We start from the raw sequence: 60,948 nt of genomic DNA, 5'->3' as shown, positions 1-60,948 counted from the left end.
TAGGACTATGATGTATGCATAATGTGTTGTACATTTATTTTACACATTTGAAATGATCAAAAACGCTGTTTCAAACAAATCCTGATCAGAGTTTAAACTGCAGGATTAATTAAGGATAAAATGAAATGTAGGCCAATATGGCCTCAATGACATCTTGCCACCAGGAGTCTGTGGTGATTAATTATTGATTCCTTATTTAATTTGCTGGTGCATCATTAGATCGTCATTTTTGTTGAGATGGAAATGGTGTCCTCTGAAATATTTTGGATCTATTTTCTCCCTTTATTGGACAATAACCCTCTGAATCAGAGGCTCTGATCTATTTCTGCAAACGATCACTTGATCACCTATTCCCCGATTCACACGCACACAAACATACTTTTTTTTTTTTTTTTAATGCAATAAAGAAAGAGGGTGCATTCTCTCAGTGGGTGCAAGGAAGTTTTTAGAAAATGCACGGATAAAAGCTCGAGTGAACAGAGTAACATGTCGGGGGGCCCCTCATCATCACCCACCGCTTCAAGGTGACGGTCCCTTTAAGAAAATGCACTTGCAGCCATTTTCTGCTCTTTGTGTGGGGTGGTGGATTAGCACTGGGTAGGTACTGGGCGAAACTAGAGCATCAATCGGCACAGAAGACGAGGGGGGGAGCAAAAAAAAGATCAGCAAACATTGGACCGCCGTCGCAGATCGCAACACCGTCCGCCCGTCTTTGCATATCGCCGGACGGACATGCGATTTTCAGGTATGTGACAAATGTAGCGGCGGATGGAGCCGCAGCGCTGAGGATGAACGGGGCTGCTGATGTGCGCTGGGTTAGTGATGATGGCTGGAGACTGGAGAGCTGTTTTCTCTCTCTCTCTTCCTTCTCGCACTGTGCATCTTCCCCGTTATTTACCCCCCCGTGCACAAATATGATAATTAACAAAAGGCTGAGAAATCGCCCGATCGAGGGTCCCGGTTTTCGCGGATTATCCCGACACATGAATGGGATCCCCGTTAGCTTCCATCGGCATCGTCGCTCCGAGTGAGATGGGTGGGGTGAGGAGAGGGTGGCCGTGTAGCAAGTGCACGCCGATGAAAGATGGATCGCGGAAAAGCTGAACGATTTTCTGAGCTGATAGAGGCGTTTTAGCGGCGCACGGAGACGAGAGATGTCCGCTGTGATAAGGAGAGGGGCTTTGATGCTTCTGATGGCTCCATTTCACATCGCCGCTTTCACTCGCTTTCATCATTTTTTTCGTCTCCTATATCACCGCCTTGACCCATCCGACCAACAGGGCACAGCATGCAGATGAGAGCAGCGGAGATCCACGGCGTCCGAGCCGTTTTCAGAGCCATCAAAGCGGCCTGTATCAACAGGCCTGTCATGATGCTCACACGTCCACCTGCTTCCGTCTGCACACTGACTGCTGTCTGATCTTATGCCGACCTCTCCATCAGATTATGATCCATCCACCCGGTAACTTACAATATATACACACGGATGTGCTGCTGAGTTGTAAATCTGTATGCCAGCCCCTCATCAACCAGCAGTGATGTAATGATGAGGCTGTGGGTGCCTGGCTGCTGCTCATACTGATCCATACGTGGACAAACCCCAATATTCCAGTAATATTTCCGATCAAGTCCGTTTTATGCGTGTAGCCAAAGCAAAGTCTCAAAGTACGTTACAATCTGTGCAGCTGTGGCCCTCTTTCCTTGCACCATCATGTAGATATGGAGGAAAAATCCCCCAGAAACCCTTAAATGGGGGCAAAAAACCCAGGAAGAACATCAGAGGAGGGAATCCTCTTCATGAACAGCACAGACATCTGATAGATGTGTTATAGAAGACATAGTGACTGGATTACTGGTTGCTCAGTTGATCAGTCCATCATTACTGAGTCAGAAATCAAGCTAAGGAGTCAGGAGCCATTAGTTCATCCCCTCAGCATGGCTGGAGTTGTGGTTGTTTTGGTGTGATGTCTGTATCGTAGCCTTGTAGTTATATAACATATCACACTACTATCATTAATATAGCTCCAGCCTGTAAACCTGATCATGAGCTGCCAATAACAGCTGGTTGCACTGTTTCACTTCAGTAAATCCAGAGGAAGAGGAAAGAGATAGAGAGCAAATTGCCCATAGACATAAATAACCAAAGAGCCAGAGAAAAGGATAAAAGCACCACAAGTTTCACATCTATTTAATTTAAAACCTAAAAGAAGAATATCCTGCATGTCCACCAGCTGCTGGTGTTAGTTTAGGTTTTTGTTTACTGTCCCCTGCCTGTCAGGCTCGGTCATGTGAGCCGGGCTCATGTTGCATATTCATGTGATGGTCATTGTTGCAGGTCTAAAAGGAGAGCATGACATCATGGGGATCATGGGACGACAGCAGCTTCGCGTTGCCGGTTTCTGAAACGACAATCGGCTTGTAAAATAGCTCATTTGGCCGTCCTGCACGGGATGACACACCGTCGGCCGCACAGATGCTGCTGGAACACGCACATGACCGGTGTGTGCGTGTTTGCCAGTGAACGTGCTGTAAATGATCGTGCATACGTGCCCGACGAATCCCTTTCCTCCACGGTGATCGGATTTCATCTTTATTGTGAGGATGAATATATGTTACGAGGCTGGCCTTGGGGGGAGATCCCGCCGAGTGGTGCGACCCTGGAGTTGACACACTTTCTCTCACTCTGTCTTTCTCTCAAGCGAGATGTATTACACAAACGCCCAGCAGCGCATACCGGGCATTTTCTCCGACAAACTATTCACCGTGTGTTAATGCTGCTTTTAGCTATTCGTGTGCTTTCCCTTCTCTGTCTCATTCCCGTTTGTCCTAATATTTTGATCGCTTCCTCAGAACCTTTGGCTCCTCATGGCTCAGTGTTGTCTTGAGCAGATCTGACCCCAGCTGTTGATGTATAGCGGCTCTTATTTATAATGTCACACTGGCCGAGGGGCATTTTGCTTTGCATGTCAATGATGTTCTGTGTTAAAGAGTCCGACTGCTGCATGGGCTTTTGTGTAAGAGTTGTCATGTGTAGCTAACACATAGGTTACTAAGTGTCCAGAAGGGAATGAAGGGGCCCATTGCTTTGAAAAAGATGCACACACACGCAAACACACACACACACACATAGACACACCAACTGTTGAGCAGAGTCGGGTACAGGGTGGGAAAGTTTATTCAGCCAACCCAGGCTTCAGTCTGCGCCTGTATTCCCAAGCACAGATGGGAGTTTAGTAGCACTGAGCATGTTTGTCTACCCGACAGAACCCCTTGTAGCAAGCCTCATGTTTCTTTCTCTATAAGCCAAACACTTAAAAATAACCAACCGGGACGTCAAAGAACCGGAGAATGTGTGAATCCACGTTGTGAAGTCGACAGCAGCGGAGAGACTACAGGAAACGACAGACAAGGTTACAGCAGCACAGAGGCCCGAGTCTTCATCACTCTGCGCCTGTGACTTCATACTTGCAGCGCATCAAAAATAGTCACATCCCAATTGTTATTTACACAATTGAGCTGAAGTTAAGTGTGCGAACACACCGAGTGTCACTGGAGTGTGATTAGAGGCTTGATGACTCAGCCATATGTCTGATTTTGGCCATGCGGCCGGCGGTTTAACTCATGCACACAGCATAACCTTCTTGCATGCTAACTTTGACACTTTGATGTGACAGGAAACTCCACCCACCTGCTTTCTCGCTCTCATGAGGAGCAGCAGATGTTTGCATGATCGACATCAATGTGCCTCAGCGGCTGCATGAGCATACATCGTCTGTTTCTTCTGGAAGTGAGGTTCTTCTGTGCTTGCCGCAAAATGATTTAGTTTTGGTTCGTTTTTCTTGAAGAGTGATCCGTTTTACAACGACAGTCTTCAGTTTGAAAGCACACGGTGATATTTCGTACATTTATTATTATAAGATGCAACTGCTTTGGATTCTTTCACTCTGAATTCCCCCCAAAAGTCTTACCTCGCCTTTACATTTAGACATATTGTCAACATGCTCCTGCTTTGACATTTCGATTTGTTGACTGCCACTCATGTGTAGAAGCATTGCTGTGTTTGGATGTAGGTTCACCTGTATCCTCAGTCTCTGGCCGACTGCCAGGACATATAAAATGCTGTTTGAATGTCTGAGAAGTCATAGCCTGCCTTTATCCGTAAGTTCTTTGTCTACCTACGGCAAGCAGAGGAGAGAGGAGCCTCTTTCCTCTTTGCTGTTTGGCCTCTGGCCCTCTCAGCTCTAGTTGTGCTCTCTCTGGCTGTGAATATTAAGCTGATTATCGGCCCTGTCAGCCCTGTCTGCCAGGTCAGACGTAAAACACACATTTCTAAGAGGCACATGATGTATGGGTGGGTGCATACACACCGCTTTGGCCGGGCTGGTGTTTCGTAATGAGGACGAGGCACTGCAGTGACTCCTGTGTTAAGGAGGTCTAGCCATTTATTCCAAGGGCCGATCAGATGGAGTACAGTCAGCATGATTGCTGTGGATTTTTGAACTTGGTGCGTGAAGTGTACGCACATTCTGTGTTCATATACTGCTCATCACCCAATATTACATTTTCATTGATTGTTTAATTGATTAGTTAAATGTATACTTTTTTCAAATGAACAAAAACATAAAATACTGGCTCAGTTGAAGCTTCTGTGAAAAGCACAATTGCCAACAGGTCCGTTTCCTGTGCAAGATAGCACATTTTGTGTTTATCAGTTGTCATTCACAGCCAGACGGTTCTCCGCCTCTCAGATCGATGAGATTTCCAGGTCTAGGCCTTTCAAGAATTATACGCTTCAAATATGCCTTCAATCAAATGAAAAGGTGGAGCGGAAACAGCGAGGGGCCTCTGCCCTTTACTTCCTCTGAACTTTAGTGTGTTGACATTTAGTGAAGTGGAAGAGGACACAGGTGCATAGACACAAATATACGCGCAGCATCAGTCAAACAGGCTTTCAGAAGAGGAAGTGGAGTCGTCTAGACATGCAAAGAGAATACTGAGCGCAAGTGTTTGTGAGTGGAAAGAAAAATCATGTGACTATAGCAATGAAAGTGTGTTATATCTCTCTCATTCATTTGATCTATTGATTCTGCATCCTCTAACCGGCTTTTATTAGCCCTCCATCAGGCCTGTCGAACAGACTTTTAACTGCATGCTGTTTAGCTATTGGGCCTTTTTCCATTTGTACTACTCATGATTGGAGAAACTGGACATTATAAGTAGTGATTCATTACTTTTATTCATCTATTTTGCTTATTTTTTCTCTACTTTCCATCAGTTTGTACCATTAGCTACTGATTTCAACTGTTTATCTGTTACTTTTAGCTAGCCATTTAGCTAACCTGTTCAACCATTTAGCTCGTACTTTTAGCTAACAATTTCAGCCATTTTTCTATTACTTTTTGTCGCTCTTTTCATAGCTTATCCAACTGTTTTTCAAGCACTTTTAGTCAACTATTTACCTCAATATTTCAACCGTTTTCTCATTACATTTAGCTACATATTTAGCCAAGTATTTCAACCATTTTTATTACTTTTAGCTAAGTATTTAGCTGACTATTTCAGCCATTTTTTAGTTGACAGTTTACCTAATTATTTCAACTGTTTTCTCAATACTTTTTTTTAATGTATTTAGCTAACTATTTCAACCATCTTCCTAATACTTTTAGCTACCAAGTATTTCAGCGTTTTATTCTATACTTAAAGCCATGTATTCAACAATTTATGCTTCACTTTTAGTATGTTATAACTAGCCTTTGCCGTTAGCTGTCTGTGTTTCAGCTTCTCTGCTCGCTTGCTAATTATTTTTCACACATTCTTTGTGTCTTCTGATGTATTTATTGAAGCACAATGCATTTTCTGTTTTATCAAAACTACTACACAATCTCTCCAAGTACTCCAAGGCAACCGCAGACTAGCCCTCAGGAGGACAAGAAACGTTAACCCGGTTATTTATTTAGTCTCATTTTGCATCATCTGCTCACTTGTCTCATGTCCTCGCTCGCTCTGTCTATATTTCTGTCAGACTGGGGTGTTGTGTGAGTGACGCCTTGTTGCCATGACGACCCACGTGACCCTGGAGGATGCCCTGTCCAATGTGGACCTGCTGGAGGAGCTGCCCCTCCCGGACCAGCAGCCATGCATCGAGCCCCCTCCCTCCTCTATCATGTACCAGGTACGCACGCGCACACACTGTCGCCACCACCCACCATCATCCCCAATTGTTCAGACTTTTTCAATGTACCCCTTTCACTCCTCTCTCTCTCTGTCTGCAGGCTAATTTTGACACCAACTTTGAAGACAGGAATGCATTTGTGACCGGCATCGCCCGTTATATAGAGCAAGCCACAGTCCACTCCAGCATGGTGAGAACTGTGCTCCAGTTTTAAAACACACACATGCCATCATTATCGGTTTTTACATCTCATTGGTTGAATGCGTTTTTTGTTGTCTACTTTAAATAGCTGCTGTTCCCCTTTCAGTCAACACAAAGCCGGCTGTGGGAAGCAGCCTCACGCCCTTAAAGCGAGTCTTGTTTTTTCTGAATTGATTATCATTTGGCTCTTTTGTTAGGGTTTGGCTCAGCCTGTGACAGGACACACACACATGCGCACACTCACATAGACACACACTTCCCTCACAGACCGGTGAATCAGGCAGGCACTGAACAGTAAACCTCTCTCCCCTGATGGTGAATGAATGGAGAGTGTGATTTGACTGGCAAAGAGGGGAAGTAGTGCTTTATTTAACCTTATTTAATCAGGAAGTCCCATTGAGGTTGAAGCCGGTCTATTTGAGGACACTCCAGAGCGATGGAGAAATCTGTCTCACCTACTTCTGAATGGAAGAAATGTTCCTCTGCTAAAATATTTATCAAGCCCCATTCATCCTGGAATATATGACTCGTCTGAGATATATTACATCTCATAATAATCCCATAATATTTTGTGTCGTCAAGCGCTTTCACAAAAATATTCATTTGTAACATACACATATTAGACAAGTAAGATATACGAGGAATTAAGGGATCCACTCAAGGCTTTTGTAAGCTGCATATTTACTGTAATTTCGCATTAAGAATGAATGATGTCTTTGTTGTGTTTGGTCTGTTTGTGCAGAATGAGATGCTGGAGGAAGGACATGAGTATGCTGTGATGCTTTACACTTGGAGAAGCTGCTCCAGAGCCATTCCCCAGGTAACACACACACACACACACACACACACACACACACACACACACACACACACACATACATCCTTCATGATCTGACCTTTTTCAGCAGACTGAGACTTAACTAAAAAGAGATCCAGTGTTAGACCAATCATAACAGCCATTCCTCTGTACAATACAAACATCTGTTGAACTTCTGTTAAAATTGTCGAACTGTGTTCATCCACCGGCAGATTGAGTTCCTCTTCATGAAAACACAAACAAACCCCATGGAGCCAGACCTGACACCATTCGGCCACCAAATAGGAAGCTGTCAGCGTTTTGTCTGACCTGACTTCATTATTGCGCATAACATAATTTCCTCCATTTGAATAATTGCTGATTGTACATACACAAGACTAGGAAACCTTACTGGTGGAGAAAATACCAATTAACAAGGTCACTTTTTGAATCACCTTTACCTTTAGCCAGATGAACTGAACATACTATACTGTATGCTGCTGCTGCCAAGTCAAGCTGTATGATGGCTCCCTCTGGTGTTTGCTAGGTGAAATGCAATGAGCAGCCCAACAGAGTGGAGATCTACGAAAAAACGGTGGAGGTGTTGGAACCTGAAGTGACCAAGCTGATGAAGTTCATGTACTTCCAGGTGAGACTCATCAGCCAGACAGCGTCTTTTGTCATTTATATATTATAGGACATGCAAAGCAGATCCCTACAATTGAGCTCCTGTAACGCCATACATTTTCACGTCAGAGTTTGCATGTTCGATGTCGTTCTGAACACTGAAAGTTGTCTTTTTTAAAATGTGTTCGTGTCAGTAAGCAGTTCCTTACATGCCGATTTCTTTGTCTTCACAGCGGAAAGCCATAGAACGCTTCTGCAGTGAAGTCAAGCGTCTGTGTCATGCTGAGAGAAGGAAGGACTTTGTGTCTGAGGCCTACCTGCTCACTCTGGGCAAATTTATTAACATGTTTGCAGTGCTGGACGAGCTGAAGAACATGAAGTGTAGCGTTAAGAATGATCACTCTGCCTATAAAAGGTAGTGGACCTTAGATAAAGGAATAATTGTCGAACATCTAAGTTGGAGCCAAGTTAACATTCCTCTCCTCCTCTGCCTCCAGGGCAGCTCAATTCTTGAGGAAGATGGCCGACCCTCAGTCCATTCAGGAGTCCCAGAACCTCTCAATGTTTTTAGCCAACCACAACAGGATCACTCAGGTTGGTGTTCAGACTCTGCCTTCACAGCGTGCGCTTTAAAAATGTGTAACTATGTGATGACACGAAGCATGTCATACCACAGTCATATGTTTAGTCTGCAGTAAAAGAGAAATACAGCCACCGTCTAACCTAATACTCCAGGAAATGACTGGCGAGACAAGCTGAGCGGTTGAATGACTAACATTTATACTCTGCAAAGGTGACGTGACGGATATTGCAGTCTGAATGAAAGTGTCTTTCAGAGCAATTTAGTTATTAACCAAAGCATTAACATCTGACCTGCTGAACAAGCAGCGTTCAACTGACTGTACATTTAAGTCTGTGAGACTTTGAACCTGGCAGCTCAATTGAAACGTTAGTGAGCTCAGTCCACTGACAGACCTATTCAACGTGGAACATAATTTTGGCTGGCTGACTGGCTAAAAGGCCCATTGAAAGCCCACTGGAAACAAAATGAAAAATACTCGAATTTCTCATATATTAACAATATGATGTTTTTCTGATGGCATCCGTATTATACATATGTCTGTATGCAGGCCCTGTCTGTCTATGAATCCACTTTTCTGAAGGTGACCTGCTTGTTCATCTCTGTTTCCGTGTAGTGCCTGCACCAACAGTTGGAGGTGATTCCTGGCTATGAGGAGCTTTTGGCAGACATTGTCAACATCTGTGTAGACTACTATGAGAACAAGATGTATTTGACACCCAGTGAGAAACACATGCTGCTTAAGGTACACACATTCTGACTTTTCACCTGCTGCCGGCCTGTAACAGTCAGACTAAACTGGCTAAATGTCCGCTAATGTAAAACAAATGGCCTCTCGCTGTGTGTCAGGTGATGGGCTTCGGTCTGTACCTGATGGACGGGAACGTGAGTAATATCTACAAACTAGATGCCAAAAAGAGGATCAACCTGAGCAAGATTGACAAGTTCTTCAAAGTAAGGCTGTTGCTTCTTCAGCATCTCTTTTCAGTGGAGTTGTCCTTGTGTGCATGACATGAGTGCGAGCTGTTCTGTGTTTTTCAGCTTCAAGTGGTGCCCCTGTTTGGAGACATGCAAATAGAGCTGTCACGCTACATTGAGACAAGTGCTCACTATGAAGAAAACAAATCCAAGTAAGAGGACCTGTCTATAAACCTAGTTCACAGAGATGCTCTCCACTCTGAGCAAAGCCTGCAATTCTTGATCACCGTACCATCTGCTCCCGCCTACCACCAACCCTCCATCTTCTCCATTTTGTGCCCAGGTGGACGTGCACCCAGAGCAGCATCTCACCACAGTACAACCTGTGTGAGCAGATGGTGCAGATCAGGGAGGACCACATCCGTTTCATCTCAGAGCTGGCGCGCTACAGCAACAGCGAAGTGGTGACGGGCTCAGGCCTGGACAGCCAGAAGTCCGACGAGGAATACAGAGAGCTGTTTGACCTCGCTCTGAGGGGTCTGCAGCTGCTGTCCAAGTGGAGCACGCACGTCATGGAAGTTGTGAGTACAAGCGAGGGTTCGGCTGTGCTTATGTGTGGGCTGGGAAAAGGTTTGTGCCGCAGTCAATACGTGTGGGTTTAGGTACGAAGGAGTTTGTGGTTTTGCCATTGATCGTTTGCAGCTTTGATCTATTTGTGGCTCTCTTTGTCTCTTTCAGTACTCGTGGAAGCTGGTCCATCCCACGGATAAATTCTGTAACAAGGACTGCCCAGGCACAGCGGAGGAGTATGAACGGGCCACGCGATACAATTACACCAGTGAGGAAAAATTTGCCCTGGTGGAGGTCATTGCCATGATCAAAGGGCTGCAGGTAAAACATCCGGTGACCCTGACAGATGCTGAGGAGCTCTTCTATTGATGTGCTATCTGAAGCCAGATAGCTTAGCTTCCATGAAGACTGGAAACAGGGTGAAAGAGTTGGCTTGGCTTTACTAATCTTAGATTTTTGGGAGAGCAAGACTTGTAATAAAGGGATGCATAAATAAGAATTGAATTTAAGATATTAAACTTTTGGTTCTTTTGAAAAACATATCTGACACAAATCTTAATTCAGACCTGAGTATTTCAGTGTGTCTTAGAACATGTCTGGAGAGCAATGCACAGATATGAGAGTGCTGTTGGGCCTGACGTCCAACTCACTGCAAGAAAGTTAATAATTGCATTTCCCAGAATGTGGAATTATGCGATAGCACTTTCCAGTATGGAAAAATATGAGCAGTTACTAAGGAATGAATCAGGCATGAGCTGATTATTAATGAAGTGTTTATGAGTGATTCCTGAACAACTGATTAGAGAACTCTATAGTAAATAATGATGAGTTACTAGAGAACAGACTGCAAGATACTATGTGAAAGAATCATTAATATCAAAACCTGCAAGCATAAAAACCAGGCGTGTGCACGTAAGACAGTGGCTGATGTCAGCATGATGTATGAGTTGAAGAGGCATGAAAAGAGTAGCTAACGATTAAGTTATTAGTAATGAATGAGATGTCATGAATTTAAGCCACTCAGTTGGTTCAGAGTTAATCAGGAAGGACTCATGTGAAGTGGTCTGTATGCAGATTCACAGTAGTGTTGTCTCGTTCGCGAACGTTTCGTTCAAAAGAACAAATCTTTTAAGTGAACGTACTGAACTGCATCACTTCCTCAAGTGATTCGTTCGTTTCTCAGTTCACTTGAACTGTCAGCAGCGCCGCCTGCCTGCAGCGCCGCCTGCTGACGAACGAACTGTCAGCAGGCGGCGCTGCTGACAGTTCAACTGAACTGAGAAACGAACGAATCACTTGACGAACGAACTGTCAGCAGGCGGCGCTGCTGACAGTTCAAGTGAACTGAGAGACGAACGAATCACTTGACGAACGAACTGTCAGCAGGCGGTGCTGCTGACAGTTCAACTGAACTGAGAAACGAACGAATCACTTGACGAACGAACTGTCAGCAGGCGGCGCTGCTGACAGTTCAAGTGAACTGAGAGACGAACGAATCACTTGACGAACGAACTGTCAGCAGGCGGTGCTGCTGACAGTTCAACTGAACTGAGAAACGAACGAATCACTTGACGAACGAACTGTCAGCAGGCGGCGCTGCTGACAGTTCAACTGAACTGAGAGACGAACGAATCACTTGACGAACGAACTGTCAGCAGGCGGTGCTGCTGACAGTTCAACTGAACTGAGAAACGAACGAATCGCTTGAGGGAGGGACCGCGCGCGCCGACTGCGCCGCGTCACCGACGCATGAATCCATGGCAAGCTGTTCCTGCCAGAAATACGCCACGTTCAGTCACGTTTCAACTTCATTACGGCGTAGAAAACGCCGTTTTTTACGCCGTAATGCGCAAAAAGAACGCTGTTTTTTACGCCGTAATGAAGTTGAAACGCGACTGAATGTGGCGTGTTTCTGGCAGGAACGGCTTGCCATATGAATCACTCAGTGAACGACACTCTCCTGAATCATTTTCCTCTGAGGGATACACTTTCATGGCGACCGTTGTTCCCCGTTGTTTTAACAGATTTAGTTTCCAGATAAACAAACTTAAAACGTTATGCTGGCAGTAATGAGGAGCGACGGAGGGAGATGGGGGTGTGTTGTGTTCAAGTGTACCTCGGAGAAAACTAACTTTTTTTTAAACTCTGCTAAATTTGCCACCGCAACAACAGTACAGTAGGACACAGCATGTAACAAATAGTGTATAAAACCCGCAGTTTGAGAAAACACGTGACTGTCTGATCATCTCATTGCGACAATTTGCGAGGGAACGGTGCATATTCAGTATGAATCCTTCACTGAATGTACTGTGGAGTATACGTTCAGTGAACGGATCACTCACTGAGCCCAATTTGCCGAGCAGACCAGTTAAATAGCATACCATAGGATAGGACACTTAAAACATCATGATTTATAATATAGTTATACATAGTTTTATATTTACAAATGTGTTTGTCAAAGCAACACAGTCACAACACTCTCGTCTCCCGGTCCTGGAATCTGTGCACTGCACTGAAACTTGAACCGTTCAGCCGTATATCAGTTCAGGAGTCGCAGGCTCCTCCTGCCAAGCACTGAATGATTCGGTGATTCAGTGAACGAATCTTTTGAACGAATCTTTCTAGTGAACTGATTCTAGTGATTCAGTACATCTAAAAGAACTGGCGTGCCCATCACTAATTCACAGATATTTGTGAACTAATTATTATTAAATCATTACCTAATGATTCATTAATATATTGTTTCCCAGTTTGTTCTCTAGTAAATCATTATTTACTACATCAGAGGTTCTTGGACTTGTTACTCAAAGGTCTGCATCTGAAATTGATTTAAGGTCAGAGGTCTGGAACGATTGGGGATAACAAATTGACATTTCATTGACAATGATGTCAACCATAGGGAAAATCATCCTCAGTAAACCACAGTCACCTGGGGACAGGGTCACTGTGAATGATCTCCAGCTACACTGTATATTCAATGTCACTAACAATTTCCTCTTTAATAGAAAATTCAAAATAGAAAACACTACACTCCATAATGTATTGTAACTGTCATAACACAAGGTTGCAGGGGTCCTCCACTATGTTTGTCCAAGGACCAGAATTTTTCTCAGCAGACACAGTGGGAGGGGGGCAGACTTCAAAACAAAATAATTGAATTATTTGGACCTAATTAGCCTGTTCAATATTTTCTTTTTCTTAAAAAAATGTTATTTATGTCTATATCAGTGTAAACAGATAAATGTAGCAGGAAGCTTTGGTGGCCGGATGTGACTGGCAACATGGGCTGCGTCTGGAATGACTTGTCGTTCAGGCTGTAGATGGACCAAGGTCTGGACTTGGAGAAGCCCTGAACAAAGTAGTCATTGAAACATAGTTTTTCAGGAATTTCTCACTTGTAATAATTCATTAATTATCAGGCCGCTCCTGATTCATTCGTAAGTTGCTCCAGAGTAACTACTCATATTTATGTGCACCATTTAGTAAAGTGTTATCCCTTAAATATTAAGTTGATGGTCAGTAGTCCCTGCTACCAAGATGGCACTAATGATCATGGTGTTGTGTAATGAACTCTGCAGGTTCTGATGGGTCGAATGGAGTCGGTGTTTAACCAGGCCATCAGGAATACCATCTATGCAGCGCTGCAGGACTTTGCCCAGATGACCCTCAGGGAGCCTCTGCGCCAGGCTGTACGCAAGAAGAAGAATGTCCTCATTAGGTACACACACACACACACACACACACACACACACAATGATGATCTGATCAGAAGTAATTATACTTAATCCTATGGCTCTTGCGTTTTTGACTCTTAAAGACCTAAAGCACTCCTGTAATGCTGTTTCCTGTACCTGTAGTGTTCTCCAGGCCATTCGAAAAACTGTCTGTGACTGGGAGGGGGCAAGAGAACCTCCAAATGACCCCTGTCTGAGGGGGGAGAAGGACCCAAAAGGTGGTTTTGACATCAAGGTTCCACGCAGGGCTGTAGGGCCCTCCAGCACACAGGTAAGACACACACCGCTGACACAGAAAAGGGTTATTGTGCCGAATGGTGACAACATTCTGATAGTTTAGCGTCTGATGCTGTGGCTTGAGTTTGTTCTTGAAACAGATTGCTTTAAGTTTTAAGTTCAGAAGATGGGCTGAGGTTGGACTTGTGACAGTGTTCGCTTTGTAAGAACTGTTGTGCCTTTTCACATTCAAATGCACCCACCAAGTGCAAAGGTGCGTTCCATTACACAATACTGAGGGCCACCTCCATAGCCGTGGTGTTGCCCCCTGCTGGTCTGGAATGCAAATGCCCAAATGACTTCATCCCCTAAAGAAAATGAAATGTTGTTGGTTTTGACCAAAACAAACTCTCGCATATTTACAGCAGTCTTCTGAACTATGTAGGATTTTACTACCCCAAAATACTTTATTTTTTACAGCAAGTCTAATGTTCCACCTTCACACCTTCAGACTTTACTCATTATTGCCAAATGAGACTCCTTATTTGACATGAGGTGTGAGAGCAGAGTGAGTTGCACTGGATAGTGTAACTAGGCAACGCTCCCTTGGTCAGACCATGCGGGCACCAGGACACAATAGGAAGGAGAGTATGAAGACACGAGAATGAATGAGACTGTAACATTTTTAACACATTTAATGCACTTTGGTGGCAGATGAATTGTGTCTCTCAGAATGCACTACATGCAAAGTATAATCAGGAAATGATTAATAATCATTTTGCCTCCCAAAACCTGCTGAGTAATGGCTTTTCCCTTTTTATCTGTGTACCTCTGTCTTCCCTCTGCAGCTGTACATGGTGCGCACCATGCTGGAATCATTGATAGCAGATAAGAGTGGGTCTAAGAAGACTCTCCGCAGCAGTCTCGATGGACCCATAGTGGTGGCCATCGAAGACTTCCACAAGCAATCCTTCTTCTTCACGCACTTGCTCAATTTCAGTGGTGAGTAGATCATATTAAAGTCAAAATTACGTGTAAACGAGGTAAAAATGATCTGTCTATGTCTTCAAAGTGAACTGCAATGCCTGTTGATCTGTAGTCATTTTCTGTCCCTCCCTTCCACTGTCCAGAGGCCCTGCAGCAGTGCTGTGACCTGTCCCAGCTGTGGTTCAGAGAGTTCTTCCTGGAGCTGACCATGGGTCGTCGAATCCAGTTCCCCATTGAGATGTCCATGCCCTGGATCCTCACCGACCACATCCTGGAGACCAAGGAGCCCTCCATGATGGAGTAATACATCCCGTGACAAACTCACATTGTGTTTCTTTGAGAGTTTATTATAACCACCCCTCTCCCTCGTACAGATATGTGCTGTATCCTCTAGACCTGTATAATGACAGTGGCTACTACGCTCTCACCAAGTTCAAGAAACAGTTCCTTTACGATGAAATTGAGGCTGAGGTAAGGTTTAAATTCAAATGTGGTGCTCTTCACCTCAGTGTTGTTCCTTAAAAGCGGCACCGTCATAGTGATTTTCTTGTTCTTAGGTAAACCTCTGCTTTGACCAGTTTGTCTACAAGTTAGCAGATCAGATATTTGCCTACTACAAAGCGATGGCTGGAAGGTAGGAAGAAGTGACTCTGTCTTTTTATGTTTTAAGCTTATTGGCAGATAGTCTCTGCAGAAGTTATCTCCTGAATCACATGCCATGTGTTTCACAGTGTCCTCCTAGACAAGCGCTTCAGAGCAGAGTGTAAAAACTATGGCGTGATCATCCCGTACCCTCCATCAAACCGCTATGAGACGCTGCTCAAACAGAGACATGTACAGGTACTGACAACAACAGACCTCCAGGGTGTCACTATTTCTGGACACAGACTGGCAGCCATAGAATACTTTTTTATTTGTGTGTCATACTGTATTTCGGGACCATCCCTCCTGTGTTTTGCAGCTTCTTGGTCGCTCCATCGACTTGAACCGTCTGATCACCCAGAGGATCTCGGCAGCCATGTACAAGTCTCTGGATCATGCCATCAGCCGCTTTGAGAGCGAGGACCTCACTTCCATAGTGGTGAGATCACACACCAGTAATACACACCAAAATTTAACAGGACACGCTAATAACACGTAGCCTTTCCCTTCATATCCTCAGTCAACTTTGTCATACAAATTCTGCATCCCTCTGTGGCAGGAGTTGGAGTGGCTGCTGGAGATCAACAGACTAACCCACCGCCTCCTGTCCAAGCACATGACCCTGGACAGCTTCGACGCCATGTTCCGCGAGGCCAACCACAACGTCTCCGCTCCCTATGGACGGATCACGCTCCACGTCTTCTGGGAGCTCAACTTCGACTTCCTCCCCAATTACTGCTACAACGGCTCCACAAATCGGTCAGTTTGTTTGTGTAGGGATTCATTTATTAACAGCCTGTGCCTCCTTCTTTTCACTTTTGTTTTTAACATCGTTTTCTCTTCAGGTTTGTACGCACAGCCATTCCATTCACCCAGGAGCCTCAAAGAGACAAGCCAGCCAATGTGCAGCCTTACTACCTGTATGGATCCAAGGTACAGGAAAGATTTCCCTAAAATCTCCTCGTAGCGGTTTGTGTGAAAGAAACCTGTCCTCCCACTGTTCCACATTAACATTGTCTCTGTTTCTTTGTCTCTTCCCAGCCTCTGAACATTGCATACTCCCACATATATAGCTCCTACAGAAACTTTGTTGGCCCACCTCACTTCAAGACCATCTGCCGTCTCCTTGGTTACCAAGGCATTGCTGTGGTGATGGAGGAGCTGCTTAAGATTGTCAAGAGCCTGGTATTTCTCTTCTTCCATCCTAAAAACATGTTTCTTTCCCCCTCAGTCTGCTGCATTCTTACAGTCAACCTTTTTGTTCCCTCTCTGCGCCCCTTTTCTTCCCCTTTGCCTGCTGTGTTCCATCTATTTTCCTTGTCACTTTCCAGCTACAGGGCACCATACTGCAGTACGTAAAAACACTGATAGAAGTCATGCCCAAGATCTGCCGCCTACCGCGCCATGAGTATGGCTCCCCAGGTGAGCTTATAGTCCCCACTGTTACAGGGAATCGAGTGCATGTGTGGTTATGTTTGTAGAACTGACATCTACAACAGCAATTTTCATGCCATTTAAGCTGGAGTGGTGAATTTACTGTCGTCTCTTACTGAGAAATACGAAGTGGTTTTGTGTGGTTGCACCTGTTGTGCCATCATGTCCTCAGTAAACAATACAGTATGATCACAGTATGATCATTAACTTAACCTGGTTAGCTTCGATAGAAATATCTTAATGACTGTTGGATGGATTGCTGTGAAATTTGGTCCAGACAGTCATGTCCCACAGGATGATTTGTAATCTGACTTTTCATCGAGCGCACACATTGTACTGTGTCTGCTTAATGCCAGCATGTTAGCATTAACCTATTTTAGCATGTCAGCATGCTGTTGTTACCACAAAGCTCAAGTTCTGCTGTGTTTCAGTTCAACCCCACGTAGCTGCTCAAAGAATTTTTGTTATTAACTTTTTCACTCCACTATAATATATATTATACTATAATATATATATATATATATTTCACTCCACTCCAATACTCTTTTCTTCCCTCTTCTTTTGTCCATCACACCGCGCTTAAGTCTGTTACAGTTCTCCCAGGCAGTTTCACATCACGTGTGGCTAAAGGTGTCCAAAGAAATGCTCTTGTAAATACACTGAAACTCAACAATGCTTGAGTCAGATAAGCGGGCTATCAGGTCTCTTTTTATTTTTTTCTACATGCAGGACACTTCCACATGTACCACGTTCCCATTTTAATACCAGCTCAGTCCTCCTCCTGGCTAAGCACTTCAGTGTTTCGCACATATGCTGCCTCTTTGAGTGCAGTCAGTTCATGGACTTACTGGAATGAGATAAAACTTGGAGCAGCTGTTAAACATTTGCAGCACACAGCCAGCAGAAGAAAATGCTGATAACATATAGAGCACTGCATCAAAAAGAATCAAGACATCTAGTCTTGTGTTGGTGTTGGGGACACAGTGGGGATTAAGTTTAAGATAGGTGGTATAAAGAAAACAAATACAGAAATAAAGTTCGAAGTGATCCATTTGTTAACATGCAACACAGACTGTTGAAATCACCTCTGAAAAGGACAGGAATGCTGCCTTTAAAGCCTAAAAGATGCTTTACTTCTCTACGTACTTAGCACCTTTGCGTATTTCCCAAGCTGGCTCTGTGCTTAGAGGCCAGTCGGATGGGATATCCCTATGAGGAGAGTTTAGTAATCTGTAGATTACTGATGTTCTGTACCCTGAGTTCTGTACCTGGCTTACCGGCTGTGATCTTACTGTCAGCAGTAAGTGATCCTCCCGATCTCTGCTATGAGGACCTGACACGTGGACTATATGTGGGTCAGAGCAGCTGGGCAGACCCACTGACAACATCCTGGTAGCAGTCGATTACAAATGACATAATGAGGTATTAGAGGGCACTCACTGCTCTGCTGTACATCTGACCGCAGGAATTAAAACATGGTTCAGTGATAGATTCTGTGTGCGTTCTTCCTCACAAGGTGGATTTAGCAAGGTGTCATGGCTGCTTCTTTTTTTTCTTTTCCATTTCTGCCATTCCAGGTATCCTGGAGTTCTTCCACCATCAGCTCAAGGACATCATTGAATATGCTGAGCTGAAGACAGATGTCTTCCAGAGCTTAAGGGAGGTGGGAAATGCCATCCTCTTCTGCCTGCTCATCGAGCAAGCTCTGGTAGGACATTTCCTTTACAAGTGTCCACTTCCCTTCAGACTGTTATATTATTGTTCCCCTGTTTTTATCTCCCTCTTCTCTCTTGTGGCATCTTGTTTTTATCTCAACTTTCTTCTCCCTTATTCCACTACTTCCTCAACCTTTTCCCCTGTTAATTCCCTCTGGGCTCCCTGAGTATGCTCAGTGCTCAGGGGTTGCTAATGTGTAGCTTTTGGTGACTGCAATGTTTTTGTGTGGGTGATCAATAACCTGGGTGCCTGAACGTTTCTGCCCGATTAATAATGTTGATCCAAATTGATCCTAAATTGAACGTCACGGACAGAAGCTGTCAGGCCCCTGTGTGACCCCAAGTGTGTTTGATCTTTGATGGGTTTTTTTTTCTGAAATACAACTCTATTTTTCATTTCACGCTGGCATCTACCACAGGTGGTAAGAACTTAGGTCTTGTCGTTGGTATCGAAATATAACGCAGAGACCAAATACGTCTTTTTCCTCCTTTATCTCTTGTTGGTTTGGGCTGCCGTGTTTCTGTTTCTTCTTTCTCACCATGTTAGTTTGGCATGCACAGTTTCACCTCCAATCAGCCATGGAAGCAAAAGGCCTGAGACAATTTAAGTGTCTTTTTATTTCACATGCATAGAATTTCATACAAAAGCCTTAAGAAATAAATTGTATTTGGAGAAAGCCAATTGAATAAGTTTAAAAAAACACACATTTGGCTGCTACATTGAAGAATCTTGTCCTTGTCTTCCATGGAAGAGGTGACAGTATGTTTCTGATTGGTTGTTGGTACAGTCTTGTGCTTAACTCTGCACTTCATCCTCTCTTCTGCTTCTGGGCACTCGTGATGCCTGTCTGCCTAACACTACTCAGCTGTCACTCTCTGCCATTTCTGTCTGACTGCACTGACCTGTGTGTGCATAGAGTGTTTGTGTGTATGTTGGTTTTGGACTGCCGGGAAGCGTGTGTGTGTGTGTGTGTGTGTGTGTGTGTCTTGCTTTTTTCATCATTGCATGGCTCTCTTTTCTCCTCCATCACCCTCGTAGTTTCAAGAGGTTTCAAGATGCGTTTAGTTTGATTCGTAGCTAGTTTTCCTGACTAACAATCACCATGACAACCACCTTGCTAAATTAGATGGCATCTGTTCGCATGACCTCACATAGCTTAAATAGCACTAACACACTGCCATTTTATCCAGAGGGATGAGAGTTTATGAAGATGGTTGCAAACTTGACCTCTCGCTGCTAAGCTAGATGAGATGGGATGTTGTACTTAAGAGTGTGACAAATTCTAATCCTGTTGATATTGGCGTGACATCATGGCTTGATAGACACAGCCTCATGAAGCATCCAGACACACACTCATTCAATAATCTTATCTCCTTTCTCTGCATAAACTGATGAGAGTGTTGTAATCCATCAGCATGCCCCTGCAGTGTGGAGCTCATGGCAGCTTTCTTATAGCTTAAAGCATTTGGAATATGCTTTGAAAGCTAGCACAACAAGGAATTTAGCAGGAAGTATAAATTCACCTCATGGCTCCCTGCATGCTCTGTCAGGATGTCCATAAAGCAAAGTGGGTGTTGCTCTTTTACTTGAAATGACCTTTTCCTGTGTTGTGTTTGAACCTTAGTCCCAGGAGGAAGTGTGTGACCTGCTTCATGCCGCCCCCTTCCAGAACATTCTGCCCAGAGTCTACATCAAAGGTATTCAAACAGGGTCAACGGCAGAGGGGAAAAGACACAAATTGCTTGCGTCCAGTCCGGCGCCCATTGATTGATGTGTCATTTTTGCACAGTATGTACAGCTCCCTCCTCGTGTTTGTGTGTTCTATAGAGGGAGAGCGCCTGGAGGTGAGGATGAAAAGGCTGGAAGCAAAGTACGCCCCTCTCCACCTTGTGCCTCTAATCGAGAGGTTGGGAACCCCACAGGTGAGTTCAGCACCGGACAGATGAGGACAATTTGTTTCTCCTGCATTTTGTATAGAAAACACTTTTTTTCTTTTGCTTTAAATTCTAAATTCTAACTTTAAATTTTCCAGCAAATTGCCATTGCTCGTGAGGGCGACCTGCTGACCAAAGAGCGTCTGTGCTGCGGCCTTTCCATGTTTGAGGTCATCCTGACACGCATCCGCAGTTTCCTGCACGACGGGGTGTGGCGCGGGCCCCCGCCCACCAACGGTGTGATGCACGTCGACGAGTGTATGGAGTTCCACCGCCTGTGGAGTGCCATGCAGTTTGTCTACTGCATCCCTGTGGGCACGCACGAGTTCACAGCAGAGTGAGTAGCACCTGGCTGGTGTGTGTGAACCGTAGGAGTGTGTTTGTTTAGTAGTTTCTTTTGTATTTTTCAGTCAGATGCAGCCAAACATGATCATGTAATTCCACTTAAAATACAACAGGTTATGTTAAATTTCAGCTGCGTGTTGGTTTGTCAATATGGCAAAACCAACACAAATCCAAATGCTCTATAAAAATAAGGCATTTGTTTATGTTAGAGCACTTGTTTCAAGCTTTTCTGTCCTTCATTATCTCAATAAAATATAACTTGTTCCTGAGATTTTGAGCAACACGGGTACACGAGTACAAAACTGTTTTGTCAATGTCAGAATTTCTGTGTATCCAGACAAATGTACTTGATTTTAGTCTGGCACATAACTGGGGGTCTTTGACTGAAATATTCCTGTTCTGTTGGCAGATAATTTTTCTCATTTTAAGTCACATTTCCTCCATTTTATTGCTTTATTTCTTTTTGTTGAGAGCAGAGTTTTGCGAATATTTTACCCTGACTTATTCCTGCAGGACTTTGTGTAGCTGTCTTATTTGTTTGTTTGGATGCTTGAAATACCAGAATTTGGCAGCAAAAAAGTGGAGAAAGAGACAAAGTGAGAAAGCTTGAGGGAAACTTTTTTAGCATATCTTGATGTTGCAGTTTCTGCTTCGGCTCCCTCTGCTGTAGATGACGCATTCATATTGTGCTGCCATTTATGACATGGCTCTACTGCAGCAGGAGAGCTGGAAGAAAAACACATAAAATAAAAAGAGTGGAGCTGTGGTGCGTGTGTGTGTAACCACACTGAGGTTCAAGTCCAGACAGGGACTGTCTTGTCACCATAGCAGCTGATAAACCACTGTACGGCACACATGGATCAGAAGAAATGAGTTATTGTTGCACAATTACTTATATAATCTTGTGACTCATCTTCTGGAATATATTTGCATAAAAGTAGCACTGTGTACTGAAATGTCTCTGCTTTGTTTGCTCAAACTCATATGCTGTCTGTGCCTTGCCTTCCAGGCAGTGCTTTGGGGATGGACTGAACTGGGCCGGCTGTGCCATCATTGTGCTGCTGGGACAGCAGCGTCGCTTTGACCTCTTTGACTTCTGCTACCACCTGCTCAAAGTCCAAAGACAGGACGGCAAGGATGAGATCATCAAAAATGTGGTGGGTATACTCTGTCCACTACTATTCCTTCCTCACATGCGCAAACACACCTCTTGATATTTTCTTATGTTTTCCTTTTCTACTCTGTTTTCGTGGACAGCCCTTGAAGAAGATGGCAGACCGCATTAGGAAGTACCAGATCCTCAACAACGAGATCTTTGCCATCCTCAACAAGTACATGAAGGCGGTGGAGACAGACAGTTCCACTGTGGAGCACGTTCGCTGTTTCCAGCCTCCTATACACCAATCTCTGGCTACCACCTGTTGAAATAGACCCTTCACATATAGTGCACACACACAAGCGCGCACACACACACACACACTCTCAAACACACACACACACACACACACACTCAAACACACATAGCTGTGATACTAATTTCTGCCTCTTCCTGGTCTTGTAGAGGTCTAGCTTACATGCTGGCTCCACATTGGCTTCAAGAATCCAAAGACAAATTCTTCTCAAACTGTTTCTCTATCGAAAACGTGTCTGTCTTTGAATTCTCGAAGGGTTAACCTCTCGAAGTGGACCAGGCCAGAGGTGGAAGTGGATGTTCACACCTTTTCTTTTCTTCATTTTCCTCTCTGTGTGGCTTTCACTCAGACTCATGCATGCCTTCTCTTAGTCCTTCCGCTGCACACCCGTGGATCTGACACAAAAGCCAAACGAGTATCTCTGTCCTGTAATCTCAAGCCACTGTCTCGTTTGAGGTCACAGCCATTGGGACTCACAAACGCCTTCTTTCAGAATTTGCAATCAAGAGCTGAGACAAAAGTAAACCGGAAAAGGTTTAAGTAAAGTATGAAATAAAGGACAAATTTTCTAAGTTATGTGAAGATCTTTTAAGTGAAACATGGTGCTCCGAAGTGCCACGACAGACACTAACAGTACCAGCACAGGCACCTGTACACCTGTGCTGCCATGATGCGTGTCCTCTATTCTGACCCAAACCTGTTTATCGTGATACATTTCAAACTGCTCACTCATCTGTATAATAATTCGGTCTGCCCATGTTCATGGTAGCGTCTATCATGATGCGTTCGAATGCTTCTTCCTTCCTCTTTCTTCACCTGCTTGCTTTCAAAGGAATGAAGGTACATCACGGTTTTGAATTGCTTTGATTGATCTCACCCCTCCCACCTGGTTTTCTTGCTTCCTCCTGACACATTTCTATTCGGTACCAGTTCCACTGTAAATTTCACTGTTGAACTAAGTGAAGTGTTGAGTGTTGTAATTGTTCTTGTTTTTAATTATGAGTATTTTAATTTCCACATCCTTGGTATACTTGCGTCTCTACTACTGGCTGGAAACCTCATCAACTGTTTTTTTTCTTTCTCGCTTTTGTCTGTTGGAAAGATTTTTATATTCTGTACATGAATACAGTGACATTATTTACAGTTTGGAAAAGACACATCTTCATCGGGGTAAATGTTTGCTTTTTCAAGAGTTAAAAAAAAAACAGCAACAAAAGAAACAAGATTAGAAAATACCTCTAGGTTGTATAAAGACAGTGCTGTACTAGATTAACCTGTTTTGAGTGTGAATGAATGATGTTGGTCTAGCAGACCTATGAAATACTCTGCACATAACGGAAAAAACATAACTAATCTGTCAGTTATAATTAAAGGGCAGTTTCCTAAATATAGTCAGTATTTACTATTGTTGGATTTTTGCTTTAGATTTAGCAGTGTTATCAAAATATGCAAAATTTGTCCCTATTTTTTTTTCATATGAAGGAGAACAAATGAGTTATGATGAAGAAGTAACCCTCTCCAAACAGCCCTGTGATCTTTTTCTGCTCCGTTTTCAATGAACAAAGTTTCTTTTGTAACTCCAGTGTCTTTTTATCATATTTATTCAACTCTGATGTATTGTTCATTTAAAGGTTAATCTAGTAAAAATGAAGGTACCAATGTATCATCTCAAAACCTTAGCATGGCAAGTGTAATTTATTGTCATCAATGGCTCCATTTGTGACATGAGGCTTTGTTTATGATATTGTTGTACAAGTGACCATGTTTTGAAGTACAAAAAATGGAGAAAAGAATATAAAATGTACAACAATGGTCCTGCAAAGGATTTGAAATTATGTTGTATTTCCATGAAATAAAAAATGTTTAACTGAAAAAAAGCGCCTATTATGTTGGTTTTCAGTGTGCTTTACCTTTCATGCTCCTTTATGAAAGTTGACATTTTTTCAACAAAATATCAACGATTTGACAGTTTTCAGGTCAGATGAATAAATAGATAAATAGAGGGGATTTAGTGTTTCCACCAGTTAAACACCTGGCAGCAAAGAGAAACATTTAAAGTATAATGAAGGGTAGATACTGAATTTTTGAATTTCTGAAAAAAAAAAAAAAACAACTAAGCAATAATGAAATTTGTTCTTTCCAATTCTTTTTAAATACCTACAAATTTTGTGAAATGCTACCACATAATGTACACACACAAATCAGTTACATGCGTGTTCAGAAAGGCGTTTGGGCGAAAAAAGAAAATGATGAGCAGGGTGGAGTGACGTCATCCAAGACTGGATGCCTATTGGTCAGTCGTACGTAAACTTACGCATGACGTTATTTTGAAATTTCAGCGGAGAAGCGTCTGTTGTTGTCTGTCAGCGGTAGCTGCTTCGCAGCCGTTGCTATACGGTTAGAAATTCAAAACTAGTTACGTACGGTGGATTAAAAATGTCTTTTTCAAGAGCTCCTTTAAAAAGGTTCAACGACAACGTTGGTAAGTAACATTCAAAAGCTAACAGCGAGTAGTACAGCACCAACCATGTTATTCAACGCTAAGTCAGTAAACGTTAGCTTATGCTACCTGACAAACTTAACGTTTGGTTACGTTGATTGCAAAGAAAACATCGATTGGTTCACAAGTTAGACTTTATCAGGGCTGTACCACTTCGTGATATCAACAATCAGGTTAAAACAAAGCGCGCTAACGTAGGTTAGCTCATGTCAATATTTAAACTGACGAAGGATTAGCATCAATAACGTAGCTAACATTGTGCTTACGTTGTTGCCCGAAGGTTGTGCACCTCCACCGGGGTCCTATGAGATTAAACCTGGAGATCTGAAGGGAGCTGCTTCCTTCGACAAATCTGATCGATTCAAACTTGTTAAAGCAGGTGGGTAAATTCGAGAAGCACCATGCAACAAGTAAAGAAACCAAAGAAATAGCGTTACAGTTGTCTTAAACATACCACATATTTCATGATGTCTGTCTCCAGCCGCTCTGCCACCACCACCATCGCCCGCTAGAACTGCTCTGATGTCACCTGTCCGCAGGACTATGTCCGTCGATGGTCTTGTAAGTATTCTTTCATTTCAGCATGTAATAACGCCACCCCTCAGCACCAGATCTGCTTGTCTCACAGGTGCTCCTGATATAAAACTTTATGTCATGTGAAAATCTAGATTGAAGGTTCAGGTGTCAAGAAAGAGAAGAATGGCATGACCATGGAGAAGAGGCAGCAGCAACTCTTGGAGAGAGAGGTATACTTCATCAAAAGAACATTTACCACAATAATGATATTGTTAGTTGTCTGTCATCAGTGACTTTTGTCCTTAACGTTGTCATTGTTCCTGTCACTGCTGATGTCCTAACCTTAGCTTTGTTTCCTTTCAGATAAGGTGCCTGGTTCAGCAGCGAGGGGAGCAGGACCGTCGCTTGCTGGCTCTGGAAGAGGACCTGAAGAAAGTGGAGGCCAAGCTGCTGGCTGCAGTCAGGGAGAAGACGGGCCTTGCTGCCAATGTTGCCACCCTTGAAAGACAGCGTGCTGAGCTCAAGAAAGTCAACGAGTTCCTAAAAAACAAGGTGTGCTTTTGATGTTTAGATTTAGGCTTTTATTGCATCAAGAAATCCTGTCTTGATTACGCCTGGATGAGATGTGTCTTTATTTTCAGTCACAATTTTGCTCACTCTCAGCCAGGTTTAGTTCAGCTCCAAGATGATAGACAGAGTTGGTCAACAAGAAAGGTAAAACCAAGTCAGCTGTTAAACAGTAAGATAGCACATGGCGCGTGGGTGCGCACAGCAAGTGCACACACACTCATACACAGTTTATTTATGTTGGGAGAGCAGACAGGAACATACACACTGTGGCAGTCCCAAAACCTTGTACATTTGAGTGATAAGACAGCCTAATCATGTCTGGTTGCAGCACATATATCAGTTCTCTATAATGGAACTGTACGTTCCACTGGGTGCACTGTGTGTGTGTGTGTGTGTGTAACGTGCCCAGAGCTGACAGTGTGTCGGTGGCTGCCCAACAGAGTGTCTGACATCAAATGAGTAGTGAAAACTCAGATGTATCACACAGATGGAGCCGAATATAAGGACCCAGTGAAGCCCATGATGCTTCCGTGCTTATTACAAGTTCAATTTCAAAAAATGCATGATGTTTCCAAGTCAGTTAAATAATCAGGAATGTCAATAATGACCAAAATAATCATTGACTGAGTGCATGTTGTTTTAGGTTTCTGCTGATACGACAAAAAAAAGAATCAATTCTCTCACAATGGAGTTGATGGAGGCCAGGAACACTTTGGATGTTAAGAAGAAGGTATGACAGTACACATCCTGTACATCCTTATTATTTAGTGAAATCTTTCATTGGTTTAATTGCAGCTGAACATTAAGTCAGAGTTTATGGGCACATCTTCAGCTGCCGTAGATGCTGATGCTTATGTATACTGTGTGTGTGTGTGTGTGTGTGTGTGTGTGTGTCCAGGAGTTAAATGTCCTGCAGATTAATACTGAAGGTCAGCTGAAGGTGCTAGAAACTGACCTCCAAGCTGCCAGGGCTACTGTCACTGCTCTAAAGGACAGGAATAAAGACTTGGGTAAGATTTAAGCACATTCTTACATGTATAGAGGAATAAAAATGGATGAACAGCAACAATTTGGTAACCCGGTCTGTCCTGTGATTACAGAGGACCTTCATCAAGTGACAAAAACTCAGAATGAAGAGTTGGAGAATGAGAATGCTCGATTGCACGGTGAGTGCATGCCACAAATATAATCTCTGGGCCAGTTGCCAGTTTTCTCAGCCTGTCTTTTGCACTTTAAGATGCATGTACATCTGTATTATTGCCCCTGATATACAAATAAACATCACAATTTACAGGAAACTGCTTCTAATTATGTTTCCAAGTTTGCCTCCTTATTTTACCACCCATAATTGTGTGTTATTTTCCAGCTGTGATACGGGAGCTGAGGGAGGAGATCAGAGTTGTGCAGGGATATCTGGACACAGCCAATGACCAGATCCAGGTATAAATTAAGCCCAGGAAAGCAAATTTTCCAAAAGTGGACATCTTTCCCCCATCTTTTAGTCATCCTTTGTCAAAGACATACTTGACCTGTTCATGTGTTTTTAGGATCTCCGCTTGAAGCTCCAAGAGAAGACAAAGGAGAGCACTGTGGCTGGTTCTCACATCGAGAAAATAAAGTAAGACAATGATTTCTTCAAGCAAGTTAGATCTCAACTGTATACCGCGATGCTCATTTGTCGTTTTTCCACAGGCAAGTTGAGACTGAACTGGAGCAGCGCACTGTTGAACTAGAAATCACTAAAGACACGCTGAGACTAAAAGAGGAAGAAGCACAGATTTTCCAGCAAGAGCTGCAAGCGTCAAAGGATGCTTTAGTGGAGGTGGAGAAGAGGTTGGAGAACCAAGAGCGGGAGCTTAAGTCCTCACAAGAGACAGAGAGTGACACGGAGGAGCAAATTAAGTCAGCCAACCAAAAAGTTCAAGACTTTCAGGCTACTGTTCGACAGCAGGAGGCAGAACTTGCTCGACTGAGGGAGGTGCTCAGAAGGACGGAGAAGGAGCTGGATGAGAGGGTGGCACATCTTGAACAGAGATATCTGTTCTCTGAGGAAGAGAGAAGTACGTTCACCTACATCCTCTTGTGATGGTGATTTGAATTACAAAAATGAACTGACGATCGTATGATGATGTGATATATTGTTTTTTAGGCAAGACTCAGGAGCAGGGGCTGCGGAGAGTGGAGGAGTTGAAAACAGAGCTGGCCTTGCTAAAGGAAGCTAAAAGAGATGAGAAAAAGAGGCAGATTCAGCTCGAGCAGGAACACGCTACTCTTACTGAGGACCTGAAGAAAGAAAGAGTTACGCAGACGCTTTTGTCTAACATTCCTTTTAGATTGAGTGCAGAATCACGGAAAGCAATAACTGACTCTTTGCTTTTTAAACACAGGCACTCGTGGACTCGCTGTCTGTGCTGGTGGAGCAGGAGAGAGAGGACTCTGAGGAGCAGTTGAGACAGCTAAAGGAGGAGATGGAGGAGGTGCTGGGAGAGCTCGCTCTCCTAGAGGACCAGGAGCAGTCGAGGCAGGGGGTGGCGGAGAGGAGTCAGGAGGCCCTCCAGAGGCTACAGGGGGAAAAAGACGAGCTGGAGAGACAGCTGAGTGATACGAGGGCTCTGCTGGAGAGGTGAGCACCCAAAGCCCAAACACACCAATAAAAAAAATGTTCACCCTCTCAGGTCGCTCCAGTCTACATAATGCACCCTGAAACAGTTGGGTTTATACACCAAAACTTCATGGTCAGTTTGAGATCTCCAGATCTCACTGCAGAAACGAGAGCTCTTTAAAAGATAAAAAACTAAAAAACGCAAGTTTTTCTTCCGGCTTTATGATGTTAGAACTGTTTTTGATATCAGGTGCCATTATAGCAACATACATATTCAAATAGCTGATGATGAAAAACATGACTTCAGTAACTGACTGAATTTTTGCAGTTCTTTAAATAGTCAGATATTCGAGGCACCAGTATTATGAAAAAGGTGGCCGAGGCCCCAGAGGATTAAGATGAAGTTTGAAAGTCATACTTTCATTAAAGACATCCTGTTTTTTTGTTTTGTTTGGTTTTGTTTGTTTTTTTTCTTTTTGATTTGTTGCCTCTGTCTGTGTGTTGCTATTTAGAGTATCAGGCAGCTGGGAGCATGTCCCAGCAACCCCTGAGCAAAAAGTAGAGAAAAAATAATTGACAGGTTGCCAGTCCAGGTTTGACACCAGCAGTGGGTCACTGTCTATTTCTGTTTATGACCAATTTCAAAGTTTGCAAGTCACCTCACCGTCTCATCTTTGGAATGTGGGGGGAACCAGGGCACTTGGAGGGAAACTTTTATTTCTTTTATTTGATGGTTGAGAGTGGAGAGAGAAGGAAAATAGTGGTGAGTGGTAGGCATGACACTCAACAAACATCTTGTGGCAATTTTACCCGAGAACGGCAGACTTTTCATGTGCACCTTATAAATGCAGCTGAAAAATACTCTATTTATCATCAAGTCTGTCTGTAATTTGCTGCAAAGTAGTTGAAAAACACCCATCATTTTTCTCAGAGACCAAGATGACTCCTTCAAACGTCTTGTTTTGTCCAACCTGCAGCCCAGAACCCAAATACATTCAGTTTGCAATCATACATGACAGACAAAGCAACGAGTTGTTGCTGTTGAGAAGCTAGAAACCAGATATATTTGGCATTTTTGCTAGTAAAATGATGGAAATGAGTTATTTCTCACCAAAATAGTGGCAGATTATTTTTCTCTCAATCCACTTTTTGATTTATCCACTGATTGTTTCTGCTTAAAAAAGGTACTATTGTGCAATTCACCATGAATTGTATATTGTGACATACTGACAGGAGTATTTCAGAAAATGTAAATTTTTAGGTTCTAGACGAAAATAAAAAAAGGTGGTCATCTTATGATCATGCATGCATTGTTCTGAGACACCGTGAATTGTGTCCAGGGGTGGAAAGCTAACCTGCTTTTAACACATGAAAACTATATGCTCGTTATTTTTAGTGAGGGCAATGATGTGGCAGCTTTAAAAGAGGAGCATTTCGCAGCCATGAGAGATCTCCAGGAGGCACACACAAACTCGCTGAGCAAGATGGCAGACATTGTCACAGAGCTGGAAAGGTGAGTGCTGGACTGTCGGTATTTCTTCAAGTTTTATTTCGGCATGCCAGATTCACAGACTGTTTGCCTTTTTCAGTACCAAAGAGGCTCTGAAGGGAGCAGAGGGAAGACAGAAAACACTGGAAGCGGAAGTGGAGAGAGTGACCCAGCAGATGAAGGAGGAGATGGACAAAGTGGTTCAAAAGAAAGATGAGGAGATCGACAGGTTGAGCGAGGGGTTAGAGGAGCACCAGGAGAGACAGTTAGCTGAAGCAAAAGCCAGGGAGGAGAATTCAAGGTATGCTTCAAATTCACTCTGTCTGTGTTGAAATAGCTTTCCCATTTCCTCCTCTTTATGTTCTCTTTTTCCTCAATTTGATAGAATGTTGCTGGAGGTGCAGACTTGCCTTGCACAAAAAGATGAGGAGATGAAGGCAATGGAGGCGAGCCATGCTGACCTCATCAGTCAGCTGCAGCAGGAGCTTCAGCTGCAGACAAAGGGGAGAGAAGAGGTCCTCGGGCAACTAGAGGAACAGAGAGGTCAAAGCGTAACTCAGCTCCAAAATGAGAAAGAAAAAGCCCAGAAACTGCTAAAGGAGGTCAACCAGGAAAAACAGGAAATAATGGAACAGCTCCAACAAGAAAGAGAAGAGAAAGTCAAAATTCTGACATCCCTTCAGGAGGAAAGGGAAGCATTGGACGTTGAAAGGAGAGACCACCAGCAGGTCAGGTCAGAGGTGCTCGGACTACAGACTGAGCTTGAAAGAGCAGCGGAGGAAAGCAAGAGTCTTCTGTCTCAAATAGAACTCAAAGAGCAGTCCAGGCTCGCTCTGGAAAATCAGCTAAACATGGCAGAGCATGACAGAAATCAGGTTCAGTCTCGCCTGAATGAGGTTGAACGAGGGAGTGTGAGCTTCCAGGTCCAATTAGACCTGATGGAGGAGAAGACGCGGGCCGTGCAGCACGAGTTGGAAGAACAACGACAAGACAGACGGGCTCTGCAGGAGCAGGTCGAGGTACTGACTCAGGAAAAGGTTACACTGCAGTGGGAGATGGAGGAGCAGCGACAGGAGCTTCAAAGACAAATAACTGAAGCGCAAGAGGAAAGGTGAGCCGGACTGGATGCTTTGTGTGTGTGTGTGTGTGTGTTTTCAATTTGAAGGGGTTTGTTTGTGTGTGGGGGGGTTCGCACATTTTTTTAACTGCTCATCCCTTTCTTCTAAGCTCTACCAGTTCAGAGACAGAACGCTGGAGGAAACAATATGAGGAGCTGCTTGCAAAAGTCAGGCCCTTCCAGGTCAGTCCTTTCCACATCAATTCGAATTGCCAAGATGATGTTTCGTTCAGTTCACTCATCACTATTTTTATATGGAAAATTTTACAAAGTGAAACATGTTGCTTGTAGTGATGAAACCACAGACAGCTGTCACCCAACTCTGTAGTTCCACTCCGCTTTAAAGGAGCATTTTAGTGTCTCTCAGCTCATTGTTTTGGTTTTTATGGGCTGCAACAGTTCATCAGCCTCTTCACTGACCCTGCAAAGCAGCTGTTTTCAGCAAAATAAAAGCACTGATGTACCGAGTATACATTGCCTGCCTAGCACTACACAGCACACAGATAAAGATTAGCAACTGGCAAGTGAACATAGTAAGGAGTGGATGTGTAAATAGGCAACTGTTTGCTAACATGTTCACCATATAAAGGTGGTGACTGTTGTGTTTACACCTTGTTTGCGCTATCTCCAGTGTAGCCAAAACAATCACTTAATTCAGGTTGAAGATTAGATTAAAGAATGAAGTTAAAACCCTCTCGATGTTCTTGTCGGTGTGTGCCCACAGGAGCAGCTCGACGCATTCGCCGCAGAGCGAAATGCACTGCTCAATGAAAACGGAGCGAATCAGGAGAAGTTAAACAAGTTGTCCGACGCTTACGCTCACCTGCTGGGCCACCACAACCAGAAGCAGAAAATCAAGCACGTGATGAAGCTGAAAGATGAGAATATCTCCCTGAAACAGGTGATACATGAGAGCAGAACCGTCTGCTTTCCAAACCTCAAACACATCTCGAACTCAGGAGCTTGTACTTCATCCCCATTTTTTTTTTCTGGCTGTGTGTGTGTAGGAGATGTCTAAGCTTCGGTCCCAGCTGAGTCGGCAGAAAAGCGATCTGGAACAGCTCAAGTCAAAGCTCCCTGGTGCTCCTCGCCGTAGGTTTGATCCCAGCAAAGCTTTCCAACATGACAAGGAGAACAGGCAAACTGAAACAAGTGAACCCCTGAAAGAAGGTGAGAAGTAGATTGACCTCTCACCGCAACATCCTGAACCTTTACAAGAGCAACGATTTTGGAGATGTGACAAGAACTGAACAGTTTTATGCTTGTTGTTGATGATTTTCACCTTTTTGCATTTGCTAAGATATTTGTGTGGAGGTCTGATTCTTTGTTTGCTTTGTCAGGAAATCATTATGCGTAATGGAGCTCTTGCACCAGACAAGAAGACAACTGCTTGGCTGCCAAATTGAATTCCTATGGTTTGGTCTTTTTAATACTTTTGATGTTTTACAGCATTTTTTTTTTTTTTTTTGTCAATTTGTTCCATAGAGCGTGAGCCTTTAAGTCATCACTTTTGATCTTAGACATAACGGAGGTGTGTGTGTCCATGTGTGCGCATACACAGGAGCAGTGTGTGAAAATAATAAGGAAATAGATGGTGCGCAATCCAGAGAACAAAATTTGTAGTCAGCACAAAAGTGAGCTGCTTTTTATTGTTAAATGTGGCTCTGTGTTTGTATCTCTGTGACTTCTTCAGCAGTTCTTAATGTAGCACAACTAGTACTATTTCATGCAGGATAGCTCTTTATGAATCTTCTCTCCAAATAAATACAAATTTTAATACTCTTCTTAAAAAGCAAAAGTGTTACTGAGATTTATTGACGTCCCATGTGTGCAGATGCTTTGTACAAAGCCTCGTTTGCTCGGATCTTCTTGGGCCATGTGCGTCCTCAGCCAGTAGAGAGCACTGCAGTACCGCAGCCACATGTTGGAGCGCAGCAAAAAGCTATTACAACCCATGTTTCATCCACACTATACACCAGCTACAAAGAACACAAATTCACATCTTTGCAGAGAGGAGCCCGGGGTTATGGGTCATGAAGCTTTATTTCCTTCAGTTGATAAGACATAGCCAGCAAGTATTGGGCCAGAAATTGACTTTTTACAAGCTATGAGTGGTGCTGGTCGTGGAGTGACGAGTCAGTCGCAGTAGCCCTCCAGGTGGTAAATGCTGCACGGCTTATGGCAGCACTGCTCCACGATGCCTCTCTTCACCTTGGGCTCATTGTGGTCAGACAGAGCTCTCCACAGCCGCTGCTCCTGTCTGGCTCTTTTAGACAGGAACCCTTTGAAGTGGAGAAAGGTTCCATAGCCCTGTGTTAAGTCCTGCTGCTGCTGTGCACACCTCCAGTTCCTCAAACTACCGTTTAGACTGTTCACACTTTATTGGAGACTTAATGGCTAGGTAATCTGATCCTCCCAATCCATTTAGTCTTGTTAGTCTCTACTTCAAGAGAAGATATGACGGAGCTCCAACAGAGGCATATCATAGCTTACACCTTTAAAGTTAACTTCAAAACATCAATAGATTGTTTGAGGCGGACGATCCAAATGATACGTTGTGGGAATAGTGTAATGAGGAATTTGGGGATTTGACAAGATTTGTGATTATTGGATTCGTCACATAGATGTTGAAAGCAACAATAAGAAACCAAAACCCTGGCCACACCACTGAATTCAAAAGAGGCCGGAGACGGGCTTTGCACACTAATGATGGTTCGGACAAATGCATAGATTTAGTTCAGGGAAGTTTCCAGCATGTTGTCTGTAAACATTTTTCCCCCAGCTAGGATCCAAATTGGCATTCTCATTAGACTGAGTCAGAACTTTGAACATGGCAGGCAGAGACACAAAGCCAGCCTGGGGTCTCCGGGCAATATCATGCTGTTCCTTTCTGAACTCCCACCATCAAGGACACAATTAGAACTTATTTTACACAAGTCAAACAGAAGAAGTCGAGACTGTTCCCGAAGTTAATGAGGGCTTACCGAGCAGATGTTCCAGATCCCGTTTGTGGGGTCGGTTTGGACTGTAGAAAAAGCCCCGCTCTCCGCATACAAAGTAGAGGGCATCCACCAGGTGGGAGCCACACAGGTGCTGGACGGGGGTTGCGGACACCCCTGGAGAGTGGAGCACCAGCAGTAACAGCATGGACACCGCCCATGGTATCCTGGCCATAGGAGGGAGACGTCTTGGACGGAGCACAAAAAGAAAAGCTCACACATAAAACCGTACACATCTGATCAAATTTTTATTCTGCAAGGTTTCAAAAACAAAGTAAAACTGAGTCTGTCCATCAATACTTAATACCTCGAGGCCAGGTGCCTGAAAGCTAAAGGATGAAGTGATGTTCAAATTTGATCAGACCTCTCTTGAAGACACTCATTACAGGACCACTTTCTTTTAATAGCTTTCAATATAGACACACTGAGGGTGTGCAGCAATACCCCAACTCAAAACAAGGCCTTTGATGTGGACAGAAAACTGAACAATTCATTCTTTCATTGGAAATCAAAGCCCGGGATGAAGCCGCAGTGAAACGAGGTCTGCAGAAAAGTCATTGGATGGTATTTGACTCAAATCTCTGAACCTTCCAAATTGGTGTGAGGCTAAGCAGGCAGAGTCAAAGATTAAGAGACGTGATGAGTGCAGAAATTACACCTTGATGGCTCAGGTGGTCCTCAAGCTGGGGTGATGTGGTAGCAGTACCTCTAAATTCCTGCAAGAATCGGATAGTTTTAAAGTTAAAATCGACCCCAGAACCGTTATCTTTTTGATGTTGGACATTTCATACTTCACTTATATAAACAGCATTTTAGAGATGAGCCATCCAAGGTTATGTTTAATGTTATTTCTGCACAGCTCCTATTGAAGTAAATTGAAAATTGATTTTATTTTGATTCCTTTTATCCCCGAGTGAGCCTCATTTTATCAAAGCACCATCTATTACAAACTCGAAAGAACACCCCTGTCCCAAAATCACCATTGTGGATACTGTCAGTGTATTCTCAAGGTCAGTCCCCACTTTGCCATCAGCTTCAGCAGCTATATTGCTCAAGAGTGAGAATGATCTGTCCAAGATTACAGAATTGTTATTAGTGTTGTTAGTCAAATCCCATTTGTGATGGATACTCTCCTGGGTTGGAAGTTCAGCTCCATTTTCAAGGTGAAAAACATATTTAGCAGTCATTTAGAAACTATATAGACCTTTTGTGGACATCTTATAGTGTACTGCAGATTATTGGATTGAAAATGAATCATTTTAACAGTGTCTTTAACAATGCACCTGTGCCAGGCATTACAACATTGGCAGAGCGCTTTATCTGGCCTGCCACTCCTCTATCCCTCTTGGCTGTATGCCAGGCTGCTTGGCACAGTAGATTAGCTGAATTATAGATCCTGCCTGTGCTACTCTTTACTTTCATCCCTGGTTATTATACACATAAATTTTAAAAGTTGAAATCTTGAGGGAATACAGAGAAACTTGCTTACCTGTGTTTGAGGACTCAGTGCAGCAGAGCAGCTGGTAGTTACAGATGAAAAGGGCCTCGGCCTTTAGGACTATATAGGTACAGAGAACATCTCCACTTGGCTACCATTCCCCTTTATAACTCCTAACCTCCACCTGGCCTTTGTCAGGCTCAGCGGAAAACGCTAAGGTCCTCTCATTAACACCCTGACCTGTAAGTATGTTGATCTGTTCTTGAGTGGCACTAAGTCATTTAACTGGAGTGTGGACCAACAGCAGAGTTGAGACAAAGTTGAGAAGGGCAGTCACCCAGAGTGATACCCCTGCTGTGCGCTGGCCTGACTGGCACGGCTCACCTGCTGACAGACAAACACCATATGCCATGTTCTGATCGCAGTGTAGATTAGAGGACTTCCAGGCTTGTTGGTGACCACTAGTGGTGTGTTTAAGGTGAAGCCCTGTGCACAAATAATGACTCATAAGAATAGAGGTACTTTGAGTTCGTCTTAAAAAAAAAAAAAAAAAAAAAAAAAAAAGAGGAATGTAGTAAAATAAAAACACATGCTGGTTAGAATATCAATGTCAAGTCCAACATCTAAAGAGACCACAAAGATTAGATGCTCAGACTCATGGTACGTTTTCACTTTCCTGGAAGCACTGAGTAGATGTGTTTCATCATTTGTGGAGAGTGGGGCCATTCCTGCAGTTAAAATGTCATTTATCTTCTGAGGATGAGCTTTTCTGTGATGTGATATCAAATGCATTGTGCGATATGCTACCCTGAACTATATTTTGTAATAGCATGTTGTTTTGGTGCTAATTTCTGGACTATTTCCAGTGTAGCTTTGTGTAAATCCATACAAATAAGGTGTTCTGTGTCAATGCTAACTGGTCAGGCCCCACTGAAAACGACAGTCTTAAAGCTACTGTGTTACAAAATGTAATATAAATATAGTTACTGGGATAAAAAGTGATTGAGTTACTTTCGTCTTCTGTTCAAGCCTCGTTTTATTGCATAAGTTTTGGCTCGTCTCTTGTCGTGTGCAGCAGCTGTTCTTTTTAATTTGAGAGTGCCTACTGTATCTCAGGGTGGGCCAAATTTAGATGAGAGGTGACACACTGTATAATTTTATATCAAATGATGACTTAATTGTCAAGCTCTGAGGATGCGGCACAGCACCCATTTGGCAATGTAGTTTAATTTCACTTATTTATGGAAACTTTAGATTTAGATGGTAGAAGAAGAAGAGCAGATATAAAGTTACAGGTGACATCATCTCAAACATCTTAAAAATGACAGAATGACCCGTGGTGTATGGAGCCATGGCACACACTGTTTCAGCGCGTCTCAGGGGTCAGTTCTCCAGTTCTTAGCTTCAGGAAATACAGGCACACGTTCAGTTTGAGGATCAGCTGAACTGTCCCAGGAGCAGGACTAATGTGGTTTCTAAAAATGCGTCCTGTTCCCCTTTGAGCTGTCGCTGCAGCAATGAATTCAAATGTATTCACCAGCTGCATGCTCACCTTGAAAAAGATCCAGTGGTCAAGAGATTCACATGCATTTTAATGAGTGAGGCTGATTTCTGTAATTCTACTGTAACCTGAACTTTTAGAACCCAAAAGTCTTGAGATTGATAGAGCCGTCACTGGCAATAGCCTGACTATCAGCTGCTGAGGCTCTTTGATCACGTCACGTTTTTATTTCATGTTGGCATGCTGCTGTGTTTTTCCTGTCATGGACTGGGAACCTTTTGGTACATGGCACTTAAATAAAAGCATGCAGTATCTGGACTACACTCTGATAGCTCAATCCGTCTGTGACATTTTGTGCTTGTTGTTTTCTTCATTGGAATCTGTCCACTGACAACAAAAATGCTCTACAAATAATCCTGAGCAGTGATGCCAGCAGGGGTGCACATGCTTTGAGAGAAATATTTAAAAAGCACATTTCTGGTGTGTTTTCTTTCACAGTGGTGTGTACATTCCCTTTGAAAGGGAAGAATGCGGTAAATTTGCATTCTGAGCACATACTGACATTAATATGTAATCCAATCTAAATGTTACACATATAAAATTAAATGTAACGTGAACAGCTCTGAAATATCACACAGAACCCTACCAAAGCAGTTTAAATGTTAGATGCAAGTAAAGAAAGCTCCCACTGGTATTACTACATATGGATAATGTTATTTGTTTATACAGATCTCATGTTGGTCTTACATTTTGATCCAGAAGCTGCACCGTTGGATCAAAGATGCAGACTTTTTTTTTTTTTTTTTGCTTTGGTTGATTTTGGTCCAAAGGAGCTCCACAGGTATACTATGTTATACTATGAAGGACTTTCTTCAAAAAATGTATACAAAAGTGTATACACTCTGCCCTCTGCCTGTATTTTCTTCTTACTTTGCTGCAATGGGGATGTTTCTGGGCTGCAGCCTTTGGGCAGTGGGTGTGCAGCCCACAGCCAATAACAGAGCGCAGGTGAAGTCAGGACCAGGACCAGGCTGACGTTGCAATTTGTGCCTGAAGCTTCGCTAAATTCTCCTGTCTGGACACAAAAATAATTAGCTAATGTTGCTGTTGGCTTGCTCTCAGTGACTCAACAGATTACTAGGGATTATATATGTTATTATCATGACATGCAATTATTGTCTACTACTATAGCTATTAGAGAGCTAGACTGAAGGAGCTTGCTGGGTAATTAGAGCCAGTGGTTCAATTATTAGCCTCGCTGTTTGTTCATACACACAACAATGTCTTTAACATGTGATAAACACATTATTTGGTATCATTTTTGAAAGATATCACTCATGTTCCTGCAGGTAGCCTGGTACACCGCTGTGGAGTTGCTGCGTTATGTAGGTATGTGACTCTGTGTGTTCTGGCGACAATTCCTGCATAGTGTACCTTCAAATAGGACGAAACCTCTCTAAAGGCATTTCCTGATATGATGAATTTGACTGCAAATGCCTTTTTCCAGTGCATTCTGGGGGGCTCTGTATATTCTGTATGTGATAATTTGATGCAGAAACAAGCCACAGCTAATTAACCTAAAGTTCAACTCCTGTTTCATTTATTTTCCACAAGGGGGATTAAAGCTATTTGTAATGAGTTGATAATAAAAATCTTGTAACTTTTTTTTTGATGTATAATAACATTATCAAGCTGACATGATCAAATACGCTTTTAATGAGACAAAGAGCATCACATAAGGGTCCATGTGAGTTAAAGTGGCTTTTGGGCACTGTAAAAATGAACAGAAGCAGATGTTCGTTTCCTTTAAATGACAGGTTTTAGCTAAATGACAGCAGAGGGAGGGCAGGTCTTTGAAAACCTTGCTAATAAAAGGGGGGTCTTTGGAGGAATGATAAAACGGAAAGGTGGGAAGAAAGCCATCCAGCACCTTGGCACTGCGATTTGAGGAGGTGTTAAATGCAGAACCAGGAAAGGTCCAACTTTGCCATGCTTTGAAAGCCGTTCCTCGAGGGAACAGCGCAAAGCGGCAAGAGCTGCGAACAACAGGCACATCCTTCTCTCCCTGGTTGCATGGCTGCTTCAAACACGCACATCAAATAGCATAGGACTAGCAGACGCCCTAGACATGCAGAGACAGACAGAAGTTGGGCGGAAAGTCGGCTGGGTCCCTGAGGTGGGAGTTGCGTAACTCGTCTTCTCTTCTACTGCGTTTGAGGAGATAAAAGGGAGTGAAGGGTTCAGCCTGGTGAGATGTTGTTAATCTGCTCTGATAGTGAGCCTTTTTACTCCCATAATTATCCCCGACTTTCTGAGGATAGAAACTGAAGAGACTTAGAACGTCAAAAAAAAAAAAAAGAAGAATCTTTGACTCATGTGGCAGACAACAGAAACAGCTTGGATCATTATGTTTTCATGTGAGAGTTTGAACCGCAAGAAGGCAGAAGTAATGAGACAGATTTCCATAAGTCAACTCTGAGAACTGGATACTGATACAAAGGCTCCATGAAGATTCATCATCTGTGCATAGACTGAGCAAATCTTTGAATATAGAACGACTTCCATTAAAAATCACTGCATGCTGAAAAGGGAAAGCATCAAAAAAAAAAAAAAAAGTGTCACATAAAGCTGAGAACTTCTTTTTTCTGTTGTTGTTTTTGAGTCTTTGGCAAGGGCAAAGCAGTTTGGGTTCTGGCAGGTCAAGGAGCCCTGTCATATGCAAACATTGTCTCATGCATGTGTGCACATACACACAAAAGACAGACTGGACACGTCCGCCTGTTCCAGACACTGCCCTCCATGTGTGTCATGGCCTGCTGGCTCAGATCCATGACAGAATGCCACAGACTTTCAGCAGGCGTTGGTGTGTGTGTGTGAGTGAGTGAGAGAGTCTGGGAATGAGAGAGAGAGAGCTGCCCTGATGTCTGCACTCCTGTCCTGCCAGTGACAGTCGCTAATGCAGTACTAACCTCTGTCATGACCCACTTTGCTATTCCACCTCTGTCCGGGCCCTTACAGATCACACACACACACACACACACACACACACACATTAATAATGAATAATAGGAACCTCTTTGTAATTCCAAAGACTTTTTTTTTTAAAATCTCTCAATTCATAGCACACACACACACACACACACACACACACACACACACACACACACACACACTGTCATACACAGACATTTGAGCAGATTAGAATTAGAAGTTGACAGGTTGGGTTGGGGAACAGAGCTTGGTAAGAGCACGGCTTGACAGCTGAGAAAATGACTACATGTTATAAATGTGACAAGTCCCAAAGAGAGAGGTGAGGCAGGACAGAATGATGGCCAGTTTGATTTTCAGGCCAGAAAATAGATTTCTATTTAAACCCCTCGTGCGACTGGCCTTTTCACGTTGAGCTCAGCGCAAGACAAGAGAATTCAATTTAGAATTGGCATTTTTCTAGTTTGCGTGAGGCGTCCTTTAGCTTGATGGATTGATATGAGAGCGCCTCGCTTCCTGTCTGAAGGGATTTTTGATTTGATTTTTTCACACCACATCTGAAAGTAGAAGGATGTTGTGTCTCTTTGTAGTGTGACCCTCCCACCTGGGTATTATAACCCTTCAGTGGCTCGATGAGAAGCGGTATCAGCTTGAAATGTTCTTGATCTCTTGCAATCTCTCACTGGAAGAGGGTGTTCATTCACTTCAGTTTGGGACTGATGTGACACGGTCTGTCTTGTTGATGCTGACAGCAGTGGAAATCATTTTATGGTTGCATTCCTCTCAAAGGCTACAGTCATGCTAGTGGCTCAGTGAGGCTGTACTGTTGTAGTGCGTTGAGCTAAATGCTAACATCAGCATGCTAACATGCTCACAATGACAGTGCTAACATGCTGATTTTTAGCAGGTATAATCTTTACTATGCATGGTCACCGACTTAGTTCAATGTGTTAGCATGCTAATATGTGCTTATTTGCACTAATTACAAAGCACAATTTTGGCTGATGGGAATGTGATTTTGCAGGTACTTCACTAGAAACCAGTGTATTGGACAAAGGGGAATTTTGACCTGATTATGGAGCCAGAGGATGCATTCATGGATCACCAAAATGTTGGCATGTAGCCTACAGAAGCCCTGAGAGCTCAATACACAGAGGAAGACACATATAAATAGAGAAAACAAAGGCACATTAAGAAAACATCCTAACCAATCTGACAACACAAAAAATGCTGCAAAGTGAAAAAATGCAACCAAACACAGAAACAAGCAGCACAGATGAGAAAAGCAACTGCTTCCAGGGAACGCTGCAAAGTGATGAACACAGCTGATGAAGCTCTTGTTGTCAGCTATCTTTAACTGGTGTTAGAAGATGAGTTAAAATGTAAGGTTTCTTTTTTTTTCTTTTTGGTGAGACATCAAGCCTGTCCCTGCATGTTCATCACTTCAGCGTCTTCTGGAAACAGTTTCTGTTGTTGTCTGCGCTACTTGCAGCTTGTTGGTTATTGTTTCATCAATTTGCAGCCTTTTTTCTAAAAGCAGCGTTTTAAGTGTTTTCAAATTAGTGTCCTCTTCATTTGCTCATGTTTTCTCCATTTGCTTTTTCTAAATTTGTAGCGTGTTGAGCTGTCAGGGCCGACATGAACGGCCCATTGCCGTCCGCCACGCTGCTTGCGTGGCTGGAGGGGCAGCGTCTTTCCAAGTAAGAGCACTAAAAGGTAGAATGTGGCTCATCATTTTGATGTCAGAGTGTCTGTTTACTGATAAAAAGAAATTATTTTCACTTTTATCACGAATCACCTCGTAGTTACGGTGTACGATAGATGGGGTTAAACCTTGAGGATTATAACAAAGCTGTGCACAGCCACCCGCTATGAGGAGTGGTTATATGTGCGCGCGTGTGTTTGTGTGTTTTGTGTTTGCACAAATCGATACGGCTGGTATCACCCCCCTGAGTCTGTTTCCCCCTGCTTTTAGAGATAAACTAGAGCAAGCAGACCTACAGCCAGACGTATGAGTGGGATTAACAACAGGCACTTATTTGGGAGAAGAAAAGAGGCTAAAGATAGAGGGATTTCAACACTTTTCATTATTTCGTGGAGAATGTGTACAGCAGGTACTGTCAAGGAAAAGGTCAGAATCAATCAATCCAATGTTCTCTGCCAACCTGCCTCAAATTGCATATTGACTCAGTGTAGCGGTCTCCAAACCAGTGGATTGGATGCATGTTGACAACTTTAATGCTACAGTGGAGCTTTGCTGGAGAAGTATCTGTGTGCCGTTATTGGATATCTCAGGGAGTTTGAGTTCACGTTACTAAGCCTGAGCTGTTCAACTAACTCCTTCATGCACTATCTCTTCCTGGAAAACTTTCTCTCCTGCGTCTGTGCTGGTGTAAATATGAGAGAGAGAGGTGCCCGTGGTGATGGAGCAGAATGCCAAACATGTCCGCGTTTCTGTGTACGTGCATGTGTACCTGACAACCGAGAGTTGTCTCGATCTGTAACTGTCTGCTATCTGGAGGAGCTGTCAGTGCGATATACATAAGCAGGGTGTAGGTGCAGAGAAGGGCTGCATGTTGCCTTGTTGGTTTCCACTGAGCTCCCATATAGCATGTTGAACAGGAGGCACCACAGCTTTGATATGCTGATGAGAACCTTTTATGTTGTGCGTGTGTGCGCCTGTGAGAAAATGCGTGTATCGGTATGTGTGTCGGTGCGTGTGTTTTAGCCCCTTGCTTGAGAGCAGGGGGGAGATGCTTCAGATGTTGTCCTTTCATTCCACAGTCCTCCTTTGAGGTAAGAGGATCCCATGGAAACTTAACATTTCATTGTGGTTTGCCGCAGATAAAGATTGAATTATCTGTGTTCTCCGTAAATCCCCATTCAATTTTTTTTAACAGGGATGAAAGATTTTGTCTGTGGCGCCTGAGGAGCTGTGTACCCCGCTGTTTGGTAATATCTGAAATTAATTCCTCCACCCGTCCCAGTTGTGCCTAAACAATTCAAGGGCAGTGTTAGATCCTCAAATTGAGAATTTACTGAAAGGCCTTTGTACCACAGCCAGTGATAGTGTTTTTGTTAGGCATAATTTCATTTATCATTACTGTGTCCTAGCACAAACTGGTTTGTATTGCCCAAGCCACAAACTATATGTGACGCCCAATCACCAGGGTTGTTACCCATTAATGGAGGTAGATTTTTGGCCAGTGTCCGAGAAAAAGAAAGGAGAAGATCGTTCTTTGAAGTGAAAGCAGAGAACTCCCCTCTGAGTCACCACAAAGGCGAATTTCAGGGAACAGAAGGCAGGGTGTGAATGAGAAAGGTGAAAACAGAGGACTCAGAGGTTTTTTTTTTGATACCACGCAAGAATACTTCATTTCTTCCAGGTAAGGCTTCCTCCATAATTCAGCAGTATCTGGACCCGAGCTTCTCATCCACACAGTATTTCCACCATCCAAACAGACACACGCACATTCACTCTGCACACTGTGTGATTGGCCTTTGCCCTGGCCCAGTCGATCCTGAGACAGGATGTGAATCCTTCTGAATGCAGATTCTGCATCGCGGCCTTTATTTGATCTCCCAGTGTAACAGAATGTACACATGGCGATTAGAGTTTGGCAGTTGTGCCTTTTGAATGGCTTCCTTTTCCACTCGATATCATGCGTGATGGATCTCTGGTGATTGGGCCATGGCTGGATTTGCAAAAGTAAAAGTTTTCCAAAAAAGTTTCCTCATTTTATATCCTTTTCAAAGAAAGCAGCTGTCACTTAATTAAACCTGCATTAGTGCATTTATTTATTTTCTCTCATGTTGCTGCGCAGTTGGTATGAGGAGTGTGTGAACAAGCAGTGGTTTATTTAAACACAGAGTAGACACGAGCAACATTTGAAGTGGTGTTTGTGTCCACCTGATGAATGTAAGTCCGATATTCACCCTCCTTTTTGCTCAGTCGCTGTTTCAACCAGCTTCTGAGAAAAATCTCTCTCTCTTTAGCTATTAAATTATCCACTGTGTTCACCAGCCACTCTATCTATGTCTGGCTGCACTTTAGTCAGGCTGTACCCACCAGGAAAACAATAGTATAGGTCGACATTGCAAGCATCTACATTTAGTCTTAAGCTGCTGTTTGTATCCCATGTGAGGAGGAAAGCCAATGTTGACTTATTTCAACTTGCACATTGTGCTTAAGTTACATCATATAAGCATAGTAATTAGACCTATTGTTAATACATAAATATTACTCAGAGCAGCTTCAAGTTTTTGGTTAAAATATGCTGGCCGCATCAGGGTGGTGTTTGCTAAATGTTAAGACTGGTATGTTTGTTTTGGACTTGTTGTCGAAGAATCTTGTTACTGTGGGTGGTGACCTTTTTGGCTGACCAGACTAATAAAGTGAGAGAGAAATGACACACTGAGTGAAGGTATTTTTGTTGCTTCACACAGAGAAATCAACAGCATAAAGCAACTAGAATATAACACTCTTTGGAGGCGTCAACAGTCGGAAAGCTGCAGGATACAACACATGCTGCTGCAGCAGATGTAAACAAGGAGACATGTAAGTAAGAAAGAATCCTAAAGTGAGAGAGACAGGGTAAATATTAGTTCAGAAGCCTTCACAGTAGCAGAAGAAGGGATGGAAATATGACTCACACCATGTCGAAAGTTAAAGACTCCAGCTTTAAGCATTATAACAACCACAAAAAGAGCTTTAATAAAGCAAACAGTGCGGATGATTTAGTGCGGCCAACCTGACTTGTCACAGAGGCAATCCTTCTAATAGAACTGCGCTGATGGATCACCGAGACTCTCCACAATAGAGACTGTAATGGGCTTTATTCATATTTTTATTTTATGAAACACGATGAAAGGGGTCATGGTGGCCATTAAGTGGATTAATGGCATGTGTTGGGTAAAGAAGATGCTATAAAGTCTTAAAAGTTAATGCTGTCATCTGCGGACTGCTGTCCTGATGGAGTGGGAGGGGCCACGTGCAGCTAATAGACATAATTCAGGCAGGTAATGTCGGATCACTGGGGGACAAGATGGATATCTCTTGGCAATGTTATGTGGTGTGTCGTGGTGTGCCGGCACATTTACGCAGGTTATTTATGCTCCATAATGAAGAGCATAATGAAAATTGGACACAACTATAAATATGAGCAGGGAAAGCGTAATGTGGAGGGATAATCATTGATGCAATTAAGGTGTCGTACACATGCAGTGTGAGCCTGGCCTTCCTGGACTTTCTCCTCTTCCTTTCACCGAGGCTGTATTTCACCCTGAAACATCATATTCAATCAGCTGGGGGATGTCAGCATAAATCCCCTGCTCTTGCACAAGGAGGCTGACATTTTAAATATGTTAATGCCAAAGCGATAAAGTTGTTGGTTAATCTATCTCTGAGGTTATTGACAACTGCTGTTACATTGTTAGTTGTATTTCTCTGCCTTAATTGGTGTCTGGATGTGATCCCCGTGGACACTGTGGGTTTATGTTGGAGATATTAAAGCACCGGATGTGCTGATGTGATTGTGCTGCCCTGTCAGAACTGTCAGGTCTATGAATGAGAGAGAAGAGGGAGGGAGGGAGGGAGAGAGAGAAAGTTGGGTCACAAGCTCTGCGGGGGGGGGACAAATGAGAGGGTGAGTTCTGCAGCTGAAGTGACCCTGCAGACCAGATGCTGATAAACTGCCATCACTGGGCACTCTGTCAGCTCCGTCTCTCATCTGTCACTGTCACCCTGCTGCATTTCACCCTTTTCTCCTCTTCGTATTTCTCTTCCCTCACCTCCTCTGCATCATATCCCCCCCCCCCCCCCACACACACACACGCATCTGTGTGTATCCTTTTTCTTTTTCATGCTACTTACATCTACATGTCACTTTCATTTGTCTCTTCACGTTTTCACACAGCTTCCATTCTCGTGGAACGATTTCTTCATTTTGTTCTTTCAACACGCTGCTTTACAACGAATGCTTCACAGTAACAATGTTCAACTCATGAGAACATGGCACGCAGCTGCAGACATCATGTCCATAGACTCCGGCAGAGATGGAGGCTGAATATTTGGAATTCTTCCTCCATGTTGGACAACCACAGTGTTTTTTCACAGGTGCCAAACAGTAGTTGCTCTGTGCTCACATGTGAAAGACGTTGGAGTGGAGCACAAATATGTGTTTCAATGTTTCATGTGCGGTTACACTAAACTTTCAATACAAATCCTGATGATGAGTTACAATTTCCATTCCATGTTTAGAATCTCTGGTAAGATGCTAATACAGCCCATGCTGAGTTGTGAGGATGAAGTGGAGTTAGCATATCCAGGTGGGGATGTCCTGCACATAAAGTCCTTTCACTGTTATCCCCTGACCCTTAATCTGCAGCATTAGTGGATTAATCGTGACTGACTGAGTGGTCTGGTGTATGCAGTACGGAGCATATTTTAATGCGTGTGTGAGGTGAATACTTAAGCATAAAGCAGCCTTATCCTTACACACTTCATCTTTCTTTGAAGCAACGATCTGATATTATGTGACAAAGATGATAAAGAACAAAGGATTCCAGGTATTTCTTCTTGAGCTGGAGTGCATAATGTAGTATGTGGGTGTAGTGCAGTTTCAAGATATCCAAAAATCAGCAATCTGACATCTGACAAAACGTCTGTTTTATTTCCTCCCTTTTTCTAACAACACAACAAAAGTACAAATGTTAAAGATCGTGGGCTTGTAAATGAATCCATTTTGATTAAAGGGAGTTCAACCACGCTGACATATTGGTGTCACGTATCCTTCACTCTAAAAGGAAAATACATCAAGGGACAGAGAAAGCTGTGTCCTTGCTCGGCAATAGGGGTTGGGCAGAAATCCCTCAGGTTAATTTGTCTAATAGCAACTATCCTGGCTGTCACAACCAGACTGGGACAGCCACTTGCAGGCTCAGATGACTTTGTTTTGTCCCCGTCTGAGAAAGCCCAACTGATTGGGACTGTGTGTATGTGTGTGTCTCTGTGTGTGCATGTGTGTCAAAAATAGAGCCAGATAGACAGTGATTTGTGTTTGGTGGAACAGATCAAATTGTCCCCTCATGCTTGTACCCACTTTTCCATGGCGGAGTGTGTATGCGCGTATTCTCAGCGTGTGAGGATTATGTGTGTGAGCGCGCACACACAACATGGCATCCTGATTCCTGGGCCAAACCCCGTCATTTTGCGCCTGTCACATTCTGTTAAGTGTAGCTCACACTCCTTCCTTAATTCCCCACATTCCCTTGTCGCCGCCAACGTCAATCCAGATGCTCATAAACAGCATCTCTCAAAATGGCATCCGATTCATAACAGCCCGCTACACACAAAGAAGGGAGAATACAACCACCTCCACCCCCACACACAAACACAGCAGTTTCTGGTATTATGCCAAATCTTAAGCTTAATATTTGTCACAACACACTGTCTTTGTAATATTTTGTTTTGCTGCTGTCTACCAGGCCTGTAACATGTATTACGTAGTGAACACTTTCCAAATATATCATTATGAGTGCATTGATTTTATCACTGGTGATCCCAGTGGTGTAAGACGAACCTTAAGTATTAACTAGATACTTGCAGTAGTACTTGATACTCAGTGAGCGTAACTGCAGCGGTACCATGTTGAAACTCTTATTCTATCATCACAAGTGGATCTGTCTATGGGGGATCTGTGGGCTTTGGTACTGCATGCTGTGTGTCTTCACACTGAAAATCTGTGAAGATGCTCAGTAAAAAGAATGAGAGTCCAATCTGCTCAAAAGGGGGCTGTCGCTGTAAAATGGCACTAACTGGCTAATTTATTTGAGGCTTATAATTTGTTACGACCATAAACTAACCATTGTTCTATGTCACACAGGTTGTGCGTGGTATTAGGAGCTCTGGATTTTGGATGCACTGGCATAACAACATAACCTCAAGATGAGTGATGTTTAGCCACAATTATGAAACTATGTATGGTTGGAATAGCCGATACATACATTTACATTCCGTAAAGCTCTGGTTTAAAAGATAAAAGTGCAAATCTTGTTAAAAGTGTGTTTAAAGTTGTCTTTTGTTCTGCTGCTGGATGGTTTATAACTACAATCTTTACAGTGGATGTAGCTATGTATATACTTTTCAGGCCTGTCAGACAGTATTTTTGCTTATAAAATTATTATGGCCAATGTGTTAGCAAACAATTGCCTACTTGCATGCTAACTTACCTTATTTACCTGCAAACGCAGAGTTCATCCTACTGGAGTCATGTTTCTGGCCACCCACCAACTTTAAGTCAAGCACAATTTTTATCCACTCATCAATCCATCCATCATCTATACCCATTTATCCTCTGCAGCATCCCAGGTGGTGGGAGTCTATCCCAGCTCAAACTGGGTGAAAGGCAAGGTCAGTTTTATATATATCTCCCAAAATCACAATCACACATTTGCCCTAAAGGGATTTTCAATCTGTACAACATTCAAGACCCTCTATTTGTAGACGCAGCCCATTCTTTGAACTGGGTCACAAGAATAAAGTCCCACATACTCTATGTGTGGAAGGTCTGGGGAATAGCCGATCAGAAGCCGTGATGGATTACTGGTAAAGCAGCCTTTGATGTTTAGAAATGCCACAAGTAAAGGATGAACTACTGGTATTTTACCATCTTCTGTTGAGGAGCAGCCGCACACCAACGCAGGACGACATAAGACTGGCGTAAATAACAATCATATATTACAACAAGTTAAATATCAGAATGGTGAAAAATGCAAAAAAAAAAAAAATGCAAGTCGCTTGCTTTGGTTATTTGTTTGCAGTGAGTTTTCTTTTTGGATTTGATAGTTTTAGTTGTGCAGCCTACAGATTCACTCACATGCAGCATTTCATTTTGTTTATTTTGGGGCTTTAGGTTGCACTATTTCTTCATTTCATGCCCAACTACCCCTGACTTTGCGACTTGGTCCAACAACATACTAATAAAACCTCCAGTACACCAGTGCCTCACTGTAGTTGAAGTTGTATGTGTGCTTGGGAAAGAACTTTCACTCAAGGCCTCCATTCATTCTCAAGAGCAAATGTCAAGCAATGGCAATATCTTCTTTGTGGAAGCTACATTATTGGCTGCAGTGGCCTTATAGACATTCAGACAGACACAAATCTCTGCAAAGTTGTGGTTCAATTCTTGCTTCCTTGGTCCCAATGCCACTCAGTGTTGTTCTTGACAAATACTATTAAGGAGAAATGAGAAAAATGTACTTGTGCTAATCACTCCCAGGCAAAGCTAGCAAAACACCAATTAACCCTTGTTCACACGTACATGCAGACACACATACAGTACACTCACTGTGTGACAGAGGCTATAGCTGATGGTCTGCTTCCCAGCAAAATACTGTTAGGCAGGATGCAACCATTTGCTAAGCCACTTTCCAGTCTTAAGTGTCCACAGCCAGTGGGAAAGCAGAGGGAGACCATGAAGTATTTGGTCAGAAGAGCTTCAGCTTACTGCTGGGCAAAGATATGAGACAAAAATTTATACACCACTTACACAACAGTGCCCCGAGCCAGAGGAAATGAAGGGAGTGGACTGGCCACGGGAGATATAGAATCATTCTTGGGGGTTTCTGTCTGACCCACAGGGAAGCAATGATTACTATAAAGCACTGCCATTGCTATACCACAATATGTGCCAAAGACGTTCTAAAGTTGTTCTCACAGCAGACAGTGCTCGGCTTTCACTGGAGCGCATTCAGTCGCAAACTGGGCTGCACCAGCTATTTGTAAATCCATCATGGAGGTTGTGTGTGAAGTTCCTCATAAGTTCTTAGTAGCTACTTTTAAACTAATGTTTTACAAAGACTGCAGTATTAAAACCCAAGATATGTCTCAGCTAGATATACACTTACACTTAAGCAACGTGTGAATTGGTTGCCAGGAAGCGTCTGCAGCACTGTCCAATCAAAAGCAGCTTGCTATGTAAACAGGAAGTCAGTGTAGCATCACAGCTAAGCTAATGCATGGCTTCCAGAAACTCCACAATGGTCAGCTCGTCACTAACCTCGTCTCCTGTTTTGTGGTGGATAAGTAGCAGACAGTAGGCCGGTCACAGCTTTTCACTGCAAACAGCCTCCTGCCACGGCTGGAAACAAGCTCAATCACAGCTCTGAGATGGAATTAAAACAAGTTGGGGGCCGCAAAAGGAAAAAACAATGAGCTGAAAGATGCTAAAAATGACTCAGATGGATGAAACATGAAGGAGCTGCAAGTAGAGGAAAAATGGAAAGTCCTGCAGGAAAAGGACAGCACTGTGACTGCTGACACAACTATTGTGAGTAAGTATACGTTTTAAACCATGTGTATGTGTAAGAGCTGATAAGGCACGTGTCCTTGATTAATTAACAGAGCGACTTTCCATTTAATCACTGCAACAGACGCTGCAGTCCATAAACTCCTTCCAAAGGCCTGTGTGTGATGATAGTGATAGATGAACCAATGCCAGCTCTGAGGATAAACTAAAAATATTTCTGTGGTTTGTCAGTGTTATGATGACACACTGCTGTAAACATCAACAAATGCTTTGAGGATTTGGAGGTAATCATATCATTATTGTTGATAAAGATGCATGACATTTGCTGAAGTTCCCTCAAGCCTCAAGAGGCACACAAAGTAGACATAAAGTTCTCACTGATCTTTAATCAATTTATCCTGCAATAAGCTGCAGAAATAGGTGGTGGATGGTGCTGCATTAAAATTCTGTTTCATTTCACTTCAAAAGAGGCTTTTAGTGTCTGATGTATTTATCCTTGAAAGTGGACCTTGAATCATTCCTTTATTGGGAGTTCCTGCTGTATAGTCCTTAAAAATATGTTGGGGAAGGCTGAGCAGACCAACTCTAATGTTGTGTTAGGGGTGCTGGAGAACCATGGCCCTCTCTAACAGCTAAAAAAACCCCAAACATTTTAACTTTGTATAATCAGCTGGCTAGTGCATGGCTTTTTCTAATGCAGTGGGAATTGCTTATAAATAGGATTTTGATCAGATCACATGTTTCAGAAGGCCACACTCCAGGTGGAAAACATGGTTTAAATGCATTGGATTTTGTATAGATTGATTTGAATGCTCGATTTGAATGGCTTTTTGGCAAGCAAAAGTAATGTATGAAACATCAAATATTTCCTCGTTGGTGTAATAATAATGCTCTACGGTCTCTTCAGTGTTGCGCCACCATTTTCAAATGTGCAAGCTCGGTTTGTGGCAAACGGAAGGGTCACAACTTCAATGCATTCCTACATATTAAGTTTTAATAAGGTCAGAGGAAAAGTAAAATTATTTAAATGGAAGAAATTCTTGATTTAGCACTTTTTGCTCACACAGCAGTCTGTGTGACCCCAAATGTTAAAACATGACACTGTGAGCATCCCAGGAAAGTCTTCATATCAACAGTTACAACACAATAGGATATAATAATGCAAAATAGCGATACAGACATATGTCAGTGCAGACAGTAGAAACCTGCTTTGTAGTGAATCTAGAAACAGGCTGATGAGGACTGTTCAACGTTAAGTCTGAAACACATCCATATGTTCAGAATCAGACTGGTTTTATCTTTTTGTTTTCATGGGAAACAGCCATGTTGTTAATTCCACTAACAGATTGCTGTAAAGGTTGCCGGCAATTGATTCCAGCAGCACCAACAACAGGATTTAATCCATGTATCCTGCATAAATCATACACTAACCTTGAACGGTGCTCAAGCCAAACTTTCCATCTCTATTAAATTTGTGAATTATAATTAACATTGCTGGCAAGTCCAGTATTAGTTACTGTGGCCATATGCTCATCTCCCTCAGCTTCACAACAGCTGAATCAGTGGTCGTCTCTTTTAACCAGAAAACACAATATGACAGCATTTGGCAAGGCCTGTTTTCTCATCTTAATTCCACTGTTTGTGCCAAATCCTCGCTTACTTTTTAATGAATTAGTGGAGTGCGCCAGTAGGTGGCAGTGTTGCTCTTCTGCAGTTCTGCTGCAGGTTTCTTGGCCTCTGCTCAGGCCCAACGTTGATTAATTAGTTTATAAAATGTTGTGTAGACTTTGGTGTATTGGCTCTCGTCTGCTTTTGGCTCTCCACCTCTGGTCGCAGACAGATTAACAGATAAATGGGTCACCATAGAGTATTCCATTGTGTGGTGGAATCAATATCTTTTGTCCAGTCATTGCTTCAGAAAACATAAAAGAATCTCTCTAAAAACTGTTCTACTTAAACACACCGAGCAATGGACAGTTTGATGAATTTTTCTTTTCATTCACATGAATATCTAAAATAATGTGTCATTATTCACCAGAGCTGCTCCACTGACAAATCAAGGCTGCTTCACTGTCCATAATAACAAATGGATACTTTGGTGTGAGAAAATCTATTGTGCCTTCAAAATATTCATACGTGAGGCGACAGAAAACCTTTCAAGCTTTGCTAAGTTGCAATTGGTTGTTAAGCATATTGTTAATTTCAATGAAAATTAATTTTCTTTCATTTCAATTTTGTAAGGTCAACTAACTTTGAATAGCATAATGAGAGTCCACCATTATCATTAAATGTGTCTTGATTGGGATTGGCCTCGACTGAACAGCTTATATGCTTGAAATAGGACAGAAAATTGTGGGTGCAAACCTTCTGGGAAAACGATAAGGCGAATCCTCTCTTTTTAATGAATCAATTGTGTTTCCAGCAAAAGAAATTAATTACATACCTAAATATCGCTTATTGAAATAGACAAAGAAGTTAAACACTTGGCAATCAGTTGAGATAGAAAGGCACTTAATTTGTCATATAAATGAAACACTGAATGAAACATCATTAATTAGCAAGAACAATAAGAGTAGTTGTTTGAAGGATACAGTGAAGGGTAAAGGCATATGCTCTTGATCAAAGCTCTGGAGTTCAATGAAACTTTTGGCTCAAACGAAACACTCAAATTAACAGCTCCATCAATAGTGGTAAGAGTAAAATTAAGCCCCGCCACATGCAGCCAGGCAGACAGGTGCGACGTGTTCATGCGTGTGTGTTCAGAAGGTAGAAGTTCAGTCACATCAAGCGTGAATCATTTCTTCATCATTTCTTTGCACGTAAGCGGCCCTGATGTGCACCAAAGTCTGTGTCTGTTTAATAAATATGTATCTTTCAGAATGGGATGATATGGAGATGTTAGGATTCAGTGGGTAACATGCACTGCTGAGTTTATCCTTACTTCTCTAAGGAGAAAAATGACAGATACTTTGACTGTGTTCTCCTTCCTCCCTGACAACATGTTATGCATTTTTATATGTAAAACCCTGCACAAGTATAGCAGCAAGGCTGGAGATTCTCCAAATCTGTTCAAATCTAGTTCTTCAGATGGATTGTTGAATAATTGCTGAACCACCATTTGTATTAGCAGGACAGAGTGCCCTCTTAAACCTAGGCTTTGACTTCTAGACAGCCTCTTTGAGAGAGTCACGCCATGAAGGTCATCACTAATTCAACACTCTGCTCCCTGACCAAGCAACAAAAACGTCCCCAAGAAAGAAAAGACAGCTTCTGTTTAACATATTTAATACCAACCGTGTGTGGATCTAATCGCACCCATTCTCTTTGAAAACCTAGAAAATGGTAATTAATTTTTCATAGTGTGAATTAGAATCCTAATTTGGAAATGTGAGATCAAAAGAAACAATTTCAATAGCTGGCTAGTGGAAGTAATCCTTAGTGGCCAAGGACAAGAGGCTGTGGTGTTCAAGATATCCCCAGTGGCAGCTTCACAGCAGAATGCAAAGAGGGATTTACTGTTTTTTTTTTGCTGAATCACATTAATAAAGCATGAACTTATTAAACCATAGCAACTTTAATAGGAGGAATGAGTCATGCTTTTTTTCATTTTCATTTATTATTAGAACTGCCTGCTTTCTTAAATAATATACATAATCCTGCATTCCAGACTGGCCCATGTGCATACGTCCCCGCTGGTTGTACAGTCCATGTCTGACAAGTAGCTAAATAAGCAGTGCACATATTCAGTACGTTGCAACAGAAGCAATTGCATTAGGTCGGGATCAGTTCTGCAGGCTGGATGGAAAGGTCGCAGAGGTTGTGAATCACAGAGGAATCCTAATCGGGTCTTGTTGCAACTCTAATTAATTACAGCCCAGAGGGCAAGAGATCATACAGAGACCTACAAGCTAGCACGCATGCAAACACTGACTCACACATGCACGCACACACACACCAAGAGGAAAACTGGATCGGTGGATTGTGCTGTACACGTGTCAATCTGTGATGCTGAATGCTCTCTAAGAGTTAGTTAATGAACTGTTACTTAACTTTATATTCCACTGCTTTCCCTCAGCCTGTCGCCCCAGTTACAAATGTCCTTTTTCTAAATAACAACTTTTGACAATCTCCAGAGCACTTGCCTGGGCTTGTTGCATCCAGCTGTTTTCTGTGTGGGCGCTTGAGAAAGCATGAGAGTCACAGCTGCCTTATAGAGAGTAATCAGCTCAGAAACCAATACCAGTATCTTTCAGTGTGATTTTAATTGGGAAAAATAGTCCAGAGAGAAGTTTTGAAGAACTGACACCAATACTTGACATGAACTGGTGAACTGGCTAGCATGGAAAAATGTCAGCATTACTTCTGCTCAGAAGATCAAAATACACCATCAAAAAATGCATATATCAGCCACCTCATATGCATACATACATACGTCAACACCGAGTATGCAATGCTAACAGCACTCTTTAAAGGATGGTTCAACATTTTAGGAAATTTGCTTGTCTACTTTCTTGCTGAGAGTTAGACAAAGAAATCAATGCCACACTCACTGTCTGTGCTATAACTACAGTTAGCAGCTAGTTAGCTTAGCTTAGCACTGGGGATGGGAAACAGCCAGCCTCCGCTCTGTCCCAAGGTGTAGCATTGGTGGTTTCACAGGGGCCAGGGTATGTGCTGGGCTATCTCTTTGCTGCCTGGCAACTATGGTGACGATACAGCTACAGGAAGGTTTTTTTCATAAATTAAAAAAATGCAACATATTAATTAGTGAGTTTAAGAGGCACTAGTAAGCAGACTATGTTAACTTCGGACACAAGTTAGCTGTTTCCCCCTGTTTCCAGTCTTTATGCTAGGTTAAGATAGGCTACGTCATGTTTACTGGACAGATATGAAAGTTGCAAACGTCTCATTGAAGTCTTGGCAACAAGGCGAATAAGTGTATTTCCTGAAATGTTGCATTACGGATATTTTACATGCCTTAAGAATATCATCTACATATGTGCTGCAGCACACGTATTATAGCCCTATACTTTATACTATATCATATAAAATGATGACACACAGCATACTGAGCACTTTTTGGAAAACCTTTTCAGAAAGGTTATTGTCTGTTTTAATATTGGATACTGCACTTGTGTTCATGGCAGCAGCATTATAAAGGCCAGTGTGTGGTAGCTCTGATTAGCAGCGCAGAAGCCAGCCAGAGGCTTCCAGGGCAGCTCTGTTTGCAAACAGTGAGAAGAGCAAGGGCAAGCCAAAGCACGAGATCACAGGGGTGTGTGTGTGTGTGTGTGTGTGTGTGTGTGTGTGTGTGAACGAGTGCGTGCGCATGCATAATGATATTTTTTTGTGTATTAGACAGTGATGAGAGAAACTTTGCTGACTCAAATGCTGGACATCGCTTCCAGATCATCATTTGCTGTAAAATCGTGATCTTTGACAGGCCTGAGATCAAAATATACTGATCAAAAAAATTAAGGCGATAAATCATTCACCAACAAAAAAGATGGCCAATATGAATATGTTAACCTTGAGTTTAACATTTTTGCTAATGTGCTGAGTAGGTGAAAAACACTGACTTAACTTCAATAATGCCAAGTTCTCAAACTCATACTGATGCAGAGTACATATTTTCCTAATCGATTTGGGAGCAAATCCTCCACTGAAGGCAAACAGGACTTTAGTATTCATGGGGGCATGTGTGCCTCTCACCATGTTAATAATGCTGTCTTCAGACAGGCTCAGGCTATAATGAGGATTTGCGAATTCAAATCACAGTCTGCTACATATGTCAATGCCATCAATACAACCGCTCAAGCTCCACAGTTTCCTCTCCATTTCTGACACAGGCCGACTCCTTGACCCTTCCCACCTCAACAAGGAAGCAGTGGAGAAGTTATTGGTGCTCCCATCAGATAATGACAAGATGATGAGTGGCCTCTGGCCCTGGCTTCATGGTTTACAGGAGAGCTGTTGGCAAGCAAAGGGCATTAAAGGAAAAAAAATAGAGAGGAAAATGGAGAGGTCTAAGCACAACTGCTATTTACTACTTGTCAACATATCAGCAAGTGTGATGCTAGCAGAGGTCGGCGGAATTAAATTCTCTCCACTCTTCGAAAATAGACTTGCAATCTTTGTTTTTTTTATTTATTTTTTTAACGTCTATTCCAGTTTCTCTGTATTGGTTTTTAACAGCATTTTCTTACATTGAGACCCCGTCTCTGCTTTAACTATGTTTAATAAATGTTTAATAGGATGGGTACATGAGAGTCAATCTAATTTAGCCTTTCCCCCCCTCTCTGTGTATTGAACAGCAAGTGTTTACGGAAATGAGAGCTGTCTGGCAACTCAGCGGATGCAATTTATTCACATGAAAAAGAGGGAGTTTAAGGAGGGATTGTTTTTACATCAAGTCGGACGCTCGTGTGAATTTTGAAGTCACGGCGTTAGCATGTTCCTCATCATCATTATACAAAAGACTACTGAGCTGCAGTGTTTATTTGCTGCAATATCTCGAGGTCTCTCTTTAAGCTTCCCAAGCTACTACTCTCTTTTACACATTCAGTTCTAAATAGTTACTTTGAAGAATGAACTTCAGGTCATTATAGCCAAAGTACTTGATTAATTAAGCCGTTTAAAGAGAAAGCGCAGAGCAATGGTTTGCTGCCTTTTGGTCAACACTTGTTTGCTCCTGTTTATTAAAAAGGATCCTTTGGGTGAGGAGACCTCTTAAATGGGGTTAGAGCTTGTTGAAAGGAGCGTTTTGTGGTGAATAATTGGATTGCGGCTTTGAGCACGCGTGTGTTTAAATGTTGGGATCGAACAGCGCCTGGGGTGTGTTTACCTGAGAAAGCTCTCTCCCCCCTCCTATCCTTCTTTCCTCCCTCCCACCGTCCATCGCTTCTCTCCTCCTCTCTAATCAGTCTGATAAAGGATATCCTCTGCAGTCCCCCAGCCATAGCTCTGCAGCAACAGATTAGGCAGTCTGCACGTACGCACACTCATCGTCTGCTGCGGGGAGATGGTGGGCCGCTAGAAATGGCCGGGGAGAGAAAGGCGGAAAATTACAGATGGACAGAGGTACAGGCATCGGGCTGTGGACGTGAAATGCACCCACACAGGCACACAGATTGGTGATTTTTTTCCTCTCACATACAATAAAACAGGAATACTCCGGCAGGCGCAGGATGCAGGCGCGTTCACATGCATGCAAAGCACGCTGGCATACACACTAGAGGTAACAAACTCTCAGACTTGAAGTACTCTGCTAACAAGCAGAAGTGAGTGGCTCTGACAAATTGGTGTGCGCTGATGAATTGGTACGTGTGTGCTTTGGCTAACAACACTTGGAGTAATGAGCAGGTTGCCCCTAAAGTAACCTCTGCATGCTGAGTTACAGAGATGGATGCTGCCTGGGACGGCTGCAGGAGAGCACATGCTTACATGTCCGGGTGTGCACGCATGTACGGATTTGCGGAGGTTGAAAGGACTTTATATTTGAATGCATGACCAGAATCCTCTCGAGGTCATCACAAATGTCCCCGGACTTTTACGTGATCGCTCGAGCACCAGACTATTTGTGTGCCTATAAACAGAGAGGAGAGCAGAAGAGCTCGTTCAGTGCCTTTTACTATTCTCGGGACGTTGTATGGAGACCGTTTGCCTATCTGCAAATGGTGAGCGAGATGCCAAGTCAGGAACATTAGTAGATGGTGTTGCTGATTTCAGACACGTTTTTATTTACTCTGAGCATGAAATTACACCACTCAAGCTGTTTGCAGCACTAGAAAGCATCTGATTTTGTAACCTCCTGGTAGCACTTGGAGGTCTCCAAAACCATTGTTCCTAAAATACACATGCCAACACTGCTGCCTCTGTGACAAACCTATCATACTTTACTTGCAATGGCTTTTACAGCTTCATGGAACAGGGCAGAGGAGAATACAGCGGCATCTGTCTGAGGCTGTATGTTCATTAAATGCACCAGCGTGCAGGCTTGGGCGATTCTTTATCAAAACAATGAATGCAGGCATATCTTTTGTATAGGACAATGCTTGTTCACTCAAAATACACTCTCTCTGTGTTGGCTCCCGAGTGAGACGAGACTTGCTCCGTGAATCAGCTTGTGCATCATAGTGCCCTCATTTAGCCTTCGCTGTTGCTGAATGGAGGCTGTTACAAGCGCAGATTCTCCCAACTTTGATAGCTGTGGCACTGAGCTTAAATCACACACTTTTACGACCTAGCTTCCCATACCTTGACACACTAGACTGAATAAGATGACATGCAGTATAATTGGAGAAATGCTGCACCTGATTCAACTCTCAGTGTAGTGTGTAGATGGCTTCAGATTTATCAGTTGATGGAGTTAGTAAAACACGAGGCAGTGGTGCCTTTAACGCAGGTGGCTGTTTGTGTGGTGTGAGGCTACTATTGCAACATGACACGAAAGACTTAACACACTGATTCACAGCGTTGGCATCGGGATGGTCGCATCTCTCCTTGACCGCTGGTTTATTTACGCCATAAAAACATACCACAACCGTTAAAAGTCAGAGGTTGTCATATTTACAAAGTTACCTTGAAACAGAGAACAGGCAGGTTGTTTGAGCTGAGCACAATATCCACGGACACAGTGTGAAACCAAGCTGAGGTGGAAAGTTTATGTTGTTGATTCTGGCAAAATTGGATATGTACGATTTCAGAGTCATGTGGAGAAAGGTTAAACCCCCACACTGTCACACTGGGATTGTGAGGCAGTTTTTCTCGTGTGACTGGCTTTGCATTTACACGTGTGTACAAATTCCCTTTAATAAGGGACTGAACTTCATCAAGACACACTGCATGGTGCCATTATCTGCACCCAGAGAGCCACGCAGGGCCCCAGTGGCTGATGGGATTAAGGAACAAAGAGAATCATGGGATTAGTTGGGTTCGGCAGAGGTGCTGGGTCTGGAAGGCAACCATTTTGTTTACCTTTGTCTTTATTCTTTTATTCCATTTCCTCGACGTTGTGTTGTGACTCCCTGTCGGGGGGCGGGCAGAGAGTGATATCTTGTTTGGCTCCTGACAGCACCACTTGGAGAGGAAAATGAAAAGAGATGGTGATAACACAGAGACTCACGCGTTCACACACACCTCCTGCCGGCCTGTCCACCCCACGCTGTTCATAGGGCAATTCAGGCCTGGCAATTTAGGGCCGAGTTAAAGTGGAGGGAAAAGTCTAAAATAGTGAGGCAAGGAGAAAGAGAGGGGGTGAGGAGGAAAAAAGGAGACCTGGGGAGTGATTGGTGGAATGGTGAGGGACAGATGTAATTTACAGACAACGGCAGGGAAGTGATGTAATTTTCTAGATGCAATTTGTGTGTGCGAGTGTTTGTGTGCCTGCACGTGACCGTCTGTGTGCTGTGTAATGTGGTACAATGCAGATGCTAAAGTAGCACTTGGATGGAGGACTCATCAGCTGAGAGAAACAAAACATATCATTTTGGCACTTTGATCTTTTTGGGAGACAAAAACTGATGCAAGTTTTTGTGATATAATGGCCACCTTCAAAATAAAAGGAGAGTTTTCATCTTCTGCGAAGGCTTAACTAGTTTAGTCGCAAACACATTTGTCTTCCGACTATATTAAATGAGCTTTCACTTTCAAACTGATGATTGAGTCACTAATATATTCCTTTTTCTTCTTGCATTCCATCTTAACAACGCAGTGATAAAACAACATGTGCAGCAACTGTAATCTCTAGCAAATGAGCTTTAAAATTTGGGAAGGACACAATTGATATTGCTATCAATGTAAATTGTGACTTTTATTTTGCCTTCTCTGTTGGATTTGCCAAACTAATGTTGTGCCGGGACAACAATGTTTGATGCATTGTGCTGCTGGCTGTCTTGGTAGACAATTACTGTGACAGATGAATTAAAGAATATGAGGCCATTTTCTGCAGGAGACGGATCCCTCCTGCAGCATATATCAATTTATGGGGGGCCTATTTTCATATCATAGGAAGGAGAAACATTAAAACTTTAGCGTTTGGTAATTGAATGGTTTAATGGCAGCACTCCTAAAGTGAATCAAGGACATCTTTGTTTTTGAGTTTGAACTTGAATTCAATGACATTGGACCAAAAGTCAGTTGACAGGATAAGGCCAGCAATAATTTTCTTATTGTCAGCAAATTAAAAGACTGAAGTCAGTGATGAATTTATTCTATTAACACATATTGTCTGTGAAGCTAAGGCCTGACGTAGTTAATTCACAGAATTAGAGCACAAAATGTGTATTAATACACAGCAAAATCACTATATACCCCTGTTCAAACCTGGCTGCATTGATGTTTTTGGCTACTTGGGGGCAGCACAACAAGTGTAGTGCAACAAGACAACAATGTCATATTTTAACCTTATGAAGCTAACTTGTTCGCAGTTAACTATTTACACATTCAGCAGCTGCTGAGCAACATTTTGAGTCCTGTTGAGTCAGATTTCAGTCCAATATTCACTCTCCTGAGGGAAATATCGGCTGAAAACAGCTGTGTAATGGAAGCAAGTTTGATGAGAGCAGTGAGACTGAACCAGAACTGTAAAGCTCTGAGCTGTCAACCCAAAACAGCGAGCTTAAAGACACTGAAAAACT

General features: G+C 42.9%; 3 protein-coding genes across 6 annotated transcripts; 2 read left to right on the top strand and 1 right to left on the bottom strand.

Annotated features, from left to right (window-relative positions):
• Nucleotides 1-548: 548 nt before the first annotated feature.
• Nucleotides 549-24,162, top strand: cyfip2 (cytoplasmic FMR1 interacting protein 2). 2 transcript variants are annotated; one of them, XR_013077544.1, is made up of 30 exons: nt 549-745; nt 6,023-6,172; nt 6,273-6,362; nt 7,116-7,193; nt 7,717-7,818; nt 8,030-8,211; nt 8,294-8,390; nt 8,993-9,121; nt 9,226-9,330; nt 9,418-9,506; nt 9,638-9,875; nt 10,033-10,185; nt 13,443-13,582; nt 13,722-13,869; nt 14,663-14,816; nt 14,945-15,101; nt 15,176-15,272; nt 15,359-15,435; nt 15,533-15,641; nt 15,763-15,882; nt 16,003-16,202; nt 16,289-16,376; nt 16,485-16,628; nt 16,775-16,865; nt 18,455-18,585; nt 19,012-20,290; nt 20,421-20,515; nt 20,626-20,864; nt 21,882-22,029; nt 22,130-24,162. XR_013077544.1 is itself a non-coding variant. In XM_076738561.1 (30 exons), exons 2-30 carry the CDS (start codon nt 6,056-6,058, stop codon nt 22,295-22,297), a joined length of 3,759 nt encoding a protein of 1,252 aa, XP_076594676.1. In that variant the 5' UTR covers nt 549-745; nt 6,023-6,055; the 3' UTR covers nt 22,298-24,162. The 2 variants fall into 2 exon arrangements, 1 of the variants encoding a protein (XP_076594676.1); XM_076738561.1 differs by having other exon boundaries at nt 20,218-20,290.
• A 470-nt stretch (nt 24,163-24,632) lies between these two features.
• On the top strand, nt 24,633-32,823 carry hmmr (hyaluronan-mediated motility receptor (RHAMM)). The gene is made up of 20 exons (XM_076739209.1): nt 24,633-24,766; nt 25,065-25,163; nt 25,266-25,345; nt 25,453-25,530; nt 25,664-25,852; nt 26,514-26,600; nt 26,769-26,880; nt 26,971-27,036; nt 27,237-27,310; nt 27,418-27,488; nt 27,563-27,930; nt 28,020-28,168; nt 28,258-28,493; nt 29,869-29,985; nt 30,062-30,262; nt 30,347-31,072; nt 31,189-31,261; nt 31,803-31,979; nt 32,086-32,248; nt 32,419-32,823. Exons 1-20 carry the CDS (start codon nt 24,721-24,723, stop codon nt 32,433-32,435), a joined length of 3,129 nt encoding a protein of 1,042 aa, XP_076595324.1. The 5' UTR covers nt 24,633-24,720; the 3' UTR covers nt 32,436-32,823.
• Nucleotides 32,824-33,094: 271 nt separating this feature from the next.
• insb (preproinsulin b) lies at nt 33,095-35,615 on the bottom strand. Of its 3 annotated transcripts, none has more exons than XM_076739267.1 (3): nt 35,567-35,615; nt 34,063-34,265; nt 33,095-33,360 (listed from the first exon to the last, which is right to left on the bottom strand). In XM_076739267.1, the coding sequence occupies exons 2-3, from the start codon at nt 34,250-34,252 to the stop codon at nt 33,215-33,217; spliced, it is 336 nt and encodes a 111-aa protein (XP_076595382.1). In that variant the 5' UTR covers nt 34,253-34,265; nt 35,567-35,615; the 3' UTR covers nt 33,095-33,214. The 3 variants fall into 3 exon arrangements, with proteins under 3 accessions (XP_076595382.1, XP_076595383.1, XP_076595384.1); XM_076739268.1 differs by lacking the exon at nt 35,567-35,615 and adding an exon at nt 34,736-34,796; XM_076739269.1 differs by lacking the exon at nt 35,567-35,615 and adding an exon at nt 34,736-34,762 and having other exon boundaries at nt 34,063-34,290.
• Nucleotides 35,616-60,948: the final 25,333 nt, after the last annotated feature.

This window comes from Chaetodon auriga, chromosome 9 (assembly GCF_051107435.1).
Source record: "Chaetodon auriga isolate fChaAug3 chromosome 9, fChaAug3.hap1, whole genome shotgun sequence".
In the NCBI taxonomy this organism is placed as follows: domain Eukaryota; kingdom Metazoa; phylum Chordata; class Actinopteri; order Chaetodontiformes; family Chaetodontidae; genus Chaetodon; species Chaetodon auriga.
This window is presented reverse-complemented; position numbering and strand designations above follow the sequence as displayed.

Bases quoted from the DNA above. Each gene is read 5' to 3' on its own strand.
- cyfip2 (XM_076738561.1), top strand. From the start codon at position 6,056: ATGACGACCCACGTGACCCTGGAGGATGCCCTGTCCAATGTGGACCTG. The intron at 15,642-15,762 runs GTACTGACAACA...TGTGTTTTGCAG, and splicing joins TCAAACAGAGACATGTACAG to CTTCTTGGTCGCTCCATCGA. The intron at 22,030-22,129 runs GTGGGTATACTC...TTTCGTGGACAG, and splicing joins ATGAGATCATCAAAAATGTG to CCCTTGAAGAAGATGGCAGA.
- hmmr (XM_076739209.1), top strand. From the start codon at position 24,721: ATGTCTTTTTCAAGAGCTCCTTTAAAAAGGTTCAACGACAACGTTG. The intron at 26,601-26,768 runs GTATGACAGTAC...GTGTGTGTCCAG, and splicing joins CTTTGGATGTTAAGAAGAAG to GAGTTAAATGTCCTGCAGAT. The intron at 27,489-27,562 runs GTAAGACAATGA...GTTTTTCCACAG, and splicing joins TCTCACATCGAGAAAATAAA to GCAAGTTGAGACTGAACTGG.
- insb (XM_076739267.1), bottom strand. From the start codon at position 34,252: ATGGCCAGGATACCATGGGCGGTGTCCATGCTGTTACTGCTGGTGCTC. The intron at 33,361-34,062 runs GTAAGCCCTCAT...TCCACTTCAAAG, and splicing joins GGATCTGGAACATCTGCTCG to GGTTCCTGTCTAAAAGAGCC.